The sequence below is a fragment of the Palaemon carinicauda genome, chromosome 2 (assembly GCF_036898095.1).
Source record: "Palaemon carinicauda isolate YSFRI2023 chromosome 2, ASM3689809v2, whole genome shotgun sequence".
Taxonomy (NCBI): domain Eukaryota; kingdom Metazoa; phylum Arthropoda; class Malacostraca; order Decapoda; family Palaemonidae; genus Palaemon; species Palaemon carinicauda.
This window is the reverse complement of record NC_090726.1, coordinates 42,084,132-42,156,220: the sequence shown is the minus strand read 5'-3', so window position 1 is coordinate 42,156,220 and position 72,089 is coordinate 42,084,132. Positions and strand designations below refer to the sequence as shown.

Below are 72,089 nucleotides of genomic sequence, written 5' to 3'. Positions count from 1 at the left end.
TTTGATAATGGATCTACCTTAAATATATAAAAAAAGAATTATATACTTTTTGTAACTGAAATCATCAATTTAATTTTTTTTTCATGTTATTAAAACGCAAATTCACAATCGCAATGTTTACATTTTGTGACACGAGTCACAAGACGCGGTCCAGAGCAGTGTTGCCAGTTGGGCGTCTAAAATTCCCCAAAACTCTTGATAAAAAATCCCCAAACCAACCCAAAATTCCCCATGTCCACAATAATATTTTTTTCTGATCCTGTAGGCTATATACTAAATCAGTATAAAAATTACTCACTTTACTGCATGTAAATGCAAGCAAACTAATTACAACAATATAAAGGTTTAATCATCTCTGTCTTCATGGAAATTTGTACTGAATATCCCCCATCAGACACCCAAAATCCCCAAATCTAAGGATAAATTCCTATAGCTGGCAACACTGGTCCAGAGTAACATTCTGAAGTACTAAAGCGTCCGTTGTTTAACCTCTGTTGTTTAGTGCAAATTTGCTGTTCTTTGAAGCTTTTCTCATTGGTTTTATTCACTGAAGATTGTATGGCTTGATATCTTTCCTCGTCTTAAACTAACGGTTTAACCAATAAAGACAATCACCGGTTTAACAAGTAAGTGTTAAGAAAGGTACTTCTTAATTTGTACTCTTACTATATGCCAGTTTTGTTTTTTCTGTTTATTAAAGTATTTGCTAATTCTGTTCTGTATTTGTTTATAAATACACATCGGCCGTTTTATTGTAGCGTATATATACAAACAAATGTTAGTATTGGGCTACTTATTAAATGTTACAAGGTGACTATCCATTACCATGTTACAGTCAGCCATTTTGAAGTCCTAAAGAGGCAGTGAATTGGTAAGGGAGTACATATAAGTCAGTTTTTACTTGTGTATTACATTTTTGGGGGAACCTTCATTCCACGGTTTATTACCTGTGCCATAGAAGCTGGAAGGAGGTTATGTTTTACCCGCCCCTCCTGTTTAGCCTGTGTGTGTGTTTGTTTGTGAACAGCTTCCTGGCCACAATTTTAATCGTAGAGTAATGAAACTTGCAAGGATTAACTGTTATGTTAAAAGCTGGAAATTATTAAAGGTCATGGTCACGGTCAAGCAAAATTTCTGTTCCCGTAATCGTCCAACAGTTTGGACATCATCGTCCCAGAGACTTTGGTAAAATACCTGTTTAACCAAGCTCTGATATCCAATTAAAAAATTTATATATTCCAGCTTAAATAGTGTGTTTTCAATGAATCTGACCTTTATTTTTGCCGCAAATAATCAGATTTAAAGATAACTACAATAATTGGGTTCCTGTGCACAATTTGGGTTTTTGGGTGGTAGGCAAATACGTTGTTGCCTAATCGAGTTTATTATTTATTGGTTTTTGCCTTGGCATAAGCTCTGTTCCCTCACAATTAAACATAATCTCACTACTCCTATGTTTTGACAAGCGGACTATGTTCTTGTCTAGAGGTTTTGCAGCAAAACATCTTACGAACGACTAGAAAATGGGAGAAAATTCACATTTTCTATGCATGCGGGAATATCTGGCCACTGATATACATAGGCGCCAAAAACTTTATCAAGCCTTCCTAAACCAGCAGGAGTGTGTCCCAGCGCAAGAAGATAACCTGAACCATATGATCTCGTCCTAAATAATTTTCTCAATGCCACCGGTTCGTTTTTTTCACTGGTGCTTTTAAAACCTTTGAAAAACAGTATTGAAAACAACTAATGACGTCACATCTTTTTACTTTTACAATATCTTATCTCACATTTGGTTACGTATAAGTAAATGTTTTTAATTTGAATTCTTAATTTGATTATTTTCTAAGAATATCTACTTATAAAGGAAGAAAATTATGCCATAGAAAATTCATAGGTTATAAAATGTACATTATACAATTTGAATGGAGTGTGAAAAATCAGTAGGCGGTTTTTACGTGCTGCCCTAGTGCTATAGTCCGTGTCCTGTTATAGGCAAGGTAATCTTAAACAAACAAGTGAACAGTTGGTGGAGATATTTGTAAAACCTTTGCAAGTCTAGAAGTAGAATTTCCATTTATAGTATGAGTCGCTCTTTGTAAGCATTTATAAGCATTGTTGTCAATGAAACTAGATTTCCGCTTAGATTGGATTAATGCTTGTTCAAGTTTAACTTGTAAAACATTTCGCTTTTGTTCCATCTATGTTTAAGGATAATAAAAGATTTCCATTTCCAGGCTGTAATGTACTTGCTTGTAATCGAGTACCTCATGGATGGTGTGTCTCAGGTCCTCTAGAGGAGTCTTCGCCTTTCATCATCACGCTAGCCAGTGTGGATTGGTGGCGATGGGATATTTTCATGTGATCGCTCACAACAAACCAATCCGGTATGATTGGTCCTTACTAGGACAGCTTTGCTGATCATGGCTATATGTAAACCCTTTCTCCACATCAAGGTATAGTTTATATAAAATTTGACAGACATTTGCAGTAGTAGCTAATCTCCTATGTATAGTTTTCTACTAATAGCTCTAATGAGGCATTTAAAATCTTTTACTTATGTTTCAAATGCTATTATATGTCTGGTAGAATTTAGTGTTTGATACGAATTGTCTTAATAGTGTTAGGATATTTCTCATCTTTTTCTCTTACTTCCTACAGTCCTTTGTTGGTGTAGATGCCTTTTCAGCAGGGAGAAAATATGTAATAATCTCTGATGTACTTTTTTTATTGAAAAATACCAAATAAATGTTGTTCCTGGTACTCATAACTTTTCAAATATAAATTTTGCATACATTTGTTTTTGTATTTTTGATTGTATAAACACTTCAACAAGCAGGTAAATTGCTTCCTAGGGGGCTATGACCTTTGGTCTGTAAGTCCCCGTGTAGAGGAAAGTTCAGTACGATCTACTGAAGAGGGTGATCTGACATATTCTATCATTTTAACCGAGTCATTAAGTATACCTTATCTGCAATCGGACTGTTTGCAATACTAGTACAGTGGTAACATGTTCGCCTAGCATTCGCTTGGCAGCAGATCGATCCCAGCCCTTGACCGTGAGTTTAAACTGTTTGCTGGGGAGACCACTATTGGGGTTGGGCACTTAAGTGTGGGGTTGGTCTTGCCCGGCTGATGCTCTGGTGATCATCTATTCTGATGATACTGGAACTGAAACCAGACACCTTTACCTTTACATTTGAACGCTGTACAAAGTTTCTAACGCATGAGAAATGTCTTCATTATATCATCCCAGAATCTTGAAGAGTCTCCTTTTGAATATGTAACTGGTAGTTACATATATATAGGTTAATCCCGGCGATTCGTGGCGCGCACGGCAGAAATTCAAAATTCGCGGCAATCACCGACAGGTGAGCAGGTGGTCATACCTGTGCGCCCTCTAACCAGGTACTGTACTTGGAACTATTCCCATAAGTTCTCAAAAATTCCCTGCCGTCGTTCCAGCAACACGTCGGAAATTCGCTACGTTGTGGGTTTGCTTTGTCTATAAATTTGGTGAAGTACCCATTGTTTGATTTTTTGTTGATGGCTTTCGCTGATTTTTGGATTTTCCCTTTTGACTTTTCACTCGGTTAAGATAAACTTTGTTGGTTTTTTTCGACCTGGACAATTAGTTAACTATTTTCTCTAGTTTTCAAAATGGCCGACTCTGTGATTAGAAAGTGTGTTAAGGGGTGCAAGGCTTGGCTTCCAAAGGCTATGGTTGATCCCCACTCAATATGTAAGAGTTGCAGAGGGCATGAGTGTTCTTTTAATGGCAGATGCAATGAATGTGAGACTTTATCTGATAGAGAGTGGAAAGAGTATGATCGCTATATTAGGCGATTGGAGAAGGACAGACTTAGGAGAGCTAGATCGTCAAGGGTTCTTTCTAATAGGTCTTCGGATAGTCATGTCCCTTCTAATTTGCATGAAACTAATATTCCTGTTCCTAATCCTAAGGCTGTAGTACCAGACCCCGCTACGGTGTCAGAGGTAAGTGAGCCTTGTTTGAAGGATGTTATGGGTGCAATATCGGCCTTGGGTGTGAAAGTGCAATCCCTTACTTCGGATAAGGAAGTGATGTGGGGGGCAGTGCGTGGTTTACAACGCAATTTCGGGGATAGTGATAGTGCAGTGGAGGGTGCGTCCGTTCGTGTCTGTCATACTCCTAGCCCTTGACCACTTCCATGCTCCCCAACCCCTGGGAGAAGGAAAGTCGACAGGCTAAGGCAGGTGAGAGACGTTAAACAGCGAACGGACGTCCCCTCGAGCGATCCTGTTGACTCATCCCAGGACGCTCCTCCTCGCCTCAGGAAAGGCAAGATGAGGAAGTGTTCTTCTTCGTCAGAAGATGCAAGACCTAGACGCGGTTGGCTTCACCTCTTTTTTCGAGACCTCTCAAGAGACATATGTCCCCTGTTAAGTTCCAGCAACCATCGTGCAGTAATTGGAGCTCGCCGGAAATCTTCCTGTCAGAGGAAGACGACGTGTACGCGCCTTAGCAGTCGTGTAGGACACATAGTTCGTCGGAGGAAGAAGATGTGCACTTTACATCTGTTCATGCTTCTCCCCCTCCCCCGGATTGGGAGATGTCGCAAGGGACTTCTCCTCCTCTTGGCCAGAAGACCCCGGCAAAGGTTTCCGAAACTTTAGACGCTCCCTTACAGCGATCAGAGCGCAGTTCAGGAAGCGACAGAAATCGCGACACTCCCTCGCAGCAGACTGGACGCATGCAGGACGTGCCGCAAGCGACAGGTCTATCAGAGCTTCAGCGGTCAATTATGTCCCTGTTTGATGCCTATAAGTCACAAACAGAGGAAGCCCGCAAGAAGGAAGCTAAGGACATCAACAGACCTAGGAAAGGAATAAGATCGGAGGGAGGCGCAAACAGCCAGCAAGAAACTTCAGCGCTCATCGACGCTCCCTCGCAGCGATCTGGACACGTTTCGGGAGGCGGCAAGGTTCTTGACGCTCCTTTGCGGCATGCTGGACGCATACGATCAAGACGTTTCCCCGCAGCATGCTGGACGCATAGTTGACGCTCCCTCGCGGCATGCTGGACGCATGCGAGCAGGACGTTCCCCCGCAGCATGCTGGACGCATTGTTGACGCTTCCTTGCAGAATGCTAGACGCACGCAAGCATGACTCTCCCTTGCAACATGCTGGACGCTTGCAGGACGTATGCAAGCATGACGCTTTCTCGCAGCATTCTGGACTCATGCATGACGTTCCATCGCAGCATGCTGGAAGCATACAGGACGAGAACAGACAAGACGAGGCGTGTATTTCTCCCACTCATTCTACTTCGGAGATCGCTATCCCTTTAGAGGAGATCTCAGAGGGGGAAACGCTTCATGCAGCAGACCTTAAGAGATTACTGGCAGTTCTAGCGGACTTATATTCGAAGGACTTTACTCAGGCTTTACCTCAAAGCCCGCCCTCGCAGTTTTTGAAGGGTAGACCCCAGAAACCTTCCTCTTTTAAGAAAACGGTGCTAGCCAGATTGGTCAAGAGAGCTTTCTCGACTCTGAACGAGTGGATTCTCAAGAGAAAGGATCAAGGAAAGACTACTTTTTCCTTTCCCCCTACAAGACTGGCCTCCAGATCCAGTGTGTGGTATGAGACTGGGAAGGTTCTCTGTTTGGGAGTTCCTGCCTCCTCCTAGGGGGACTTCTCCAGACTCGTTGACGCCTCACGTAGATCAGCCATGACCAAGGCTAAGGTGATGTGGTCCACGTCAGTGATGGATCACTTGCTGAAGGGCATCTTCAGAACGATCGAGTTCTTCAGCCTGATGGACTGAACTCTCGGAGCCCTCGCAGAAGTCACAGATGAAAAGAGCGATGCACAGATGCACCTTATTGCCTGTCTCGATAAGGCCGTGAGGGATGGGACCGTCGAACTCTCCGCCCTTTTCATGGCAGGAGTTATTAAGAAGAGGTCTATGCTGTATTCTTTTCTGTTGTCAGGATTGACTTTCGCTCAGAAATCAGAGCTATTGTATGCTCCTTTAAGTAATCATCTCTTCCCTTCTGATGTAGTGAAGGACTTGTCGGCAGCTCTTGCGCAACAAGCGACGCAAGACCTTATTACCAGGATTGCCAAGAAAGTCCTCCCGGCTAGCTTTTTAACCAGAAAGCAGAAGGAAGCTCCTCCCATGCGCCAGCCCTTTTGTGGAATGGCCCTTTCGAGAGGAAATCAGAGAATTCTGCTGGAGGACAACCTCGTAAATTTACAAAGCAGCAACCAAAAACAAGAAAGTGAGCCCTACAACCTCCAGACACAAGTGGGAGCCAGGTTATCCCACTATTGGCAAGAGTGGAGCCAAAGGGGAGCGGACGACTGGACAGTCGATGTCTTGAAGGAGGGTTACAAGATCCTCTTCCTAAGAAGGCCTCCTCTTTCGTCAGAGCCCTTAGAGTTGACAGCAACATACTCGGGGAGCAAGGCAGCAGCTCTTCAAGAGCAGGTCAACCAGATGCTGTCAAAAGCAGCGATAGAAGTAGTAGAGGGCCTCTCTTCGGAGGGATTTTACAACAGACTTTTTCTAGTTCCAAAGAACTCGGGGGGGGGGGGGGGTTGGAGACCTGTTCTGGACGTAAGTCCTCTGAACAAGTTTGTAAGCAAAGTGAAGTTTGCCATGGAGACATCTGCGTCAGTCCTAGCAGGCACCAGACAAGGAGACTGGATGGTGTCGATAGATCTGCAGGACGCGTATTTTCACGTCCCAATTCACCCGAACTACAGAAAATTTCTGAGATTCGTTTACCAAGCAACTACTTATCAGTTCAAAGCACTTTGTTTTGGACTGAACACGACTCCCTATGTTTTCATTCGAGTGGTTTCCAACGTGGCTCGCTGGCTACATCTAAAAGGGGTACGGATATCAATGTACCTGGACGACTGGCTAATCAGAGCCAGGTCGCAAGAAAAGTGTCTGGAGGATCTACAAGTTAAAATGTCCATGACGCAACAGCTAGGTCTGGTTGTAAATTTGGCCAAATCACAACTGACACCTTCACAAAACATCATCTACCTCGGGATGAGGATTCAATCAGTGGTTTTGGGCTTTTCCAGCCCCGAAACGCATTCTAGAATGCCTAAGAAAGGTGAAGCACTTCCTAGACAGAAGGACCTGCTCGGTGAGAGAATGGATGAGTCTGCTGGGTACCCTCTCCTCGATCGAACAATTTGTATCCCTGGGAAGACTTCATTTACGGCCTCTACAATTCCCTCTCTCAAGATATTGGACAAGAGATCAAGGCCTAGAGACGTGGATTCCGATTCCTCTGGCAATCAGGAATCAGTTGAGTTGGTGGGACGAACCCAACAAACTCCTAGAAGGCCTCGAACTTCAACAGAAGAACCCCGACCTACTGTTGTATTCAGACGCATCAGACATGGGGTGGGGTGCAACACCGGGGAAGGGCGAGATCTCGGGTCTGTGGAAAGAGTTTCAGAAGGAATGGCATATAAACATCAAGGAACTAGTGGCCATTCATCTAGCACCAATGCACTTCCAAAGGAAGTCCAGGGGAAATTAGTTCAGGTCAACGTAGACAACACCACAGCGTTGGCCTACATCAGGAAACAGGGAGGCACTCGTTCAGATTCCCTTTACGAGGCAGCGAAAGATCTCCTACTGTGGGCAAAAGTGAGGGATATAACCCTGATAACATACTTCATAGAAGGGGAGAAGAACGTCAGGGCGGATCTTCTCAGCAGAGGAAGACAAGTTCTCACAACAGAGTGGACCCTACATCACGAGGTGTGCAGCAGCCTTTGGATGCTTTGGGGAGAACCCTCAATAGACCTCTTCGCGACCCAGAAAACAAAGTGGTTACCAGTTTATTGCTCTCCAGTCCCAGACCAGTGACCCTGATAGCTCCATTTTGGCCCATGAGACCTTGGATTGCAGAAGTGATGGAGTGGCTGGTAGATACTCCCAGAGCGTTACCATGTCGGAACGATCTACTCAGACAGCCACCCATAGAGAGGTACCATCAAAATCTCCTCGCTCTCAATCTAACTGCCTTTCGACTATCGAAAAGCTGGCAAGAGCGAAGGGCTTTTTGAGGGAAGCTGCAAGAGCTATCGCGAAAGTTAGGAGGACGTCCACAATTAAGGTACTGTACTGTATACCAATCTAAGTGGGACGTGTTTAGAGAATGGTGCAGGATTAGCAACTTTTCCTCTTCCAGTACTTCTCTAACCCAAATATCAGATTTTCTGTTGCATTTATGAACGGAAGAAAAGTTGGCAGTATCGACCATCAAGGTATACCTCAGCATGCTAGCTTCCGTCTTCCGTCACAAACATCTTGACGTGTCAGGAAACAAGGATCTCTTGGACCTCATTAGATCTTTTGAGACTGCTAAGTTAAAGGACAACCCAACCCCCTCTTGGAACCTGGATGTAGTCCTAGCGTTTTTGACCTTGAGCAGGGTTGAACCTCTCGACAAGGCTTCTTGGAAGGATCTTACTAAAAATACTCTATTCCTGGTTGCGTTGGCTACAGCCAAGAGAATAGGAGAGTTGCAAGCCATCAGCAAGAAGGTGGGCTTCAATGGAGATAATGCAATTTGCTCCCTTCAGCTAGGTTTTCTCGCCAAGAACGAGAATCCTTTACGACCTTGGCCCTGATCCTTTACCATTCCAGGGTTATCTCACTTAGTAGGACGGGAAAAGGAGAGAGGCCTTTGTCCAGTGAGAGCTCTAAAATTTTATCTTCAGGCGACCTAAAACCTGAGAGGACAAGCAGATAACCTCTGGTGCTCGGTTAAAAACCCTTCTATACCTTTATCAAATAATGCTCTGGCATTTTTTATTAAGGATTTAATAAGGGAAGCTCACCAGAGCTGAGAGGAGAAAAGCTTTCCAATCCTTAAGGTCAAACCACATGAGGTAAGAGCTGTGGCGACTTCTATGGCGTATAGACACAATAAGTCGATGAAGTCAATTTTGGAGGCGACATTCTGGCGAAGTAAGTCAATCTTCGCAGATTGTTACCTTAGAGAAGTACAGACCCAATATGAAGATTGTTGTTCCCTGGGTCCGTATGTTGCCTCCGGCGACGTAGTTGGAGAAGGTACTACTGCCTCTACCCTATAGCCTTTTATTATATACCCTTGCCTTTTTCTTGAACTTGGTATCACACTTTGTCTGTGAAGGTTGTTGCAGCCTTCCACATTCTTGGATGCAAGTCGAAGTTAGTTTTTATGGTGTGTGTTTTTAGTGTATTTTTGAGTCAGGTGGTCAGAATCATTGTCCATGGCTATGCCAGGATAGCAAGGGTGGTGGTCTAGCCATGTTGAGGTCGAGGACTGTGTGGCAGCCCCACAGAGACTTTTACAGCCCCCTGGGTGGATTGCTGAGTCTCTCGAGGAATATAGGCAAATGAGGCAGGATAACTATGATGCCAGCTTCCTTATCAGGGAAGAACCACATTATTGGTACAGCTAATTTGTAGCGATTAATAATTATACGAATTCCCGACGGGGTTGCGGTTTTCTAACCCACCACCAGTGGTGTCAATCAGCTATATATATGTAACTGCCAGGGAAGTTACATATTTAAAAATGGTATTTTTATCTTAAAATGAATTTTTAAATATACTTACCTGGTAGTTAGTTGGTCACTGGCATATTATAGGGCCTATCAAACCTGATACTTATAGCCAACCATAAAGAGGTTTTTGGTATTGGAGCTGACTTCGGCCAAATTCACTTTAGATATGTATATAGCATCTCTGATTAATATCTTCCATCTAGAAGAACAAAAGGTATATTAATAGGATAGCATGGTATATGTAATAATTGATTTATGGATGTATATGTATAGTGATAGACTCGGAAATATTGACTGAGATTGATAGACTGAAGAGTAGTATACTATAATTGTACACTGGAAAGCCTCTTGAATCACTATATGTATAGTTATTATTATTATTACTATCCAAGCTACAACCCTAGTTGGAAAAGCAAGATGCTATAAGCCCAGGGGCCCCAATAGGGAAAAATAGCCCAGTGAGGAAAGGAAATAAGGAAATAAATAAATGAAGAGAACAAATTAACAATAAATCATTCTAAAAAAGGCAACAACGTCAAAACAAATATGTCATATATAAACTATAAAAAGATTCATGTCCGCCTGGTCAACAAAAAAGCATTTGCTCCAACTTTGAACTTTTGAAGTTTCTGGAACTATTCAATTTAAGCTTAATCGTAGTGGATATGCCCCATATCTATAGCACACTCCTCTGGATTATTTCTTAATATGTATATGTGTATGTATATGTATATGGGTGCCGGTTTAGTATGTGGCCTACCTTTCGAATATGGCCTACGAAATTCTATCTGTTTTAGTATGTGGCCTAACCTGACCAGCCAGGTAGGCCACATACTAAATCGGCAAATGTATATGTATGATTCTTCCAGTTCATTGATAATACTTCATACACGATTTAAATTCTCTGATATCTGATATTAAAAATAAGCTTTTAAAGTGGCTATTTAAATTCACTGATATCTGATATTAAAAATAAGCTTTTAGCCCTCCCCTTTGATGAAGGGATTATCTAAATGGAAGACAGCCTGTGAATAGTGGTTTTCACACTCCCTTGTTAAATACACGACACCCACAAGGTGATCGCGCGAGGGTAGTAACCTCTGCATTCCATGCTTTTATCTTTCTCTAGTATATTTAGAAGATTTATATTAGAAAGGTGTAAAGAAGGACCCTTTTCACCGGGCGTCACAGGTCTCTCCCCAGAAATAGATTTTTCCTTCGTCAAAATCCCTTTTTAAAGTGGGTGCATATTTAAATTTAACCAGACATTGACGAAAACCAACCATGTCAAAATGTCAGTTTTTGAAATTATCACTGGATAGATAGATATTATGAAGACAAGTTCTTTAAGCTCATACAGTAGGCAAAAAATAAATTTCCCCTTTTTAATTTTCAATTATTTTTCCAGATTGGAGCCCATCTCGGTATCATGTTCATATAGAAGAGAACCCTTCCTAAGAAGAGTGGAAACTTACATACAACACATGATAAATATGTTTCCATTTATCGCTGGTAGGAGAGTTTAACCAATTTACCTTTTTTCTTCTGAGAAAAGATGAGTATGATGGACATACATAGCAGGGAGTATAAATGTTACTGTAATCTTATCATATTTGTTCCTACGCAAATACAAACATTACAGCCAAGTTTGCTACAGCTGTTAAAACTTACCGAAATAGCGATAGTTAGCTGGAATGTGTTAGGCAAGCCTCAGCCACCCTACTGGTCACTGAGCTCCCACTTTGTTTTCTGCCTCCGGGTAGTACAGATGTAATTCCTGCCTCTTCATCTGGCATTTTTAATCTGTTGCTTTTTCTTTGAAATAAATGTGTTGGCAAATCATTGTATTCGAGCAACATTTAGAAATGATTTGACGATGTTTTCCAATAACCGTAACTGTGTGACAGTTTTCTGTGCAAACATGCTGATTTCTACATTCTTGTTCTAATTGGACAGCATTCCTGTTTGCTCTTTATTCCCTCACTTGTGACAACAAAAACTTAAACCTCAGGAGTTTGGTGATCCTTAGACATTGATGTGGTCCGCCAGATTAAAAAAATTTCGCTATCGCCAAGTGTAGAAGGGAAAATCACCACCCTTCTTCTTACCTTTAGTTTCTTCTCGCTTTCAGAAAGGTCTAAGGACATATCTCGTGTTTGTGCTGTCTCTTCTTAAGAGTTCTTGTGCTCTCTTCCCCCATTAGATTGTCGTCATCAGCCTGTATGACCCGATAGAAGGGGAACTTCAAATTCTTCTTTCTCCTCTGCCTCAACTTTTTGAGAGAGTCTGCCCTGCTACTTCAAGATGAAAACCGGTAGAAGACATCATCGAGGATGTCCAGGAAGACCAACCGATAGGGGTCTATTGTGCGCGACTCCTACCTTTTCTCTCCCTGTGGTGGAGAGAGTGCAGTACAAGGAACCTCCCTCCTCAAGTAAGTGCAGAAAGTTGTCCCATAGCGGAAAGGAACAATGGCATACTCAACTCTGGGGATGTGTCTGGCTACTCGGTACTCTTACACTTTTTACCAGTACTTGCTTTCATACCCTGAGAAGTGCGTAGAGTTATCCATAGTGGGGAGAAACATAGGCACACAACTTTCGTACAAGGCTGAGCGCACACACTGCCCATCAGGATGAAGGGTGCCGACCTAATTTTCTCTTCCTGGACAGTCACTCTATCCCTTTTGGGATAGAGGGGAGCAATGCATGCCAAGAATTGCCCCTTAACTGGAAGGAATATCGGTATGTGCTGCTTCTATACTTGTGTTCAGTACTGTACCAGGAGGAATGCGTACCAGAATTTATCCCCTAATGGGAAGAAAGGTCAGCATGCACTACTCTTGGTCTCGTGACCAATGTAGTCCCCTTGGTCAAGCACTGCTACTTCACCTGAAGAAGAAGATATCTCTAATCTACTAAGACTGATCAACGCAAGGTCTTGCCGCTTAAAGACTCAGACCATACTGCCTTCCAAGTTCACCTGAGATCCAAGTTCACCTGAGATCCAAGTTCACCTGAGATCCAATTTCACCTGAGATCCAAGTTCACCTGAGCTCCAAGTTCACCTGATATCTAAATGCACCTGGGATCCCCACACTAGGTGTCCACGCTCTGTTTTCACATGATCAGTCTCCACACGCTCGGTCTACATGATCAACGAATATGACTGTAATGACATCAACAGATAGTCTGTCTCCTGGTGATGAATCCTCCAGATTTCTGGTATCCATTCTCACCAGAATTCCACGTGGTTCTGGGATCTATGTGTTTTTCTCCATGATCAATGAACAGAGGGATGGCGCTCGCAAGAAGCATAACAACATTGACAGACTCTCTCATCATAAACCTCTTCCTCGCCTGTCTCCTGCTAACTTACCCTCATGCAACTGAGATCTACTTGCTTGTTGGTCTCATTGGAAAGAATAAAAGAGTATGTCCTACAACTCTGACTTTCTGGCTTCGTGAAACAACCTGACTTGCTTTTATTGCAAGTAATGAGACAAAAGGACCATCCCATACTCGAAAGTATGAAGTCGAACATATCGGCTCTTTCCAGCTCTCTGGGAGCATTTTGTGTAGATGAGCCGGGTGACAACAGACAACCTTCACTGCCCATTACCCACAAGTACCTGGATACCTGTGTCCTTAGCCTGGCAGTAGTTGCTCAACTTATCATATATCAAACCTAGCTCCTTCATGGGACTAGAACATTTTTTCTAAGATGGCGGTAGCGAAATAAGTCCAGACTCTGAGAGGTAAGATTAACTGGCCCCTTTGCTTCCTCTTTTTTGCTCAACCTTGGGGTGTAGCATTCAGTCCGATATTTGCTGGACTGCAGACCAGATGCAGGTAAGCTGTATTAAGCAATTTTCCTTAATAAAGCAATTTTGTTTAGGTGTATCTCCCTCATACCCCCAATATGAGGGGGAGGATGGACAAATTCATGCGAACCCATTTTTCATAATGACTAGACATTCAGACATGTCTCCAAACAGATATAGGTTCTTCCGTAACTGTCTACCAGTCCTTGATAGTGACATAGTCTAATATTTGCCTCATCTTCTTGGCCAGGTTGTTAGAAGATTGACAGGGCTCATCACTATCGTTTCTATACAGGAAAGAAGGGCTTTGACTTTTCCGGGTAAAGTAACCAGCCAGTTCGGTCATAGGTACTTCCTCCATTCCGAGAATAAATCTCATATTAAAGGATGATGCTTTTTATTTGTATAGGAACAAATCATACATTTTTTAACTAATTTATATTTTTCTAACTATACATACCCTAGTCATTTAAGTTACAATTCTGGCTGCAACAACTCAGCTAGTCCTAGATTTAAGGTCAAAGTGGGAGCTTGGTGGTATGTCGTGTTGGTTTGGCTTACCAGCTACCTTCCAGCTAACTATCACCACCTCCTTAAAATTAACAGCCATACCCAGTTTTGCCTTACCATTACTCCAATTGAATAACTCGGGTTTTTCATTGTAAGGAAAAATGCAAATTAGTATTAAAAATTTGCTTTTTCAATATTTAACTTAGCCGGTGATTATAATAGCTGCAGCTCTGCTGCTCGACAGAAAACTCTACGGAAAAAATCCGCCAGCGATCGCTACACAGGTAGGGGGTGTACTTCAACAGCGCCATCTGTCGTCCAGATACCCAGTACTCATAGTAAACAAAGAACTCAATTTTCTCTCTGTCGTGCTACCGGCAAGATCTACTAATTCGCTGTTGCTAACTGGATTTGTTTTCACAACTATTTGGTGAAGTACACTATTCTAGTTTTGAGCTTTCGCTGTGCAGGCTTTCTCTTCAATAAATCCTTGCATTCTTTTTTTGATTACGGATTATTTGTTGATGACTTTGGATAGTTTTTGAATTCTCCTTTGACCAATTCAAAATGGCTGACCCTTCTCAAGTCCCAAAATTTAGGAAGTGTAATGCTAGGGACTGTTCAAGGCGTCTTCCGAAGGCCTCTATCGACCCTCACACTGTTTGTTCCAATTGTCGGGATAAAACCTGTCAATTGGAAGATCGATGTGAGGAATGCGTTGGGCTTTCGGAATTCGATTTTATCGAATTCCTAAAATATACACGTAGGCTAGAGAGAGATAGAGTAAGGAGAAGTTCCTCTCGTTCTGTTGAAATTTCCTCTCCTCATGCCCCACAACCTATTCCTTCCCCTGTAGTGGTTGCTCCTAATCCCCCTTCTGGCACTCAGGAACCTTCGATGGCTGATATGATGCGTGCCATCCAAGCTCTGGGTGAGAGAGTTGAGTCCCTGGCTAGTGACCGTAACCAGCTCATGGCGGACGTCAAGGAGCTGAAGTGTAAAAGTGCAGTGGGAAGTGTTAAAGTGAGTGATAGTGTTGTGGATAGTGTTGCGCTTGAGGGTTCGTCTGTTCGTGCCTGTCGTCCTCCTAGTCCGGGACCTCTTGCAAGCTCCCAAGTCCAGGGGAGAAGCAATGTCGTACGACCAATGGGTTCGAGAGGCTTTAATCAGCGAACAGACGTTCCCTCCGTGGTACCGGGCGCATCTTCCCAAGATCGCCCCTGCCGCACAAAGACGAGAGAGCCCATTTATTCCTCGTCTTCGGAAGGTGTTTCTCGAAAGAAACAATGGACCAAGGTCTCACGACCATTAAAACGCAAGTCGGTCCCTTCCGCGCAAGTCCAACGGCCCAGCTGTAGCCACTGGGTCAGTTCGGACTCGCTGCAGTCTTCCAATGACTGCTCACCTCCTAAGAGAGGCAAAGCGGTACCGCCTCAGACAGTTACACCGTCTGTCGCCGCACCTGCTCCTGCAGACCCTAAGTGGTCTTTGCTGCAGAGCATGCAGTCCCAGTTAACGTCTGATGCAGGACTTGCGTGCGGAGAAGGTTGCTGCTGCACCAGCTAGTACAGCCTCTTGCCTACAACCAACCACACACTCGGTTGTGCGTCCTGTGGACGCTGAGGCGACCTTCTTGCGCACTCCAGTTGAGAGAGTTCCGCCACCCATGCGTTCCAGTGTGCCCTGCCAGCCGCATGTTGACGTTCAGCGACGCACGGAGCCTTCCGTTGACGTTCGCGAGGTACAACAACCGTCAGAGTTGTTTTGTTTTGACGCGGTGCGTCAACCTCCGCAACCCAGTGTGGTTGCCACTGCTCACCCACATCAGGCTAGACAGTCTGGAGTAGACGCTGTGCGTCCCCGCGCTGCTATGGTTGTTGCCAGCTCACAGACTGGGCAACAGTTCCATGACGTTGCGTCCGGTTCAGTCACGCATGCACCCGTGCGACCGGACTCAGCTAACCAGCCGTTACCTACTCCATTGCCGCTTCCTCCTCAATACTCGGATGATGGATTATCGGATGATGATGGTGCTGCACACGTTGATGAACCACATTCGGATCTTGACGAGCCTAAGTCCACGCAACCCTCTTTGGACTTTAGGAAGGTTTTAGCTCTGTTCAAAGAGATGTTTCCGGACCAGTTTGTGTCTGTGGCTCCGCGCTCTCCTCCGTCAGAGTTTGTTTTAGGTATGCCGTCATCCTCGCCTGCCTTTACTAGACTCGTCCTCGCACGCTCGTCCAAGAGAGCTTTACGAGTGATAGGAGAATGGATGCAATCCAAAAAGAGTCTAGGGAAGACAGCCTTTACGTTTCCCCCTGCTAGACTCTCTTCTAGATCGAGCGTCTGGTATGCCACGGGAGAAGTTCTCGGCTTGGGAGTTCCTGCCTCTGCCCAGTACGACTTCTCAAGTCTTGTAGACTCTCCCCGCCGGCTAGCCATGAGACGCTCAAAAATATGTTGGTCATCTTCGGACCTAGACCACCTTTTGAAAGGGATATTTAGAGCCTTCGAGGTCTTCAACTTTTTAGACTGGTGTCTGGGAGCTCTTAGCAGGAAGATCTCTCCGACAGAGAAGGAGACTTCCTTGCTCATCATGTCCTGCATGGACAAGGCCGTACGTGACGGGTCTAATGAGCTTGCAGCATCGTTCGTGTCCGGAGTCCTCAAGAAGCGTGAGAACCTTTGCTCTTTCCTGTCAGCTGGAGTTACACCTTGCCAAAGATCCGAACTTCTGTTTGCTCCTCTTTCTAAGTGCCTCTTTCCAGAGGACCTGATTAAGGAGATTGCTGCTTCTTTGATACAGAAGGATACTCATGATCTGGTTGCGTCCTCTGCTCGCAAAGCCACCCCTTTGCCTACCTTGTCAGCTAGACCAAGGATGGACACTCCAGCGTCCCGATTTATTCCGCCCTTTCGTGGCAGACCCTCCAGCAGAGGAGGTGCTCGTGCCGAAGGGAGACGTGGAAAGAAGAAAGGAACCAAGTCCTTTAAAGGCAGAGTCTGACTGCCAGCTTCTTCAGACAGCAGTGGGAGCCAGACTCAAGAACTTCTGGCAGACCTGGGAGAAGAGAGGCGCAGATGCACAATCTGTGAAGTTGCTCAGAGAGGGGTACAAGATCCCGTTTGTACGAAAACCCCCTCTAGCAACGTCTCCCATCGATCTCTCTCCCAGGTACAAAGAGGAAGACAAGAGACGAGCATTGAAACAGGAAGTGTCTCTCTTACTAGAAAAGGGAGCGGTAGTCAAAGTCCTGGACCATCAAACCCCGGGCTTCTACAACCGTCTCTTCTTAGTGGCAAAGAAGACAGGAGGGTGGAGGCCGGTGCTAGACGTCAGTGCGCTGAATGTCTTTGTCACAAAGCAGACGTTCTCCATGGAGACCACAAAGTCGGTTCTAGCAGCGGTCAGAAGGGAAGACTGGATGGTCTCGTTAGACCTAAGGGACGCATACTTCCACGTCCCCATCCACCCAGACTCCCAACCTTTTCTGAGATTTGTTTACGAAAAGGTTGTCTACCAATTTCAAGCCCTGTGCTTTGGCCTAAGCACAGCTCCTCTTGTGTTTATGAGGCTGATGAGGAATGTAGCCAAATTCCTTCATTTAGCGGACATCCGAGCCTCCCTCTATTTGGACGACTGGCTTCTAAGAGCTTCTTCCAGTCGTCGCTGTCTGAAGGATCTAAAGTGGACTCTAGATCTGACCAAGGAATTGGGTCTCCTTGTCAATTTGGAAAAGTCTCAAGTGGTCCCATCCCAAACTATTGTGTATTTAGGGATGGAGATTCACAGTCTAGCTTTTCGGGCTTTTCCGTCGGCCCCCAGAACAAGCCAAGCCCAGTTATGCATCCAGAACATGCTGAAGAAGGAACGGTGTTCAGTCAGGCAGTGGATGAGTCTGATAGGGACACTATCATCCCTGGAACAGTTCGTATCGTTAGGAAGACTACATCTCCGTCCTCTTCAATATCACCTTGCTGTTTACTGGAAAAAGGACAAGACGCTAGAAGCGGTCTCGATCCCCATTTCCGAGAAGATGAAGTCTTGCCTGACTTGGTGGAAGGACAGTATCAGCCTCAGAGAGGGTCTGCACCTGGCTGTTCAGACTCCCAACCACGTTCTCTTCTCGGACGCATCGGACACAGGCTGGGGCGCGACATTAGACGGTCGGGAATGCTCGGGAACTTGGAACTCGAGTCAAAGGACAATGCATATCAACTGCAAGGAGCTACTGGCAGTTCATCTGGCCTTGAAAAGCTTCAAGTCTCTCCTTCAAGGCAAAGTGGTGGAGGTGAACTCGGACAACACCACGGCTTTGGCGTACATCTCCAAGCAAGGAGGGACCCACTCTATGACGTTGTACGAGATCGCAAGGGACCTCCTCACCTGGTCAAAAGGTCAAAACATTTCGCTAGTTACGAGGTTCATCCAAGGCAACTTGAATGTCATGGCAGATTGCCTCAGTCGGAAGGGACAAATCATTCCAACAGAATGGACCCTACACAAGGATGTGTGCAAGAGACTTTGGACCACATGGGGCCAGCCAACCATAGATCTCTTCGCAACCTCGATGACCAAGAGGCTCCCAATATATTGCTCACCAATCCCGGACCCAGCAGCAGTTCATATAGATGCCTTTCTCCTAGATTGGTCACATCTAGACCTATATGCATTCCCCCCGTTCAAGATTATCAACAAGGTACTGCAGAAGTTCGCCTCTCACGAAGGGACAAGGTTGACGTTAGTTGCTCCCCTCTGGCCCGCGAGAGAATGGTTCACCGAGGTACTTCGATGGCTAGTGGACGTTCCCAGAACTCTTCCTCTAAGGGTGGACCTTCTACGTCAGCCACACGTAAAGAAGGTACACCAAGGCCTCCACGCTCTTCGTCTGACTGCCTTCAGACTATCGAAAGACTCTCGAGAGCTAGAGGCTTTTCGAAGGAGGCAGCCAGGGCGATTGCTAGAGCAAGGAGGACATCCACCCTTAGAGTCTACCAATCGAAGTGGGAAGTCTTCCGAAACTGGTGCAAGTCAGTATCTGTATCCTCGACCAGTACCTCTGTAACTCAAATAGCTGACTTCCTTTTATACCTGAGGAAAGAACGATCTCTTTCAGCTCCCACTATCAAGGGTTACAGAAGCATGTTGGCATCAGTCTTCCGTCACAGAGGCTTAGATCTTTCCAACAATAAAGATCTACAGGACCTCCTTAAGTCTTTTGAGACCATGAAGGAGCTTCGTTTGGCTACACCTGGTTGGAATTTAGACGTGGTACTAAGATTCCTCATGTCAGAAAGGTTCGAGCCGCTACAATCAGCCTCCTTTAAAGATCTCACCTTGAAGACTCTTTTCCTGGTTTGCTTAGCCACAGCTAAAAGAGTCAGTGAGATTCACGCCTTCAGCAGGAACATCGGATTTTCATCTGAAACGGCTACATGTTCTCTACAACTTGGTTTTCTAGCCAAAAACGAGCTACCTTCTCGTCCTTGGCCGAAATCGTTCGATATTCCAAGCCTATCGAATATGGTTGGAAATGAACTAGAAAGAGTCTTATGCCCTGTGAGAGCTCTTAAGTTCTATTTAAGACGAACTAAACCTTTACGAGGACAGTCAGAAGCTTTATGGTGTTCAGTTAAGAAACCATCTTTGCCTATGTCAAAGAATGCTTTATCCTATTTTATCAGACTGCTAATACGAGAAGCTCATTCACATCTGAGTGAGGAAGACCAAGCTTTGCTGAAGGTAAGGACACATGAAGTTAGAGCTGTCGCAACTTCAGTGGCCTTTAAACAAAATAGATCTCTGCGAAGTATAATGGACGCAACCTATTGGAGAAGCAAGTCAGTGTTCGCGTCTTTTTATCTTAAGGATGTCCAGTCTCTTTACGAGGACTGCTACACTCTGGGACCATTCGTAGCAGCGAGTGCAGTAGTGGGTGAGGGCTCAACCACTACAATCCCCTAATTCCATAACCTTTTTAATCTTTCTCTTGAAATGTTTTTTATTGTTGTTTTTGGGTTGTCCGGAAGGCTAAGAAGCCTTTCGCATCCTGGTTGATTTGGCGGGTGGTCAAATTCTTTTCTTGAGAAGCGCCTAGATTAGAGGTTTTGATGAGGTCCTGTGGTATGGGTTGCAACCCTTCATACTTCAGATCCTAGGGGTCGCTCAGCATCCTAAGAGGATCGCGAGGCTCCGTAAGGAAGACGTACTTAAAAAGGCAGAGTAATTGTTCAAGTCGACTTCCTTACCAGGTACCTATTTATTTTGTTTTTGTTATTTTGATAACTTCTAAAATGAAAAAAAAAAAAAAAAAAATCCTTAGCTCATAATGATGTAAACATTTATTGCTGGTCTCTACCCACCCCCCTGGGTGTGAATCAGCTATTATAATCACCGGCTAAGTTAAATATTGAAAAATGTTATTTTGATAATAAAATAAATTTTTGAATATACTTACCCGGTGATTATAAATTAAAGGACCCTCCCTTCCTCCCCAATAGAGACGCAGTGGACCGAGGAGAAAATTGAGTTCTTTGTTTACAATGAGTACTGGGTATCTGGACGACAGATGGCGCTGTTGAAGTACACCCCTACCTGTGTAGCGATCGCTGGCGGATTTTTTCCGTAGAGTTTTCTGTCGAGCAGCAGAGCTGCAGCTATTATAATCACCGGGTAAGTATATTCAAAAATTTATTTTATTATCAAAATAACATATTTTTTCTATTAGAAAATTTCTACTTATAAGCATATGATCAGATTAGATTTAGACTTATTTTTGTATATTATTTCTAAGTACTGTAAAAGATTTTCATAAATTTGTTTTACAGGACTTTTTTATGAGTATCTTTTAGAAAGATTCTTGAATAACTATTTGGATTTTATGTGTATCTTTTAGAAATATTCTTGAATAACTGTTGGGAATTATGGTAGTTTATAATACCAGTGAAATGGGGGGGACCTTTTAGATAAAAAGTGCCTTATGAATCTGAAGGCTATATAGCCATAAAAAAAAAAAAAACAGTATAAAAGTCATGCAACTATTTTTAAGACCTTTTTCCAAAACAATGGTAAACATTTTAAGCTTACTAAAATTTTTCACATTATTAGACTTGGTTCACCAATTATTTAAACATAGGAATTCCCTTTTGACTTTGCCTTTTGTGTGTTAGTAGTTTTGACTTGGATAGGTTTGATAACTTAAAATCTAATTTTGATTATGTTTATTTTTGAAAACTTTTTGTCTGCATATAATAGTCAATAATAAGTTAAAACTTTGAAAAAAGTTGACTTTTGTGTTTATACAATTTTGAAATTTGCTATTATTTAGAGTCAGGCTTTAAGTTTGAAATCTCTATTGCTGAACTTAGATTTTCTATGGGCATTATATACCTATTTCTAGAGACTTTTTATTTGTTAACCTCTCTAAAAGATATTTTGGAAGATTGGATATTTAGGCCAGCTTTATTTACGAGAAGGTTTCCTTGCCAAAAAAATATAAACTTTACTTTTTATTAGGAGTGTGTATGATATATGTAATACTGTGTTGACTTTTATTACTGAGTTATCTTACAGGTGTGAGTAAATCATCTAAAAAGGATATATCATGAGGAGTGCTTTGACATTCTAAGTATGGCCTGTCCATGAATTTTGTAAATTGCTGTAAAGATTTCAAGTGCTTCCACTGCTAGACTTCACATTCAATAGTTTTTCCTTCAAGATGAGTCAGCTAGGTTTATGCTTTGTCAGCAGTTATGCTTGCTAAATGTTGTTCATCTGTGCAACTTCTTTGTAGGTATTGCCTTATGAGCTCCAAGCGATGATGGGAGATTGAAGCTACCAGGGTACTCTTGTTTTATTGTAGACAGTTTTTTCTTTGTGCACAAAGCAGTTCTTTGTAGGGTGAGGTTCTGTAGCAAGGTAGTGAAACTAGCGCACATCATGCAACAAAACGGAATTATTCTTGCAAAATTCCTTCTTCCTGTAACTACACCACTTTTTACCCTCTTATCTTGCCTCCATTCCTACTTCCTGTCTTCCATCTTGCTATCCAACCCTTTCACTTTTGCTTCACAGTGCAACTGAGTGGTGTTCCCCGTTGTACCTCAGTGATGAATAGCTTCTACAGCTATTCCAGTCTACACTTGTACCATTTTATTTGAATTATTTTACAAACGTGTTTGTCTACATTAGAGCCATTAGTTTTAAAAGAAAGATTCACCTGTGTCTGTAAATGTACAGTATAGGAGTCTGCTTCTTTCACCCACTCTTAAATCATCCTTCATTAGTGTTTAAGAGATGTAGTTTTCTGGAGTTGCTAGAATCTGTGCCTCAAAGGAATGGTTATTTGATACTTACACATTTGAGAGTTTGTCATTGCAAACTCCCCGTTTTCTTCTTTGTGTTTTTGTCTACGTAAGATAACCCATAGATTATATTAAATGTTGATCATGATATATTTTCCAAAATTATTTCAATGCTACCAGAGAAAAAAATGAGGCTTCTCAACCTTTCATTCTCCACTTAAATATTGATCTAGATATATGATTGCTGAGGCTGTGATCAGTCGGTCAGATATAGCAGTCATACAGGAATGTAGATCCTCTGATTAGAACGTTCATTGGGGGCTGTGCTGTCTGTGCACCTCATGCGATGCAATGCAGTCTTTAGTTATACGTCTGCAGAGTTTCTTTGGCCCCTAGCTGCACTTTCTTTTATATCCTACTCTACGTCCATTGTTACTTACTTTCTTTCATCTTGCTCTCCAACCTCTTCTAATTTTTAGGGTTTAAACCTAGGTGGACCTGGATACTGGATCACCTCACAGACCCCAGTGCCAAGCCATATAGACTTAATCCATAAATCAAACCCAATCCTGCATGAGAATGAGATGTATTCAAAGAGTGGGTTGTTTACAAGTTTGAAAGTTCTCAAGTCCAACATGATCAACATGCTAGTACCTTTATCTCCGTTGTTTTCAGTCTACTTATCTTTCTGACCTGGGAGTTAGTATACATATATAGGAAGAATTCTTACAGCTATTTCCACTCAGGACATTTTTTAAAGCAGATAAAATGTATTCTGTTTACTGCCCACAGGTTCTTATCTTTGAAATCATCTGAGCTGAAAGCTCTCGTTTCTAGGACTTGTTATATTTGCTAATTTCCCTCCTTCCATCCTGTTTATTGTAGCAATTTTGGATTCAGAATTGCGAGCAGTGACGAGAGTAGTTGGTACCTCCTACACAATTCACTTTTCATTTGTATAGGATAATAATAAGAAATTTATTCTGTATTTTGGGGCATTTTGGACTTCAAATATGGGTATATGACTTACAGGTTTGTATGAAAAATTCTAATTTTATATTTCAGAACTTCAGTTGTTCTGAATGTAATATAGTTTTTAACATGCTGCTTTTTAATTACTATAAAAAGGCATTCATAAAATCTCTTAAACTATTTTAATTTGTAATATGCTATGTGTGATTCCCCTCTGAGTGGGGATACCGTAACGTGGTGAAAGGGTTTGTGTATCTCCGTGATCAGCAAAGATATACTAGTCAGGGACATCCTTAATGAGGTTGGTTTGCTGTGAGCGATCAGACTAAGTCTCCCCTCATCACCAATCCGCACTGACCAGTATGGGGATGAAAACTGGCCAAACCCAGACCTGAATAAAGACATGTCTGAGGCCTTTGTCCTCCAGTGGACTAGAAATGCTGCAATTGTTTTTGTTGCTGTATATATGTAAAGTTACATGGAAATTAACTTTTGACTTTTTTCAGGTTAAACACAGCTACTTGAAAGGAGTAGTTTCATAACCCCATGGTTGATGCTGATGCTTAATGGGGACTCTATCATCAAGAAGAATGTCTGCTCTACGTATGAAGATGAACACGATATATCTTAAACTATGAGCTTTTTTATCGTGATTTAGAGTATGGGGAATGTTATCGGTTTTGAAAATGTTTGTAAAAGTTTATCACTATCTTAAAGTGGAAGTAATTTTGTTTTCCATGATTTTGAATATGAGGAATGTTACTACAGTCAGCCTTTGTTATTCACGGGGTGTATTTTTCCAGATTCTATCGTTCTCAATAGAATAATTTTGAAAACATGTATAAATGTCACTCATAATGAGGTTCTGAGTATCTTTTTCGTAGTTGATTTGTTCATGAAGTAAAATTTTTGTTAGTGCTACAATTATATTGCTAACACAGGCCTTCAAAATCCAAGTTCTTCTTCATGTTTTGGTCTCCAATGGTGTCATGTTAAAATTTAACTCTCTTAAACATGTAATTTGGTTTTCCATTTAAATATTTCTCCAAAAATTCAAAACATTAATAATTTAGATTTCAATTGTCTTATGGAACCATCAACTTTACCATCTACTCAAGAGCCTCATCTCTGTATCTCATTCTCATCAAAATATTTGCACTAATGAAAACTTTTATTAATGGAAATAATTATTTTATGATGTGCGCAGTAGTTGTTGACTATTTTCAAAATGTTAAAGAAGACTTTTCATAATTTTCAGTCGTAAGCTTTTCTAGGTCTGATATATTTTTCACCAGTCTGACTTACAAGTTTGCTAGTCTTTGAATTACTTAAATGGTGACATATTTTAAGTTTGACTATTTTTTCAATAGTTTTAACGCTCAGATATTAGTATTTTTACTTTTTATGAAATATTAAAAGGCCTGAATGCACACTTGATAGCTATGCATCTTCAATTCTGAGGTCAAGTTACCTATAAGAAATTTAGAAAAATGCCTAAAAATTCAATGAAAATTAAATGTTATTGACAAGCATCCACACTATAGGATACTAGTAATTAATGTTAAAGAATTAAATGGGGGATTTAATTGGATCAATTAACCATGCATGTAATGCATTAACTATCAATTTAATGCAATACTAATACAATAAACCAATACACCAATTCCCTAATATCGCAAGAGGGTCTGCTCCTCTCTTTTATTCTTCTGTACTTTTCTTTCTCCCTATTTCCTTAATCTTTCCCTCCCGAGTACCTGCCTTTCAGCTATAAACTGGATTGTATCCAGGGATACTCTTCCTTTCCCCATATTCCCCACTTCCCTATTCTTATTATTGTTGTTGATGTTGAATTTCAATATTTAACTGAAATTGCTTATTGCTATACTCCATGCCCCTTGATTCTCTTCTCATTTAATTTTCTTGTGATAAAACAATTGAACTATTTGGCATAGTGCTTATTTAGTTATGAATCTTCAAATGCTACTAGTCAGAATTCAGTATTTGGTTCTTTTTCTTCTAAAATACTATAAGTTCACTCCTTGCAATTTCTCTTGGTGAAAGTATACTTCTCTTCAATTCTGCAAAGAGTTTTTCTCGGTAATATGTACGGTAGTTATCCTGATCAAAGTCTTTTTTGGCTATAAGGGAATATTACTTCTCGGTGCATATTTTTCGTTATAATAATCTAAAGTCTATGTTTGACTATTGCTTCATAGTGCTAGGCTTTTTGTCTATGCATGTTTTCTCAATAAGATAATGGATTGATTTTGTTTCACTTTGAAAGGATACAATTATGAATGGCTCTGTTAGTGTAGTCAGCAGGATTTACCTTTATGTAAATTCTAAAACGCATCCGATTCTTTATAGTAATGAGCTATGTTTCTTACCAAGTTGTTGTTGTCTCTAATTACTGTTTTTTACAGTAATAACCTAATCTAAATTTCCACATTGCTTTGTATTTAGTTTGCCTCTTACTGTAAAATAATTTAGGATCTTAATGTGGATATCCTTAGCTTTGGTGGCTTCTGTTTTCTTTGTTCATGTTATTTGGTTAGTTGGAATATATATTCTTTTTAAAATAACGTAGAGGTGAAAAATTTGTCTAAACATTACTTCAGATAAAGGGTTATGATGTGTTTTCTATTTAGTTGTAACTAAATTTGGATGAAATTTTTATTAAAAAGTTTTTCCCTTTACAGAATAAACTTTTAAAGATTGGACTATTTATAGAAGATCATTTGAAAATCATGTTAGTAAATAGTCAAAATATTTGGTCTATTAGTTAATACTTTCATAATTGGTCTCACTCATTACTGAACATACCATTGAGGAAGTCAAGCTTTTGGTAAGGTTTATGTAATTTGTACTGTTTATATCATAATCTGATTCATTCTTTTGGCATTGGTATCTGTTCTTAATCTTTGAGTTTTTCTTATTGCCTTATCGTTCCACTTGCTAAGGGTAGAAGAGAGACTTTAACTATGGTAAGCAGCTCTTCTAGGAGAAGGACACGCCAAAATCAAACCATTGTTTTCTAGTCTTGGCTAGTGACAGCCTCTGTACCATGGTCTAACACTGTCTTGGGGTAGAGTTCTCTTGCTTGAGGGTACACTTGGGCGCACTATTCTAGGTTTTTTCGTATTTCCTTTCCTCACTGGGTTATTTTCTGTGTTGGAGTCCTTTTGCTTATAGTATCCTGCTTTACCAACTATGGTTCTAGCTTAGCTAGTAATAATAAAAATATGGCCTTGTCTAGCTGAGAAGCTTTTTTCCAGCAGCCCAATGTAGAGGCATTTTTTTTTTTATAATTATACATATCCATCTAGTCTAATGATAGTAAGTTTGGCAGTTATTATGGAGATGGAGCTGTGGAATCCCACAAACCAATTACCTAAGAACATTTCAATTACTTTTTAATGTAATTTCTGAGGATTCTTTAAGAACATTCAGCAAGGAATTGTTTTCTTTACCCTGTTTCTTACTATCTATATTTTCAGAAACTAATCTTAAAGTGATTTGAATTTCTTCCTAGATTCCAGGACTTTCTTTGTTTTGACTTTAACTTTATTATTAGAATGTTCTTTAAATTTTTAATCTTGAATAACACCAATTTATTGAGAAAACTTTTAATTTTTTTGTCTAACTTTGATATCAATCCAGTTTTGACTCGAGGATATTTGGGAATTAGGCATTTTAATTAGCAGTAAAATAAATTATAGTGCAGTAGTCGGATGAAAATTTTTTGGTTTGATGTTATAATCAATATGTTGAAAGACCAGAGAAAGAAATTAAAGTACATTGATAAAAGCGTTGGAAAAAATATATGCATTACTGTAATGTTTGCTTATTACAAAAGAAGTATTAGGAAATTTTTAATTGCCAAAACTTTGTAATTGATGAGAATGAGATTTATAGTAGTTTTATGATCGTCATAATTCATTTTTGCCAACATATCTAGTCCTCTCCATCCTCTTATGTCCTGTATTATATCTCTCCTAGTTCCTGTCTTGTATATACTCTTATCTATTCCCTTCTTTTGTGATTTCCTGGGCCTATAGGTCTTCATCATACCTCCTCAATACCCACCCCTTTTTTTTTATAAACTGTTCCTCATCCCTTCTCATCACCGTTCCAAACCATCTCAATATTTTAGTTCTCAGCCTCTGGATACTACATCTATACGTTATTTCATAAATGATCTTCCATAAGTTCAGTCCTTTAACCATCTCCCTTTACTTGTCAGTGCCCTTGTTGTTGCTAAAGTACGTCTATGCTCTATGTTGTAATTGGACACCTTTATATACTGTAAGTCTTGATACTCTCTCTCTCTCTCTCTCTCTCTCTCTCTCTCTCTCTCTCTCTCTCTCTCTCTCTCTCTCTCTCTCTCTCTCTCTCTCCACTTGATGATGTACACTATTCAGCAATGCTTTTATCAACTTATTCATGTACTCTCTCTCTCTCTCTCTCTCTCTCTCTCTCTCTCTCTCTCCACTTGATGATGTACACTATTCAGCAATGCTTTTATCAACTTATTCATGTACTATCTCTCTCTCTCTCTCTCTCTCTCTCTCTCTCTCTCTCTCTCTCTCTCTCTCTCTCTCTCTCTCCACTTGATGATGTACACTATTCAACAATGCTTTTATCAACTTATTCATTTACTATCTCTCTCTCTCTCTCTCTCTCTCTCTCTCTCTCTCTCTCTCTCTCTCTCTCTCTCTCTCTCTCTCTCTCTCTCTCTCTCTCTCTTTTTTTTTCCTTCCTTCCTTCCTTCCTTCCTTCCTTCCTTACTGCCTCCTCAACTCCTGTATTGCAGGCCAGTGTGTCTCCAAGAAAAAATAGTTTTCAATATTAAACTTAGCCGGTGATTATATAAGCTGCAGCTCTGCTGCCCGACAGAAAAACTCTACGTTCAAAATACGCCAGCGATCGCTATGCAGGTAGGGGGTGTACATCAACAGCGCCATCTGTCGAGCAGGTACTCAGTACTCAATGTAAACACAGAACCAATTTTCTCTCTGTCGTGCCACCGGCAAGACCTACTAAATTCGCTATTGCTTACTGGATTGGTTTTCACATATTTTTAAATATAAAACTTACCCGCTGGTTATATAAAAGAGCTGAAGTCCCTGACGCCAGTGTCTCCAAGAAAAAAATAGTTTTCAATATTAAACTTAGCCGGTGATTATATAAGCTGCAGCTCTGCTGCCCGACAGAAAAACTCTACGTTCAAAATACGCCAGCGATCGCTATGCAGGTAGGGGGTGTACATCAACAGCGCCATCTGTCGAGCAGGTACTCAGTACTCAATGTAAACACAGAACCAATTTTCTCTCTGTCGTGCCACCGGCAAGACCTACTAAATTCGCTATTGCTTACTGGATTGGTTTTCACATATTTTTAAATATAAAACTTACCCGCTGGTTATATAAAAGAGCTGAAGTCCCTGACGCCAGGGCAGAAAATTCAAATCTCGCGCTATCGAAGATACGCCAGGTGTACCAACCGCACCCTAGCGGTAGAACAGGTGGAACTACACACCAACTCCAGTTCTTCTCTCTGCCGTCATAGCTGACTGACATACAGAAGTTCGCTCTCGTGTTTTTACTCTCTTGGGAAGTTGTTTGGTGATGTACAACGTTCTTTTTTGAGTTTAAGCTATCGTTGATTAATTTTCCTTGGTTCTTATCTTGAAATCTTTTTGTTTGAGATTTTCTTTATTGTTTTTTCCCTTACTTTTTGCTTGTCGGTCTCTCACGTTAACTTTAAAATGGCCGACTCCTCCCCTGCTCAGCGTAGGTGTGTTAGTGAGGGTTGTCGTACACGACTTCCTAATGGATCTATTGATCCTCATTCTATTTGTGTAAAATGTAGGGGTAAATTTTGTTCATTAGATGATAGGTGTAATGAGTGTCTTTCCTTAACTAATGATGATTTTGGTACTTACGATCGTTATGTTAGGAGATTAGAGAGAGATAGACTTAGGCGTAGTTCTTCCCGATCTGTGGATAGAACCTTACCTAATTTACCTGTTCCTAATCCTGTTCCTTCCCCTGTGGTGGTAGATCAGGAACCTACTATGAAGGACATGTTTACTGCTATTTTGTCTCTTGGTGAGAAAGTTGAGTCCTTAGCAGCCGATAGAAATACTATCTTTTCAGAGTTAAAGGTATTGAAAAACCGTGATCCTATCGGAACTGTGGAAAGTGTTTCAGTGTCTGATGTGGTACCGAAGAATCGTGACTCTCTCGGTGTTGTGACAAGTGTTGATAATGTGGTTAGTGTTGCGGAAGGTGCGTCGACTCGAGTGTCTGATGTGGGTACCGAAGAATCGTGACTCTCTCGGTGTTGTGACAAGTGTTGATAATGTGTTTAGTGTTGCGGAGGGTGCGTCGGCACGATCTTGTCGTTCACCTAGCCTTAGACCTCTTTCGAGCTCTCGAACCCATGGGAGAAGTAATGTCGAACGGCTTAAGGGAACGAGAAGCATCATCAATCGTGCAGACGTCCCCTCGAACGTTCCTGTTGCCGTAGCTCAGGTCGTTCACCCTCATCGTAGGAAAGGGGAGGTTCATACGTTATCCCCGTCTTCCGATGAAGGGTCGGGGAGTGAGATCTGGCGGCGAGCGTCGAGACCGCTTAAACGCTCCCATGTTGATTCACAGCGTCGGGAATCGCCTGTGCGGCCAGGATGTAGTTCGTGGGGTTCACCGGAACGTTTCCGTTCTCCCAGCGCTTGCACTCCGGCCAAACGTTCGGATCACCGTGTTCGTGCGGATATGATTCCTTCCGATTCGGACCTTGTAACTATTCATGCACCTCCTCTTCCATCGGATTGGCTTTCTTCCCCTGAAATGCGTGGTGACATTAGTGCGAATCTTCCTTCTAGGAGTTCTGTTGATCCGAAATGGACTGCGCTTTTGTCTATGAAGGAACAACTCTCGTCGTTGATGGATTCTTATCAACCAGGTGTTGGCGTTGTGTCTGGGCGTTCGATGTCAGACCAGTTATCGCACAAACGTTCGATGGTATATGGCCTTGACGAGTTATCACTTAGGCGGTCTCCCATTCACAGTGTTCAACGCCAGGTTGATTTTGATGAGTCGCGTCAGAGAGTTTTGGTTGACCAGTTTGCGTTTTCTGGTCGCGGGGAAGAGCGTCGGCGTCGACAAGTGGACGAGACGCGGCAACAATTTGAAGTAGTGGATCGCCCGCGGCAACAACTTTTGGACGCGGCGCGTCAAAACATTGGTTTACAGCGGCGACATCCTGACTCCTTTGATCGCTCGCAGCAACAGTCCTCGGACTTTACGCGACCTCGCGGCGATCTTCAACAGTTACCTTCTGATTTCAAGCGTTCTTCTGTTCAACAACAGTTGAATTCTAAGCGGTCTAAGCAGTTGTTGGTTGAGGATGATCGTCTACATGTCCGTGTTTCGCATCAATCTACTTCTACTTCTCCCCACCAAATTGACTCAGATGTTGGCCTTGACAGGCAGTCCCATCCAGACGTTGTTCCTTCGGTTCAGGCTGCAGCTGTTGCTGCACTGCCAGAAGACGAACCAGAGGAAAAGTCGGATGAGGATAATCCTATTGAGGAAGTCTCTGAGAATGAGGAGGAGAAGCATTATCAGCATGCTGTGGACCTTCGCAAGTTTATGCTTATTTTGACTGGAATTTTCCCGGATTCTTTTACCCCTGTGGCCCCTCGTTCTCCGCCTTCTGAATTCATCTTAGGTAAAGCTACTAAGGTTCCAGTTTACACCAAGATGGTTCTTTCTCGATCTTCTAAGCGGGCCTTGAAGTTAATGGGTTCTTGGTTGGACTCCAAGAAAGCTTTTGGCAAGACGGCCTTTGCCTTTCCTCCCGCTAGGTTAGCCTCTAAATCTAGTGTGTGGTATGAGACTGGTGAAGTGTTGGGCTTGAGTTTTCCTTCTTCTGCACAAGGGGATTTTTCAAGTTTGGTAGATGCTTCTCGTCGTCTTGCCTTAAGGAAGACGAAGATTTGGTGGTCCATTCCAGAGTTCGACCATTTGCTTAAAGGTCTTTTCAGGGCCTTCGAAGTTTTTAATTTTTTGGACTGGGCTTTGGGGGCTTTGAGTAAGAGGGTCTCTGATATGACGGAAACGGACACTAGTGGTTTGGTTCATTTGATGTCCTGCTTGGACAAAGGTGTGAGAGATGGCTCCAACGAACTTGCTGCCTTGTTTACGGCTGGAATTCTCAAGAAAAGGGCCACGATGTGCTCCTTCCTCTCCGCAGGAGTGTCTCCCTATCAGAAGACAGGCCTTCTTTTCGCACCTTTGTCTAATTCTTTATTTCCTCAGGAATTAGTGGGCGAGGTGGCTACTGCTCTCACTCAGAAGGCCACACATGACTTAGTTACTCATTCGACTAGGAAAGTTTTGCCTCCGTCATTCTCCTCTCGAAAACCTAAGGAATCTTCTTCTGGGTTTCGTCCTCAGTCCTTTCGTGGGAAGCCCTCTGGGAGAGGCTCTTTTAAACCAGAAGGAAGGAAACCTAGAGGCAGAGGGGGCTGACTGCCCTCTCCTTCAGACAGCAGTGGGGGCCAGGTTGACTCACTTTTGGGAGGCTTGGGAGAGGAATGGAGCGGACCCCTGGTCCGTCCAGGTGTTAAAGGAAGGCTACAAGATCCCCTTCCTGACCAATCCTCCTTTAGTCACAGATCCAGTGGATCTTTCGCCCAAATACAGAGAGGGTCCCAAGAAACAAGCCATGCTTCTACAGATGTCTCTTTTATTAGAGAAACGAGCAATAGAGGAAGTGCAAGATGTTACGTCTCCGGGGTTTTACAACCGCCTTTTTCTAGTACCCAAGAGTTCCGGGGGGTGGAGACCGGTTCTGGACGTAAGTGTGCTCAATGGTTACGTCCAAAACTCGACGTTCACCATGGAGACTCAGAAAACAGTTCTGGCAGCTGTGAGGAAGGACGATTGGATGGTCTCTTTAGATCTTCAGGATGCCTATTTCCACCTTCCGATTCATCCCAGCTGCAGACGTTATCTGAGGTTCATGGACGGAAACAAGGTCTTCCAGTTCAGGGCTCTTTGTTTCGGACTTTGCACGGCTCCTCTATTGTTCACCAAGATCATGCTGAACGTGGCAAGCATGCTGCATTCGAGGGGAATCAGGGCCTCTCTGTATCTGGACGATTGGCTGATAAGAGCCTCCTCAGCCGATTGTTGTTTGAAGGACCTCAAGATGACTTTGGATCTCTCCAGAGAACTGGGTCTCCTGGTGAGCTCGAAAAAATCACAACTCATTCCATCCCAGGAGATTCTTTATTTGGGGATGGAGATTCACAGTCGGAGTTTTCGGGCTTTTCCGTCGTCGGTGAGAATCCAAGCAGCCCTCCTAAAAGTACAAACATTCCTGAAGAGAGATCTTTGCTCCGTCAGAGATTGGATGAGCCTTCTGGGGACTCTCTCGTCGTTAGAGAAGTTCGTGACCCTGGGGAAGTTGTTCTTGCGTCCTCTTCAGTTTCATCTCAACCGCCATTGGAAGAAAGGGGACAGCCTCGACAGGGATTGCATTCCCATCTCGACTTCCATCAAGTCTCATCTTCAATGGTGGAACAACGAGCCCAGACTGAAAGAAGGCTTGTCTTTACTTCAGAGGAACCCAAACCTCGTGTTGTGTTGCGACGCCTCCAACTCGGGGTGGGGAGCCACTCTAGAGAAGCAGGAACTTTCGGGGACTTGGACGGTAGAGCAAACCTCTCTCCACATCAATCAAAAAGAGCTTTTAGCTATTCATCTGGCTCTCATCGGCTTCGAAAAGCAGATCAGGGGCAAGGTAGTCCAAGTCAATTCGGACAGCACGACAGCTCTGGCCTATATTGCGAAACAAGGCGGGACCCACTCTTGGCCTCTGTTCGAGATTGCAAGACTGCTCCTCATCTGGGCGGAGGAAAGGAAGGTGACTCTTTTGACGCGGTTCATCCAGGGAGTCAACAATGTGAGCGCAGACAGACTCAGCAGGAAAGGTCAGGTTCTCTCCACAGAATGGATTCTGCACCCGGACATCTGCAAGAGTCTGTGGCGGTTATGGGGTCGACCTCTCGTGGATCTCTTTGCCACCGCGAAGACCAAACGACTAGAGTGTTACTGCTCTCCGGTTCCAGATCCCGAAGCTTTTCACATAGACGCTTTTCTGATGAACTGGTCACACATGGAGGTTTATGCTTTTCCTCCGTTCAAGATCCTTTACAAAGTGATTCAGAAGTTCGTTTCACACGAGGAGACCAGAATGACACTGATAGCTCCGTTCTGGCCGTCAAGGAGCTGGTTTCCAGAGGTACTGGAATGGATGGTGGATGTCCCGAGAAGCCTTCCCATGAGACCCGATCTTCTCAGACAACCTCACTTGGCCCGAAATCATCAAAACCTCCGAGCTCTACGTCTGACTGCCTTCAGACTATCGAAAAACTCGCTAGAGCTAGAGGATTTTCGAAGAAGGCAGCCAAGGCAATTGCAAGGGCAAGAAGGTCTTCAACCATCAAGGTGTATCAGTCCAAGTGGGAGTTGTTCAGGGAATTGTGTAGAACTAACGCGATTTCCTCTTCCAGTACATCGCTTTCCCAAATAGCAGATTTTTTCTTGGACCTTAAAACTAAGCATAACTTCTCGTCATCAACTATTAAAGGTTACAGGAGTATGTTGGCGACGGTTTTTCGACACAGGAACCTAGACCTTTCTGATAATAAGGATCTACGAGATTTACTTAGGTCTTTTGATACGACCAAGATGATTCAAACGGCTCCCATCGCCTGGAATTTGGATGTTGTCCTTAAATTTCTCATGAGTGACAGATTTGAGCCTTTACACTCGGCTTCATTTAAGGACTTAACCTTGAAAACCCTTTTTCTAGTTACCCTCGCCACTGCGAAAAGAGTTAGTGAAGTTCACGCTTTAAGCAAGAACATTGGTTTTCGGAATGGGAAAGCCATTTGTTCTTTGCAACTGGGGTTTCTGGCCAAGAACGAAAACCCTTCTCGACCATGGCCCAAATCCTTCGAGATTTCTAACCTTTCGGATTTGGCTGGCGATGAATTGGAAAGGGTTCTCTGTCCAGTTAGAGCTCTACGGTGTTATGTGGACAGAACTAAGAATCTGAGAGGTAACTCAGACGCTCTGTGGTGTGCAGTTCGGAAACCCTCGATGCCCATGTCCAAGAATGCCTTGTCTTTTTTCGTTAGATTGTTGATTCGAGAAGCTCATGCTCAGTGTGATGAGTCGGATCAGAGGCTCCTCAAAGTCAAGACACATGAAGTCAGAGCGGTAGCGACTTCAGTGGCCTTTAAACAGAACCGTTCTCTGCAAAGTCTGATGGATACAACATTTTGGAGAAGTAAGTCTGTTTTTGCATCCCATTATTTGAAGAATGTTCAGACTCGCTATGAGGACCTTTTTACGTTGGGTCCTTTTATAGCTGCTAATGCGATAGTAGGTGAATGATCTACCACTACGTTCCCTTTTTTCCTAATACCCCTTTTCTATCTCTTGGAACTCGTTTTTTTTTTATGGTAGTTTGTGGAGATTGGGCGTCAGTCTTCCGCAATCTTTGATTTGGCTAGGTGGTCAATTTGTTCCTTGAGTGCACCCGGAACAAGGGTATTGGTTGAGGTCCTGTCATGTTATAGGTGTTTGTACCGTTTGACAGCTCCTAGAGATTTTCAGCCCGAGTGGATTACTGGATCTCTTAAGGATAGCGGACGAAATGAGGCAGAGTATCATTGCTGTCAGCTTCCTTATCAGGTGAGAACTGCTTAAGTTTATTGTATGTAACCCTTAAGTGAATTTTCTGTATGTAGCTGTCTCTGACCCGCCACCAAGGGGTGTCAATCAGCTCTTTTATATAACCAGCGGGTAAGTTTTATATTTAAAAATGATATTTTCATAATAAAATAAATTTTTGAATATACTTACCCGCTGGTTATATAAATTTAACACCCTCCCTCCTCCCCTCTAGAGACTACCTATGGTATGGCTATGAGGCATGGAAGAACTGGAGTTGGTGTGTAGTTCCACCTGTTCTACCGCTAGGGTGCGGTTGGTACACCTGGCGTATCTTCGATAGCGCGAGATTTGAATTTTCTGCCCTGGCGTCAGGGACTTCAGCTCTTTTATATAACCAGCGGGTAAGTATATTCAAAAATTTATTTTATTATGAAAATATCATTTTGGTGAAGTACACATTTCTAGTTTTGAGCTTTCGCTATGCAGGTGTTTTATCTTCATCTCAAAACTTGAACTCGTTTTGGATAGATTTAATTATGGTGACAAGGAGAGTATGGACTCTCTTTCACTTTTAAATGGCCGACCCTTCCCTTAGACGGAAGTGTGTTTAGGTTTTTAGTAATTTTGCTTAACACGTTATAGATCTATATATTTTATATCTCTCCGCCTTTATTAGGCCTCTTCGATTAACTTTCCATTTATTATAAACATATAAAAATAAATTTTTATGTTTTGTTTATATGCGACCTTTCCTGATAGTAGGCGGTCCTTACTTGGAACCGAAGTTAATCAACGTTGAGCCCGTTATATCGTATTTAGCCTTTAAAGAATTTAAAACTTTTTAAAATTTAATGTTTTATGAAAGAATTTCTTTGATAGTCTTCGTACTGTTTTCAAAGATGAAGTAACGTTTAGTTTTTTAGACTACGCAGTTGTTGACGTTCAGGACGTTCAACATGCGCTCTATCGTTACGATAGAGAGAGAGTGTATCACGGTTTCACTTTGCAGTAAGAGTAAATCGATTCTGACGTTTTGTTCATTCTTTCTTAGCTTAAATGTTTTAAATTCTAAATTAAAGGAACTTTTTATTTGGAAAACCTTTCAGTTTTTTCCTTTAGTCAAATAACATGTTTTTTTGACGATATATAATTGGGCTCTTCTCTTAGGTGTGAAATCAAGAGAGAAAGAGAGAGAGAGATAGAGACGGAGGGAGAGAGAGGAGAGAAAACGTTCCGTTCAAGCGGGTAACGTTTTTCTCGAGTTGCTCTCGTCCCTAGTCGCTGTACGGGGAGGAAGGATAAAACTTTTTTAGTTTTTTATTCTCGTCCCCAGGCTATGTGCGGTGAGAGATTGAAAACGTAGTTATATGAACTAGTGTTTAGTCTCTTTCCCAGCCACTGATTTTTTTTTTTTATCTTAAAATATGTTTTCTGTTTTTTGCTGGTATTAATGAGCTTGCATTATACGACTGATTTCGCAATTACTACCTTTTAATGAAGGGTAGAATTGCGTGTTTCAGGTAGAAATCAGTAAAAGTTTCGATTTCAGTGAAATAAGTGCAAAACAGAAAATCGATAAAGTGATATGCGCAAAGTGTTACAGTGTTGCGTCCGAGGGTTCGTCTGTTCGTGCCTGTCGTTCACCTAGTCCGGGACCTCTTGCAAGCTCCCAAGCCCAGGGGAGAAGTAATGTCGAACGACTTATGGGTTCGAGAGGCCTTGATCAACGAACAGACGTTTTCCCTCTTTGGTTTCGGGCGTATCTACCCAAGATCGCCCCACCCACTCTAAGACGAGAGAGCCCATTTATTCCTCGTCTGCGGAAGAGGTTTCTCGTAAGAAACCATGGACCAAGGTCTCGCGGCTTATTAAGCGCAAGTCGGTCCTTTCCGCGCAAGTCCAACGGCCCAGTTGTAGCCACTGGGTCAGTTCGGACTCGCTGCAGTCTTCCGACGACTGCTCACCTCCTAAGAGAGGCAAAGCGGTACCGCATCAGGCAGTCACACCGTCTGTTGCCGCACCTGCTCCTGTAGACCCTAGTGGTCTTTGCTGCAGACCATGCAGTCTCAGTTAACGTCATTGATGCAGGACTTTCGTGCGGAGAAGGTTGCCACTGCACCAACCTCTAGCCTACAACCAACCACGGTTGTGCGTCCTGTGGACGCTGAGGCGACCTTCTCCCGCACTCCAAGAGAGTCCCGCCACCCATGCGTTCCAGTGTACCCTGCCAGCCGCATGTTGACGTTCAGCGACGCACGGAATCTTCCGTTGACGTTCGCGAGGTACAACAACAGTCTAAGTTGTTTTGTTTTGACGCGGTGCGTCAACTTCCGCATTCTAGAGTTGTTGTGACTGCTCAGTCTAGACAGTCAAAGCAGTCTCGAGTGGACACTGTACGTCCTCACACACCTGTTGTGGTTGACAGTTCAGTTGTTGACAGTTCACAGACTGTCAAGCAGTTACATGACGTTGCCTTCTGGTCTGCTACTTATGCACCAGTGAGAGACTCACTGAGGTAACCTAGCTTTTATCGGACAAGTTTCCTGTGGATGAGGAAGTTGCTGTTCTCCCTCCTACTGATATTCCCTTGAGGACTCTGTCAGATGGAGAGGAGCCTTAAGCTGCTTAGCCTCCTATGGACTTTAATTAAATCATGATGATTTTTTTAAGGATCTTCGTCCGGATCTTGTAACTGCTGCTCCTCGTTCGCCTAAACGTCAGAACTTACACTAGGCCTAGCTACTTCGAAGCCGTTGTTTTTAAGCTAGTGCTCTCTCGCTCTCCTAGAGAGCGTTACGTTGGCTAGGCGACTGGTTTTTGCACCAAGAGGAGTTTTTAGGGATACAGCCTTTGATTTCCCTTCTTTTAAACTGGCTTATAGAGCGAGAGTCTGATATGACACGAGAGAAGTTCTCGGCTTGGGAGTTCATGCCTCTGCCCAGATAGACTTCTCAATTCTGGTAGACTCGCCCTGGCGCCTAGCCAGGAGACGCTCCAAGTTGTTTACAGGTCAACTTCTCAGCTTTTGTCAAGCCTTTGAAGTTTTGCTGTACTATTATGTCACACATAACAAGGCTTTCAGGGATGGTAAACGGTTCCGCCTCAGTCGCTAACCCCGTCTGTTGCCACACCTGCTCCCGTAGACCCTAATGGGCTTTGCTGCAAGACATGCAGTCCAAGCTTGCGTCCTTGATACAGGACTTAAATGCGGAGAAGAACCTTCTGGCCAACAACCTTCCAACCGGTCAGTTGTGCGCCCTGTTGACGCTGAGGTAACCTACTCGCGTCTGCCAGTTGAGGTGGTTCCTCCTTCTGGCCAACAACCTTCCAACCGGTCGGTTGTGCGCCCTGTTGACGCTGAGGTAACCTACTCGCGTCTGCCAGTTGAGGTGGTTCCTCCTTCTGGCCAACAACCTTCCAACCGGTCGGTTGTGCGCCCTGTTGACGCTGAGGTAACCTACTCGCGTCTGCCAGTTGAGGTGGTTCCTCCACCGATGCGACCCAGTGTGGGTTGCCAGTCGCACGTTAACGTTAAGCGACGCTCGGAGGTGGTTGTTGACGTTCAGGACGTTCAACAACCAGCAGAGGTGACTTGTTGTGACGCAGTGCGTCAACCTCAGCAACCCGGTAGGGTGTTGACTGCACAACCCAGACGGTCTAGACAGTTTCGGGTTGACGCTGTACTTCCTCGCGCACCCATGGTTGTTGACAGTTCACAGACTGTGCAGCAGTTCCATGATATTGCGTCCGGCTCCGTCACGCATCCACCAGTGCGACCGGATTCAGCGAGCCAGACGTTGCCCACTCCGTTGCCGTTTCCTCATCAGTTTCGGATGAGGAACCCTCTGATGAGGACGTTGCTGAACAAGACGATCAGCCCCCAGCCCTGCTATCCATCCAGAAGATGCTGAAGAAGGAACGCTGCTCAGTCAGGCTGTGGATGAGTCTGGTAGGGACACTGTCATCCGTGGATCAATTTGTGTCACTAGGAAGACTACACCTCCGTCCTCTTCTATACCATCTAGCTTTTCACTGGAAAAAGGACAAGACGCTAGAAGCGGTCTCGATCCCGGTTTCCGGAAAGATAAAGTCTTGTCTGACTTGGTGAAAGGACTATATCAACCTTAGAGAGGGTCTTCCCCTAACTGTTCAGACTCCCAACCACGTTCTCTTCTCGGACGCATCGGACGTAGGCTGGGGTGCGACATTAGACGGTCGGGAATGCTCGGGATTATGGAACTCGAGTCAAAGGACAATGCATTTCAACTGCAAGGAGCTTCTGGCAGTACGTCTGACCTGGAAAAGCTTCAGGTCTCTCCTTCAAGGCAAAGTGGTGGAGGTGAACTCGGACAACACCACGGCTTTGGCGTACATCTCCAAGCAAGGAGGGACCTACTCTCTGACGTTGTACGAGATCGCAAGGGACCTCCTCACCTGGTCAAAAGGTCTAGACATATCACTAGTAACGAGGTTCATCCAAGGCAACTTGAATGTCATGGCAGATTGTCTCAGTCGGAAGGGACAAATAATTCCAACAGAATGGACCCTCCACAAGGATGTATGCAAGAGACTTTGGGCCACCTGGGACCAGCCAACCATAGATCTCTTCGCAACCTCGATGACCAAGAGGCTCCCAATATTTTGCTCACCAATCCCGGACCCAGCAGCAGTTCATATAGATGCCTTTCTACTAGATTGGTCACATCTAGATTTATATGCATTCCCTCCGTTCAAGATTGTCAACAAGGTACTGCAGAAGTTCGCCTCTCACGAAGGGACAAGGTTGACGCTAGTTGCTTCCCTCTGGCCCGCGAGAGAATGGTTCACCGAGGTACTTCGATGGCTAGTAGACGTTCCCAGAACACTTCCCCTAAGGGTGGACCTTCTACGTCAGCCACGCGTAAAGAAGGTACACCAAGGCCTCCACGCTCTTCGTCTGACTGCCTTCAGACTATCGAAAGACTCTCGAGAGCTAGAGACTTTTCGAAGGAGGCAGCCAGAGCGATTGCTAGAGCAAGGAGAACATCCACCCTTAGAGTCTACCAATCGAAGTGGGAAATCTTCCGAAACTGGTGCAAGTCAGTATCCGTATCCTCGACCAGTACCCCTGTAACTCAAATAGCTGACTTCCTCTTATATCTGAGGAAAGAACGATCTCTTTCAGCTCCCACTATCAAGGGTTACAGAAGCATGTTGGCATCAGTCTTCCGTCACAGAGGCTTAGATCTTTCCAACATAAAGATCTACAGGACCTCCTTAAGTCTTTTGAGACCACGAAGGAGCGTCGTTTGGTTACACCTGGTTGGAATTTAGACGTGGTACTAAGATTCCTTATGTCAGACAGGTTCGAAACGCTACAATCAGCCTCCCTGAAAGATCTCACCTTAAAGACTCTTTTCCTGGTATGCTTAGCCACAGCTAAAAGAGTCAGTGAGATTCATGCCTTCAGCAAGAACATCGGATTCTCATCCGAAACGGCTACATGTTCTACAACTTGGTTTTCTAGCCAAAAACGAGCTGCCTTCTCGGCCTTGGCCAATATCGTTCGATATTCCAAGCCTTTCAAATATGGTTGGAAATGAACTAGAAAGAGTCTTATGTCCTGTAAGAGCTCTTAAGTTCTGTTTAAAATGAACTAAACCTTTACGAGGCCCGTCTGAAGCTTTATGGTGTTCAGTTAAGAAACCATCTTTGCCTATGTCAAAGAATGCTTTATCCTATTTTATCAGACTGTTAATACGAGAAGCTCATTCCCATCTGAATGAGGAAGACCAAGCTTTGCTGAAGGTAAGGACACACGAAGTAGAGCTGTCGCAACTTCCGTGGCCTTTAAACAAAATAGATCTCTGCAAAGTATAATCGACGCAACCTATTGGAAAAGCAAGTCAGTGTTCGCGTCTTTTTATCTTAAGAATGTCCAGTCTCTTTACGAGAACTGCTACACTCTGGGACCATTCGTAGCAACGAGTGCAGTAGTGGGTGAGGGCTCAACCACTACAATTCCCTAATTCCATAACCTTTTTAATCTTTCTCTTGAAATGTTTTATTATTGTTTTGTGTTGTCCGGAAGGCTAAGAAGCCTTTCGCATCCTACTTGATTTGGCGGGTGGTCAAAGTCATTTCTTGAGAAGCGCCTAGATTAGAGGTTTTGATGAGGTCCTGTTGTATGGGTTGCAACCCTTGATACTTCAGATCCTAGGGGTCGCTCAGCATCCTAAGAGGATCGCGAGGCTCCGTAAGGAAGACGTACTTAAAAAGGCAGAGTAATTGTTCAAGTCGACTTCCTTACCAGGTACTTATTTATTTTATGTTTGTTATTTTGAATAACTGCTAAAATGAAATACAAAATACTTAGCTCATAATAATGTAAACAAGTAATGCTGGTCTCTACCCACCCCCCTGGGTGTGAATCAGCTTATATAATCACCGGCTAAGTTTAATATTGAAAAATGTTATTTTTATTAATAAAATAAATTTTTGAATATACTTACCCAGTGATTATATATTAAAGGACCCTCCCTTCCTCCCCAATAGAGACCCAGTGGACCGAGGAGAATATTGGTTCTGTGTTTACATTGAGTTCTGAGTACCTGCTCGACAGATGGCGCTGTTGATGTACACCCCCTACCTGCATAGCGATCGCTGGCGTATTTTGAACGTAGAGTTTTTCTGTCGGGCAGCAGAGCTGCAGCTTATATAATCACCGGGTAAGTATATTCAAAAATTAATTTTATTAATAAAAATAAAATTTTTACTATTTCTAAGACTGGCCAGTTATCAGAAGGTTCTTAGCTTCACTCATTTCACCATTAGTTCTTGTAGTACATCTGGTCATCTAAAATCTTTTTATGTATATTTTGTAACCCAGGGCACTTTAATTTTTAAAAATCATCTGGTATATGTTGTATAAAGTACTGAATTCAACCCACACCTTTTCCACAATGACCAAAGAGCAGCATTTCTGATTATACACTTACCTCTGCTTCATTTTCAATCTTCATTAGCTTAGCTTAGCTGCTACTAATTTTGAATCTCCTTCTTCCATTCTGTTTGATATTTTTAAACATTTTCACCACATTTTTGAGGTGCCCTCTTCTGCACTCCTCTTCCGCACTTCTCTTCCGCTTCCTCCATTATCATGGTAAACAGATTAGGTCTCAGTTGATTCTTTTTTTTACAACATTTCTCAAAATCCCTCCAAGCTTCAGTTTTTGACTCTGCCTAAATTCATAAAACTGATTAATTCAATCCCTTTGGATGCCACTGCCTTCATTGTAGATCCGGTGCTACAACAGTGTCTCATCACAAGCCTAATGAGTCTTTCGGATATGCCATAGCTTACCTAACTTGTCTAAAACTGGCACAATTTTTATATTCAAGCTTTCTCTAAGAAATTTGATTAAACCATAGCTTTCATAACACGTTGAAAACTGAGTTTTTAAATTCAACTTTTTGCAGGGAAAAAATTTGATTAAACCATACCTTTCATAACGTGACTAAAACTGACACAGCTTTAAATTCAAGCCTCAGCCAAAAAGTTTGAGTAAACTAATATTTTTCATAATTTGACGAAAACTAAAACATTTTTTAAATTCAAGCATCACATGAAAAATTAGATTACTCCTTGGTGTAAAATACTTGTTATAATTTTTTATTTCTACCCATCATTCTAGATTTTGAATCTATTCCCTGATTTTCATTTTGTATTCTAAACTATAGAGGCAGATACTTACTACCCATTTAAATATTTTCTCAGCAGTCTTTCAAAGTCCCTTTCCAGATCCTGAGAAAAATGTAGCATAATGTCGTCTTTTGCGTAATATTTTTTTTATTGCGCCTATGTTACACGCTACCACTGTTGTTAGTCCCTCTACTATGTAGACCTGAAGTGGATTTAATCAATTATGAACCTTAGATATTTTTGCAGCATAGAATTCCACAATGCAATGAAATTTCTTGGCTTTTTGCAGCATACAGTTACATTGGCTTTCTGATCACATCTGTTATTCTATCCGTTTTCTTACACTACTGTATAAAGTTCATAGCTGACAAACTTTACTTCTTCTATGAATAAAGCTTTTCCTGCCATGCAGGGTCGCTCACATGGGACACAGGAACTTTATCCTTTTTCTTCTGAACTTTAGACTTTTCATTCGATGCCATCAGGCCTTGGAAGACAAGATCCGTTTTTAATAGGTGTACAGAAGGTCCTCAATTTACAGAATTTCAGAGATACTGACACAAATTCAACTGAAAATAATGAAGATAAAATAAAGAAATACTCTTAATAAAACACTATTTTATCATTTAACACAGTAAGTAAAACGACATTTGTGATAGCCTGATATCGATTTTATATGAAACAGCTATTTTTTTACTTTTGTAGCTGGAAATAATAGGCATGGGATTCAGGTTAGCCCTAAATTTAATAAAATTCGTCTTACAAACAGTTTCTGGGAACCAATTAAGTTCGTAAGTTGAGGAACAAACAGTTTCTGGGAACCAATTAAGTTCGTAAGTTGAGGAACAAACAGTTTCTGGGAACCAATTAAGTTCGTAAGTTGAGGAACAAACAGTTTCTGGGAACCAATTAAGTTCGTAAGTTGAGGAACAAACAGTTTCTGGGAATCAATTAAGTTCGTAAGTTGAGGAACAAACAGTTTCTGGGAACCAATTAAGTTCGTAAGTTGAGGAACAAACAGTTTCTGGGAATCAATTAAGTTCGTAAGTTGAGGAACAAACAGTTTCTGGGAATCAATTAAGTTCGTAAGTTGAGGAACAAACAGTTTCTGGGAACCAATTAAGTTCGTAAGTTGAGGAACAAACAGTTTCTGGGACCCAATTAAGTTTGTAAGTTGAGGAACTTCTGTAGTTCACTCGCTATTTCACCTTGGTTATGGGCTTACTCATCTTTTATCTTTCTGGGGACTCTTTCAACTTCTCTGTTCTGTGTAGGCCCCCTCCTTTATACCAATACCCCTTAACTATAGCTCATTTTTCTTCATTAGGAATTTCTTCAAAATACTATCTCCTTCATTCCAGTATCTCTTTAATGTCCCCATTTTCATTTTTTATTGTTCTTTATCACATCTGTTCCATCTTTCCTCAACCAGTTTGCTATCCAAGATATTTTCTTTATTCTTTTGATTTCTTAAGATTCTAATTCCATTCCTTCCAATCTTTTTCTGCCCTTCATACCTGCCTTTTAGACTCCTTCCTCTTTTCATCTTATACAGCTCTGTACCCTTTATCATCTGTTCAGTTTATACATCTCTATATCCTTCATCCTCTTTTCTTCTGTTATAGTTTTTTTTATCCATTCATCTCTTAATGCTACTCTCAAATTGACTTTTTTCTTTCAAGATTATCATTTAGAGGTAATCACAATAAATTTGAATTTCAAGGTATGTACAGTAGTTCCCGTGTGGTCCTATACACTTTCTTTCATAGCTTATAAAAAACTAATATAAATTTAAAGTTAGCTTTCACACGATAGATTTGACCTTGCACTTAAATTCTTATATTTAAAAATTACCATCTTTACTACTAGATTTGTAATTTGAATCCATGAATTTTATTTTATATATCAAATTCTAGAGTAAAATATGTCAGTATTTCCTAGATATGAGATTCTTTTGTGAAAGGATAATAGCATTTAATTAAGTACTGTATTATTCTTTTATATTTAAGCAAATTAAAAATTTCTTAAAATTTTTTTTCTAGATTAATATTTTAGATGATATTGGTAAGACTAGTTTAAAATTCAGTCTCTCTCTCTCTCTCTCTCTCTCTCTCTCTCTCTCTCTCTCTCTCAGTTTTCCTACATTATCAAGTTTGTATTTGATAGACTCGACTGATGCTTTTAGTAGTAGTTCACTCATTATTTCACTCTTTATCCATCTTTTATCTTCTTGGGGTCTCTTTCAACTAACGTTCTCTCTCTCTCTCTCTCTCTCTCTCTCTCTCTCTCTCTCTCAGTTTTCCTACATTATCAAGTTTGTATTTGATAGACTCGACTGATGCTTTTAGTAGTAGTTCACTCATTATTTCACTCTTTATCCATCTTTTATCTTCTTGGGGTCTCTTTCAACTAACGTTCTCTCTCTCTCTCTCTCTCTCTCTCTCTCTCTCTCTCTCTCATTATTCTATCAGTTTTCTTACATTATCAAGTTTGTATTTGATAGACTCGACTGATGCTTTTAGTAGTAGTTCACTCATTATTTCACTCTTTATCCATCTTTTATCTTCTTGGGGTCTCTTTCAACTAACGTCTCTCTCTCTCTCTCTCTCTCTCTCTCTCTCTCTCTCTCTCTTTTTTATTTTAGGGCTACTTAACATACCTTGAATATCAAATTTCAACTTTTTAGATATTGAAAACTATACATTAAAATTCAAAAGTTCTTTTCCTTCCTATTATTCACCTCTCTCTCTTTCAGAAATCCCATTCATTATCCTTGACCCTGCCCTCTCCCAATTTTGGAAATGTTAAAAACAAACACATTCAGTCAACGTTCGCATGGCTGAGTCTCCTTCTGCCCCCCTCCCTCTCCTAGCATCAGCTTTTGCCGTTTAATTCCAAACCATATAAGAGTCAATGGGTATGTGAAGTTGAGCTTGCTTTTTACTCTGAATAGCCACGGGTCATTTAGACTGGCAAGTGAATTTCTATTATATAGAACTTGTTCATTATTTTGTTGGTGTAATGAGAGCAGTAAAAGTGTACTTAGATAAATTGTAAATGTTAATATGTTGAAATGCTGTCTTGATAAATTTTGTTGTGCAGCCTATCCACTTATTTGAATCGAGTAGGTTTTCTTCACAATCGGTCATGATTTGTAACTGCCATACCATGTTTTTAAGTTGCTCAAAAGCCTCAAATTTAATTTTTTGATTGTTGCTAATTTATAGTTTATTCTTTTATCTAAATTTAAAACTTTTTCAAATTCATATGCATCTTGAATTGAAGGAAATTTTAATGTCAAATGGACAGATTTTGGTGACATTGTTACTTTTAGCATGAATATGTATGCACTGTAATTTTGATGACAGATTATCAGTTGTCATGTATTGTGTAATTTAAGTAGTGTGCATTTTCAAATATGTGCAAAGATTGTGATTTAAAATGCAATCAAGAATGTGTGAATTTTTTAAAGTTGATTTGAGATTAACTGGTTAGTGAGATTTTAATGGTAAAAATAAATTTAATTTGAAGGGTAATGAAAATTAAAGGTAAATATTAATTTGAAATACAACTAAAAAATTTTAATCTATTAAGCTGATGTGAGATAGGCAAAAACTTATTTTGATTATTGGTGAAGCTTTCATTTGAAAGGTAAATTAAAATTAAAACTTTAATCTTATGTAAAATTAAATTGCTAGGTACTTGATAATTTTTTTTCATATTGCATTGCCATAAATGGAAGGAGACATTCTGAAGTCTGGCATTTCGGTTCTTGTTGTTACACCGAGATACCGGGGCTCTCTGAAAAGGGGTCCAGCCGAGTTCCCATAATGTTCATTTGTCTCTGGTTTTTACCATTAGTGTTCTTGAAATAAAGAAGGGATAAAGAACTATCATATTCATCGTTAGACGAACTGTGTGATAAATTTTGGAATACTCGGCCATAGCTGTAGGTTGGGAGCTTTATGTATGTTCGGGTGTATGTGTGTGTGTTTTAAGGGTACAGAGTTATATCTTAAGGTAGGAATATTTAATTTGTTGATTAAGGCAAGGAAGCTGTTCAACTTGTGGGCCTTAAGGTTTTGAAGTTGAGTTAGTTCAATGAGGTAATTTTACATATTCTTGAAATAGGAAAGTGTAGATAATTAGTTGATATGGATTAATGAAGGAATTTTACATATTCTTGAAATTAGGAAGCTTAGATAATATGGGGTTAATAAATATTCTAGTCTAAAATTCTTTTTGATATAGTTTGTAAGGGGTCTCGATATATAGTCTGCTAAATTTTTCATATATAGTTCTTGATTAGGTAGAAAATGACCGGATTTGAGGTTTAACTTTAATGCATTTCATTCATCGAATGCAGTGTCAAGGGATAATGATGTACAGGAATATACCTATTGTAATGGTTTGCAAATGAACAGCAGCTGCTGTAAAGAAAATATTTAATAGTTTACCGTTATTCGTGAAAAAAGAGCATCCTATTTAGGAGTAAATTTTTGATACACGTAAAGTTAGCAAATCAAAGTTATTTTATCATTCCTCATGTCATTTTCATGATTTAATAGCTTACACTAGTATAACATTTAAAGTTTTATATAGCATTAACTGCAGGTGCCATGTAGATAATAAGTATTGCACATTAACTAACGTACATAAATTCTAAACGTCTACTATATAAATTACTCTCTTGCATCTGTGATACCCGATACACACGTGCATCTGTGATACCCGATACGCACGTGAATCTGTGATACCCGATACACACGTGCATCTGTGATACCTGATACACACTTGCATCTGTGATACCCGATACACACTTGCATCTGTGATACCCGATACACTTGCATCTGTGATACCCGATACACTTCTAAAATTCATAAAAAATTCACTTAAAATTTGACACTATCTCTGATGGGTTGCCAGATTAAGTTCTAACGTTCTGAGAAATGACATCTGAAAGATGTCCTGTTTATACCTTGTAGAAATTTAAGGTAGAATATATTAAGTCATTCCTTTTCTGAGTGGCGATACTTTGACTTGGTGAAAGGGTTTATGTATTGCCATGATCAGCAAAGCTGTACTAGTCGGGGTCACCCATAATAAGTTTCTAACGTATCAGGAAGAGCGGGTAGAACAAGGATAACTATAACTTTTGTAATGTATAAATTTGACAAAAATATTTAAATACAGTTATAGATAGATATATGTAATTAGCTGGAATGGTATTACAGTACAATGTTTGTCATGTGGAATAACCGCGATTTTTATTTTATATTTTGCTTTGTTTACAAGTGAAGATTTAGTCTAGAAAAGCACAGGCAACAAAAACAGAATCCTCTTATCAGACACTGTACTTTTGAGTGTCGTTAGTTATCTGTCGTAATCTAGATCGTAGATTTTAATTGTATACGTACTTATCAGAGGAAGACGGTGATAATTATAAAGCTTTAGATTTTAGGAAGATCATACGAGCTAATAATTTAAAACAAATTTTTTTTTTTAACGAATGATCTCTCTCTCTCTCTCTCTCTCTCTCTCTCTCTCTCTCTCTCTCTCTCTCTCAACTGAAAGATCTGTTTGATACATTTTATGTATGAAACTTTTTTTCCATATAAAAAGTTTAAGATAAAAACATTTTAGAATTAATGTAACCAGGAAGTGGTCTCTGTAATTTTTGAGTTATACGTCTTTCCAGCCAATATTATTTCAATAAAAGAAAAATAATCACAGCCTATAAGCAATACCATTTTTTACAAAAGGGTTATTCCTCGTACATCAGTCGAGTGATTGTGAATGTCTGATATGAATTGCATTGGTCTTATACAAGGGTCGTATTTTGAGTTCCTGGTATGTCGAAAGGAATCTTTAAGGTTTTGTAGTTAATAATCCAGGTTCCATAACACTTATTGTGATGACACAACCTGTAGAAAGTAAATTATTACAGAATTTCCATCCTACGCAAACAGCACAACTTATATACCCTTTTTCTTATTTCCTTATTCTGTCTAATATATCAGAGAGCTTCTTTGGATTGGTGATAAAAGCTTCCTTAATGCTATGCTACTGCTTCTGAATTTCTTAAGTTTTGCAGCTAGAATTGTGTCTTCACACTCATAGTATCTGAAATATAACTTTAAAATATTTTATGGTTAACTTAGGGAGTTAAATACAGTTTCCTCTTTTCTATTGATTGCTCATCCTGAATTTTTTAAAATAGAAGATAATCGTAAAGTAATAATTTTACCACAGATAAGCTCAATTATTGCATTTTTAAGTAAATTACCTTTATTTGCTTTATGGATTACTGTTGAAATAATTAGATAATTACTTAATGTTTCAACATTATTTCAAGTTTGAGTTTTTATGAAATACTTCACAATCAAGGATATTTTTAGATTTGTACAGAATTAAAATTTATTGATATTCAGTGGAAACAATATTCATTTAAGAGGATAGTACTTTTTCCTTATCTGTGAGAGCTTCGATATGTAATCTGAGATGTGCATCATAGCAATGAGCCGCTTGCTTCAATGCCATAGGAAAAAAGAGGTGAAAAGTATTCCCAGAGAAATATTTCAAAACACGTGGGTATTTTCTCTTTAATATCTTTTGTCCTATATCTTTTTCTAAATATGTAACAAAAGAAAATATTATCCAAAGCTGCACTTTTAAGAGCTTTTTCAAAGCCATTTTAAATAATAGAAATTCTTAGTTTTAGCTCGTAATTGTATTGAATTTTGAAAATTTATTTCAGTTGTATTAGATGTTAACAATTTAACTCAAAATTAGGTTGAACTTAAAAATTTTACCCTTTAATTGTATTAAATTTTAAGATTTCAACTCCTTGTTCTATTTCATTTTAAATGGCAACCTAATAATACTAAAATTTGATGGAATGTTCACTAGACAAATACAATAATTCATAGGCATGTTAATGATAATTCTCTTATAGTAAATTTAAGATTTTAATTCTTGCTTAAACTTAGGGGAATTGATACTATTTCAGGGGGAACATTTTGCTAATACTGTATATCAATGTATAAAAATATCAAGTGAAATTTATTTCTGGTTTCTTTATCGAATTTATGAAGTTGATTGGATAATATTTTCAAGCATCTCTCTCTCTCTCTCTCTCTCTCTCTCTCTCTCTCTCTCTCAATTAGATTTCTTTAAACTCATTTGTTTTATGTATCCCTCAGTTTTACTGAATAGATATTTGACTTGACACACACTCTCTCTCTCTCTCTCTCTCTCTCTCTCTCTCTCTCTCTCTAACACACACTTTGAAGAGACCTTTCAGAGCTGTGTAGTATGGGGGTGGGGGCCGCGGTTTAGACGCTATTGTTACAATGTCTTGTTGTATGGATGTATGTGACTGGAGAAAAAAAGTAGTATAGTAAAGTTTCTTCTCACTAGGGCATTTTATTTAGCAAATGAAAGCCATGTGCTTTCCAGGTACTGTTGATTTAATTACAATTAAGAAGTCAGGAACACAAACAGACAGTATAGATCCGATGAGGTATTTTTAATTTCCAAGTCAATGTTGTACTTAAAAAGAAAGTAGTTTTTATGAGGAAAGGGATTGTTAAGGGTTATTTAAATTTACTTTGGGTTCACTTCGTTACTTAGATATCCATATGGCTCGTATTTGAAAATTTATCACACAGATGAAGCTAAGGTGAATGGGTAGTCCACGTGTAAGGGGAATGCGTACTTCGGTCCGATCTGGCTACCTGCTGGGAGGAGAAGTATAGGGTAGTCAGGGCAGTACTCTTGCACGTCTCTTCTCTTTTACCTGACTCAATCATGTATATGAGATGGATGAGACCTATATAGAGGTATCTTGGCCATTGTGGGATTTTCGTCTGCTTTTGAGTGAGCGTTTGGTGTTTTGTGTAATGAATAGCACTGAATTTGCATATGTACTTATGGTGACTCCTTCCATATTCCCCCATTTGGAGGGTTTTAAATAGTAACATTCCCGTACTTGAAAATTTAGTAACTTCTTCCCCTCAAGTTATGTATCCAGCCCTTGTTTTTGCTTAATTTTCACATCTCGTTCAGTTGTTGATAATGTAAGATATAATGCAAATGCTATAACACCAGCTTTTCAAAGATCATGCTATTCTTGGTGCCTTTAATTCACAGTCATCGTGTCATTTTTGTAATATTTGAAGTAAAAAAAACTGTAAAGAGGAGGAAAAAGGAAAGCATTCAAGGGCCTAGTAACTTTGATTGTTCAGAAAATAAACTGTTAGTAGTCTGTTGTTACTAGGTGGGATAGGGGATGGCCTTGGTGGGCTTTCCTTTTCCTCCTCTTTTATAATTTATTTTCAAAAGCACTACTTAATTACACAGTCATGTCATACTGTATGTAATCTAGAAAATTTGAGAAAACGAGGTGTTTTAGTACTCATGAGTCCCATGAATTAAATCTGGAGAGTCTATTTCAGTTTCCCCTGATTTAACCTTGTTCTCATGCAAGTCTAAATTTCTACGTTTTCTATGATTCTCTTGGTTAAAAGAAAACGGAGTTTCATTTGCTGTCATCGATTTTGCTGTGCATTCATATTTATGTTGATAAATGTAACTGTGTACCTGTCTCATGTACGACATTTAATCTTCTTCAATAAAAGATGTTATATGAATTTTTGTATTATTTGATCATTGTAATTTTATGACTTTAAACCACATAGTCAATGCTCGAGTTCAAAGTTTAAGGGTAACTAACAAAAATGACATGGAGGCTCTTAAGATTTCTATTTGAGGCTTTAAGCAACTTAACCTCCAAGGAAGCAGTTACTTTCAATGACTTGATATGTCAAGAAATACTTGGGTATTTCTTAAGAAACCCTACTGATTCAGAAAAGTGGATAGTTGTCCAACATGATTTATCAAGGTGTTTTTCAGCCATGTTTACATCCATATTCTTGGAACACTTGATGGTTCTGCTCCTCTTTCCACCAATGGAAGAATGAACGAGCTCTATATGATAGAAAATGGACAGTCTAAATGAATACGTGGCTATGCCGTAGAGTTATAAGCAAGGTAAATTTTATATAATCATTGGCTCTTTTTGGTGATAAAGAGGCTTCAGCTGGTGTTAGGAGGGGAGGGGGGCGTCAAGGGAGAACACTCGGCCATTTGAACGTTAGAGGAATGTTAAGTACTAATATAATTTGATGTATTTTTTAATTTTTTTGTATGTATTTTTGAATTTATTTATTTCTTATATTTGAATTTATTTATTTCTTATATTTACTGTGTCATGTATTTATATTTTGTGTATTAATAAAAAAATTATGCATATTTTTAAAAGGTTTTATTTCTCAAATTTTGTATACCAAACCTGACATACAATTGATGATTTTGTCAAGTTGCCCTCTATAAGGGAAAATAATTTATAACTCTTCTATAACAGAACACTTCAACTATATAATTCTTTACAGAAAATATATTTAACATTTGTCAAAGCAGCCCATGCTCAAGAACGAATGTCTTCCTTTCTTCAGTGTAAGGGCAAGAGCAGATTTTTTTCAATATAACTCATTTAATACCTTCAAGGAAAGTCCTGAGTGTTTTTTTTTTACAATTTAACTTTTCTTCAATAAAACATACGATGGGAATACTACTACCAGGAAAACTTTCCCATTTAATTAAAGCTTCATGAAATCCTTTGGAACTTTTAAAACACATTTGAAACTTTTTAATCTTGTGTTAAAGGAATCGGTTTACAGGTAGGGTGTCAGAATATAATTAAAACTCAGGAAATGATGGTCTAGTTTATGGTGGTAATAGTATCCTTTTTAACATGTGCTCTTATTTATCAACTATGGGCATTTTGAATATACAAGAAATCCTAGAGAAAAAATTGCACCAAATTCCTACTAGGTTTGAAATCCAACTCAAATTTCAACTGTACTTGAAAAAATATTGAAAAATTGAAACAAATCTTGCTTCAAAGTTACTATTTAAAACTCAAGAAAACATCACATACTGTATGGTCTGAGCAGTTTCAAGTTCAGTTAAATGGAAACCTTTTAACATGAAGTTAACATGTTAATATTCTGTCAGTAGAGGTAATTTAATATTTCCCATAAATATCAAAGCCAATATTGTCGATTTATGAAAATATAGATAAGACCCAATATTTAAGGGTCTACTGAAAAGTTTGGTCATTACCTACTCCAGCAAAAACATACTTAGACATTTACAGGCAGGCAAATTTCTCCAAAAGGATGCCACAAAGCCATAAGATCCAAGGAAAATATCCAGTAAATTGGGGAAATAAGAAAAAACCAAGGCAACAAATTAACTGACAAAATACTTTGGTTATGGATTAGTGTTATTCTAATTAGCTCTTCAATATCTTAGTTTCATGAATTAAGGCTTTCCAGCTCACCAACTGTTGTAAAATTGAGAATCACCGATGTTAGTACAAGCTTTTTTAAAGACATTTTAGTACCAAAAATAGATTCAATAGGGCCACAACTTCCACTCGTGAAATATGAGGAAATTTATTCTTTGCAAAGCACAATGTCAGATTCAACAGGAAATACTAGACTTAATGGACTGAAATAGGCCACATGAACTTTTCACCAACTAAATTCTATAATCCAGTTAAGTAGACTGTTCAAGTGCATTTACACAAAGTACTATACACCGACATTTAATTATCTTAATATCCTTCAATAGTCAAAGAATAACTACACCTGAACATTCTTATACTATTTTTTCTGCTTTAACATTTCTAGTTTATCCAATATTTCTAGAGAATTTTTTAACCACCAACAGGGCATCACTATGAAGCTTAAGGCATGATACAAACTTTCATTTTCCCTTGCTACTAGAGGTCTTTTGCACTTTCCACACAAGACACCTTTATAGATAACACATTCTTACTGTTAGAATGCTTTATAATCTAATAAGATTACACTATTACATCCATTAATATTTAAAGTTTCACCTGCAATAATTAAAATTCTAAGCATAGAATCTCCTAGTTTTCTAACCAACCTTTCAAGAGGAATTGAACCCTTGCAGGGATTATCACAAGCGGTATTCTGTAAAGATCACAAAATCTTTTCAAAATATTCCCCTACATGGCTAGTTTCTTTCCTAATTCAGAGTTCATAACTAGGCCTTGACCTTTCAAATTTGATAAAATAGTTTCAATCTTTAAATTCACAACCTTATTTTCTTCAGTCCCTTCCTCCAAAAACAAGTGTTTTATAAAATACCCAAAGTATCCCATATTCTTTGCACCTGTAAAAGCTATTCCTTTAAAAACTTACATTTTGCATATCTTCAAAATTTCTTAAAAAGTTTAGTTCTAGTAACAAAGCTGGCCTTTCCTCAAGAAAATTCTTCAAGCCTTGCAACAAATAGCTAAAATATAATGGATTACTAGTCTGTAAATAAGATTTTGAAATTACGGAAAAAAAAATTTGCCATGTTCCATTTCCTTCCACTGAGGTCTACCAAACTAGTCTAAAAATTTAGATCTGCCCGATACAGTACAATGCTCAAGTTATGATCACATTTGCACAAAATCTAGGAATGGGGATGGGTAGCAGAGTATAACTACTTCAGTTCATGGCAGCACATTCAATGTTTTCCCACACTGCAGTTTTGGCATTCTCGGACTATTAGCATATTGAACATGATTATCAAGTACAAAAGCTTCACAGGAACAAGATTTTAAACAAGGCATTGAGTGCTATAAGGGTGATGGCTTCATTAAAAAAGTTCATAACAAAGCTGTTAATCGCTATACCACATTTCAATTTTGAAAAGTTATAATACATTGGAAAAAGAATGAACATATTGCTAGTAAATCTTTATTTCTAACTTCAGATAAAAATATATTACCTGGTATAATGACAAACTTCAATAAGGTTTCCATCAGCTGACAACCCTAAATTTGCTATTATCTTTTCAAAGGAATCTCCTAATAGACTTTCTCCTGCTTATTGCAGTCTTATCCATAAATGTTTAGAATGGAATGTGAAAAATTTATGCTAACAATTGTTCCAAATTAAGTTATTCTTTAAGAAAAACAACTAATCTCAAATTGTAAGAAATTAAACTATGAAAGATTACAAATATTAGTGGTTAAGTTATAAATCTAGCAAATTTTTGCTAAATTTAAACTATTTTAATTACAAAGTAATAAAATTACATGTATGGCAACTGAAGTAATATTCAAGACATAGGTGTTAATTATTTTTTGATATATAATAGAGATTTAAATTACCATACAAGACCACAGACATTAACTTGAAAAGTTAAGGACCAATTAATTACAGTGGTATAGCAACTAACAGTAGCAAGCTGTAGAGAAGAGTTAATTTAAAGATTTCTTGCACCTGAATGTCAGCCTTGTTTAAGCTTTTACATAATTTACAATAAATGACAAATTGAAGATTCAAACCTTTGCTAATGAAATAAATTTATATTTATATTTTTTTTTTAAGATATCACTACGTGAATTTCGTAAGTTACAAAGATGTAAAAAAAAATGTCAATGGTGGTCATATACACACACACTGGAAAAGCTATTTTTCAGCCAACAATTGCTTATTTAAGTAAATTTCTTCAAAATCCTATACCATTTCATTAAGTAAAATAAAGTACCATAGGCTTAAGGTCTCAACACCATTCAAAATTATTTACTCCACAGGATTCTACATTTTAAATAATTCAAATTATTAGTGACTATAGTAAGGAATCCGAACTTTGAAACCCAATCCAAACTTTGAAACCCTAGAGCCATCAAAGTCCATGAGCCTGAATTGAAAAGGTAATTGTGCGCTTCCTTGTGCAAAAACTTTTTCCTTTGAGATTTTAAATTTTGGGCAATTCTTCATAAAGCACAAGTATCTGTCTTCATCTTCAGACCCTTCATAGCAAGAGCTTGAGAAGAGATAATCAAAGTAGTTTAGTTATGCTTCATAGAATTCTTCCTGGCACCAATCAATGGGGGTTCACTCCTGTAAAAGGAAATAAATCAGCATACTGGGAAAGATTTAAGACTAACTTGTCTTTGCCCAATACATACATATACCAAAGGCACTTCCCCCAATTTTGGGGGGTAGCCGACAACAACAAGAAACAAAACAAAAAAGGGGACCTCTACTCTCTACGTTCCTCCAGCCTAACCAGGGACTCAGCCGAGTTCAGCTGGTACTGCTAGGGTGCCACAGCCAAACCTCCCACATTTCCACCACAGATTAAGCTTCATACTGCTGAGTCCCCTACTGCTGCTACCTCCGCGGTCATCTAAGGCACCGGAGGAAGCAGCAGGGCCTACCGGAACTGCGTCACAATCGCTCGCCATTCATTCCTATTTCTAGCATGCTCTCTTGCCTCTCTCACATCTATCCTCCTATCACCCTCACATCTATCCTCCTATCACCCAGAGCTTTCTTCACACCATCCATCCACCCAAACCTTGGCCTTCCTCTTGTACTTCTCCCATCAACTCTTGGGAGGAAAATATTTCAATAACCAGAGCAACTATTAGCTAAATAGGTTTTTTTACAGTATACTTCTAAACCCTAATCCATCCACTACCCTGTTATGTGGAAATCCAGGGTGGTTTAAATTTAAGCTAATTAATAATGACCTCTATTTTCATTTTTTATGTACTTTAAATAACTAGAAATTTCTTAACCTTTGCTGCTAGCAAACATACTAAGAAAAATAGAAACCATCAAAACCTTTAAACAGTTCAAACATGAAAATTTAAATTATCAAACTTTACTCCATGTGCCAATGGAAATTTTGATGCAGTGAAGGTAATGTCTAGCTTATATTTGAGAAAAAAAAAAGTTTTGCAGGTTAAGCTCGAGATTTCTTCAGCTTATAGAAATTAACTTAGAAGCTAAATTTGGACAGTACTTAACTAATCAGCCACTCTAGCTGGCTACATATTGCCCTGACAAGAAACCTCCAACCAAACATTTTAAGTAACCAAACATTTTAATTTACTTAATATTTGTTTTCATCTGTTGGGGCTGCAGTCCTTGACTGCCTACCCAATTAAGTTCTTACGAAATAAGCTTTACTAATTAGCCTTGTTGATCAGCTGATTTTAACCAGAGCCCAGTTGATAAACTCAGTCTTCATATCTAAATCTACTTGGTGCCAACACAAATAGTTAAGTTTTAACCCCTTCTGAGTTTAATTCCAATATGGCGTGTGGTTAAAATGTCAGGTGAAAATCATTGTACAAACTTAAAAGTAACATTACTCGAGGCTGAATTGCAACCTTTACCTTCTACCTTAAAACTTATTACGAAACATCAATTCAATATATCCAAATGAAATACATCAACTTGATTTAATATGCCTTGTTCCATTAGCTAATGCAGCCTACATGTTCATAGACTGAAGTGGCTTACTATCATCCAAGACGACTAGATTGAGTTTGTTCCAGCAGCAATTCTTCTGATGCATACCAAGAAACTTAAAATTGACCCAGACTAAACGAGATACGTTCAAATGAAGTCCATTAGACTAATAACTAAGCAAACTTGACCCATTAACTATTGTCCAGTTCACTTTCCACAGGCAGAAACTTACTATTCAGGTGACAATCATAACTAATTTGCAAACTTTGTATTTAAACTACTTTCAGACCAATATAAACTGCATTCTTTATGGCATTGACATATGAAGAGATCTTATCTAACACTAGAATTTCAGGTAAAATTACAATGCAAAATTTTAGGCAATCCTTGTGACCACAAAATTTTAAACCATTATTACAGCTTCTAGCCTAGTGGCACCTATTTTTTCCAGTTCAAAAAAATTACATAAAAAGTGCCAAAATTAAATTTCTGGTTCATTTAGAGCAGTGGTTCCCAAACTATCTTACCTGACGCCCCCTTTTTGCTTCCAGTAGACTCGTACGCCCCCACTTTTTTTTTTATATGAAATGATTCTTATATTTATTTCTTAGCATTGCACAGGAAAACAGATTTCTGTTTGTATTACAATTTAATAATGAAAGCCACTCAAACAAATAATAGTACATTCCAGTAACTAAAAATGAAACATTTGGTTCAAAGTGAGCGAAAAAAAAGTTTGAAAATTAGCAAATTGGCAAAATTGAGTTGCAATTTTAAGAATAGATAATTTGAAAACCTGCCATATAATATGTGGAAATACTTATGAGACTAAGGCACAATTTCTGGTCAAATTTTTTGTGATGGATGCTGCTGTTCTTTTAATGATTTTATTATTCTATTAAACAAATAATTTCGAGCAGATGACTTCACGCCCTCCTTGTATCGTCCTCACGGCCCCCTAGTGGGGCGCGCCCCCCAGTTTGGGAACCACTGATTTAGAGCCTTCAATTAACTAAGGTTAACATCTAAGGGAGTGCTTAATACTTTTAGTACCAACTGTGTTCTGATTTCAAATTTTAGCCTTTATATCATTTTCTTTTACATAAATCATAAAACAATGTTAGCAAAGTTATTTTTGGTCAATATTCATACTTTTTAAAACCATATTTAAAGAGTACCCATATTTACCTTTAAATGTTTCCAGAGACTTCCATTATGTAGGTGTCAGGATTATTTTCACGTAAGCTTATCCTTTATCCATTAGCTGCAAGTTTCAGTTCCACCTGCAGAAGAAAAACAATTTTAAGTTTTCTTTTATAGATATAATTAAAAGGCTACATTATACAGTAATTCTACTAAAGCTTAAAAGATCAGCACAAGTTAAAAATCAGAAAACCCTTTAATTTAACAATCAAATCCAAAATTAGACACTACGCTGACAAAATTATAATTGGCTATAAAAAGTCAAGGAATGCTGCTGGTCTAGATGACATTGCAGTCAAGATTCTACATTTATTCTTGCACTTTCAATGAATATGCATTACCATTTATTCCCAAGGATATGGAGATTATCAATAGGTGAGCCTTACTTCAAGCCTGGTAAAGCAAGCTCACCTATGAGTCGCCTATCAATTGCCTTGCTCTGCATTACTTGCAAACCGACACTTTATTATGGCCACCTAACTCTCACCAAGGAGCAGCTTATAGACCAAAGAGGCTTTCAACCTGGATGACATGTTGCAGTCATGTCTAACCTAATAAAATCTATGGAAGATTGATTAGAGACTAAGGATATAACACCTAACAGCTGCCAATAACAGGCAACAGCTATTCTCATCAAGGTAGCTTAAGTGACCAAAATCCCTGACAACGTACATATTAGATCTTTTACACAGATCATTGTGGAAATGGATGGCAAGAAAAGTGGAGGAATCAAATAATCTCCAACAAAGTCATGCATTAGGCTCAAAAATATTTACACTTTCCACAAATCCAAGACAAGGATGTTTACATATGTTGCTGATCTCTGCATTACAAGTCGTGGTTCTTTAAAGCCATTGAAGGAATACTTTAAGAAGACATTATGGTATCAGAGGTTACAAAATATGGCACTCATGAAACTATGAAATCACAGGTATGCTTACCCCCCGCATACAAAAAATGGGGAAACTAAGAACTGAAAAACCACCCATATCCAGTCCATCAGCCTCACTTAACAGAACACTATCATCAATAATGTCTCAGCTCAAGTAAAGTGACTCTGGTATAACTTCAGACAAATAGTATCAAGTTGGGAGCTGAAGCAAAAAATTTTCAAGCTAACAGCCTTATTATTATGATTATGATGATTACTAGCCAAGCTACAACCCTAGTTGGAAAAGCATGATGATATAAGCCCAAGGGCTCCAATAGGGAAAAATAGCCCAGTGAGGGAAGGAAATAAGGAAATAAATAAATGAGATTTAACAATTCTAAAAACAGTAACAACGCTAAAACATGTGTCCTATGTAAATTATTAACATCAAAAACAGATAAGTCATAAAAACAATAGAAACTCCTGTCAGCCTGGTCAACAAAAACATTTGCTCCAACTATGAACTTTTGAAGCTCCACCGATTCAACTACCCGATTAGGAAGATCATTCCACAACTTGGTCACAGCTGGAATAAAACTCCTAGAATACTGTGTAGTATTGAGCCTCATGATGGAGAAGGCCTGTATTATAATTAACTGCCTGCCTAGTATTACGAACAGGATAGAATTATCCACGGAGTTCTGAATGTAAAGGATGGTCAGTTATGAAAAATCTTATGCAACATGCATAATGAACTAATTGAAACAAATCAAGATGAGAATCAGCAGCTGAACACCAGACAGAACAATACTCAAAACATGGTAGAATGAAAAATAAAACACTTCAGAATAGACTGATCACCGAAAATCTTTCAAGACTTTCCCAATAAGCAAATTTTTAGAGCAATTGAAGACAGACCTAAAGTGTTTCTCAAAAGTAAATTTGCTGTCGAGAATCACCTAAAATTTAAAGAAACACTATCAATGCCGAGATCCAGATGTTGAGGAGCCACTGTCCTTGACCTACTCACAATCATACTTCGAGTTTTGTAAGGATTCAACTTCATACCCCATAATTTGCACCATACACTAATTTTAGCTAGATCTCTATCAAGGGATTCACCAACCCCAGATCTACATTCAGGGGATGGAATTTATGCAAAATAGAATCATCTGCATATGCAACGAGCTTGTTTGCTAGGCCAAACCACATGTCGTGTGTATATACAGTAGTATGAAAAGTAACGGGCCAAGAACACTACCTTGTGGAATACCCGATATCACATTCCTATACTCACTATGGTGCCCATCAACAACTGATTGATTACTTAAAAACTCAACGCTAAGAAGCGACCCACCCACTCCCAAATATTTGAGTTTGAAAACTAGGGCCTCATGATAAACACTCAAAGGAAGCACTAAAATAAACCAATCATACGACCTTCCTGCCTACCAAGGGATTTCTGTACAGCGTTGGAGATATTAAGAAGGGCATCACATGATCCAAAGCCTTTACGAAAACCAAATTGCAAATTAGGGAATAGATTATTACCTTCAGCAAACGTATTAAGTTTTGCCAGAAGACTTTAAAAAACTTCTGGAAATGGGAGTTATGGAAATTTGGTGGTAATCAGTGGGACTTTAGCTACCACAGACATTTAAATAAAGGAGTAACATTACCAATTCCCCAACAAGTGCTAAAAGCTCATCTTGCTAACTTGAACAAAACTTTGGAGCTAAGAAATCTGCAGTCTTTACAAAAATAAAAAGGAAAAATACCATTTGGGTTTACACTTCCATAAGCATTAAAGTCCATCAACAGAGCTTTAATCTTACAAGATCGAAAAGCTTAACTAGTTAGTTTAGCCTCAGGAAAACAAAAATGAGGAAGCTCAAGTTTTTCATTACTAAGGCATGCCACTGCAAAATACTGTACTGTATGGGAAAGATCAACCTACACCAGAAAAATAAAGAGCTAAAAGCCTGCCGATGAGTGCAACACCCCTACCAGCTGGTACAGCCTAGTCAACATTTTACCACCTGACATGAGTCAAGCTGTAATTACTAGATATGAAAATAACTTGGCACAATCTCAAGCACCCACTACAATCATTAGGAATAAGTCTGAAATCACAGCTTCAAGACCTTAAAAGAACTTTAGACCTCAGACATATTTAATTAAAATAAACTGTAGAGATCAGACCTATTTAATTAAATTACAAACTGCATGAATAGTGTGAGTGTCATTCCAATTACATTAACCTCCCTTACCTTAAAGACCTGCCCTGTGGATTCTCCTATACCAGGAAGAAATGGGTCACCTGGATAGAGGAAGAACAAATTTTGTATGAACCTCCAGAGATGGGGTTACAATTTGGGCTAAATGCCTTTCCTGGGACAATCAAAATCTCTTAGCTACAGATTAGGGCTCACCTGTTCAGTCATTGATCTATATAAATGCTAAAGCACTAATGGATAGAACAATGGTGCAAAACATGACAATACATCTGACGAAAGTTTCTAAAAACAGCCTATTCCATTGTATATGTTATTTCTAGCATTAATCTAATTAGCCAAACCACCCATTTATTCTCCATTTCACTTTCCACAGGCTGAAATTTGCACTTAAAACTATTGAGTACAGTACCATCCATGCCATCAGTTTGAAAACTGGATTTACACGAACTTTTGATAGGTACTTTTTGGCATTGGCATATGCAGATATCTAACTAGAAATATTCTGGTAAATTGCAAGATTTCCTATTGATCAAATGGTAAATCTTAGAATAACCAACATTCTCGTGCTCCCATGCAGTTAAACCAAATTAATTTGTACTTGAGCCACTGTTCATTGTTACCTCTATTTCAGTGACTCACAAAACACTGCTTGAATTAAATATTCAGTTCACGAAGGTCTTTCAAAAACAAACTAGTTATCTAGTTTCAAGTTTGGTATTTTACCTTTTCACCGTTGAACATTTAACTGACTTATTAAGTTGAACTAAATTCTTGTCAATGATAATCAACACCTCAAATTCTATTACACTAATTTAACCCTTTTACCCCCAAAAGGACATACTGGTACGTTTCACAAAACTCATACCTTTACCCCCATGGACGTACCGGTACGTCTTTGCAAAAAAAGGCTTATTTAAATTTTTTTTTTTTTGGCATACTTTTAAGTATTGAGAAAATTCAGGCATTTTCCAAGAGAATGAGACCAACCTGACCTCTCTATGACAAAAATTAAGGCTGTTAGAGCAATTTTAAACAAATATACTGCAAAATAAACTAAGAAAAATAACTCCTGGGGGTTGAGGGTTGGAAATTACCAAATACTCAATTACCTTCTTTCTAGCAATTATGCAGATTGAGGATAATTTTTTCACGTCAACTTGTCCATAATTAGTTTCTCACGGCAGCTTTTCCATAACCGTTAGCCCCTGCAAAAGATAAATTATAATAGTTTTTCTGAAGGTAGAAATCACTGACAGGCCAAATTAAAATACTAAAAATGATAGGCAAAGCTATTTCAGTTATACTAAAGCTATACAACATCAGCATGAATTTTAAGACCATTTTCAGAAGACTACCAAATAAACATCCGCTGTAATAAACTGGTAAATTTCTCAAGTGCTTGCATTCAGGGGTACATTCAATTTTTGCTCCTTCCAAGAATTTATTATTATTATTATTACAAGTCAAGCTACAACCCTAGTTGGAAAAGCAAGATGCTATAAGCACATGGGCTCCAACAGGAAAAAATAGCCCAGTGAGGAAAGGAAATAAGGAAATAAATGATGAAAATAAATTAACAATAAATCATTCTAAAAACAATAACAGCGTCAAAACAGATACGTCCTATAAACTATTAATAACGCCAAAAACATATGTCATATATAAGCTATAAAAAGACTCATGTCAGCCTGGTCAACATGAAAACATTTGTTCCAACTTTGAACTTATGAAGTTCTACCGATTCAACTAAGAACGTTTAAGCATTAAGCTTTAACGTCTGCACCTTACTGGCAATCAGCCTTGTATAAAAACAATAACTAACTTTTGTCTCAAGGATTTAATTAAATTTCAACTTTGGCTAACTAATTGTACCACAATGCACCGTTCCAAATTACTGTACTATCAAACAGTCAAAACTTCAGATCAGACTGACTCAAGAACACAATGGAGTATTAAAAAGTTTTCAGTAACTTATTTTACTCCAAGTTTCCCTGACTTCAGTTTTACCTAGTCCTAATGATGAATGAAAATGCAAAGGGCAATGGGATATTAAAATTGCTGCAGTCAAAATAGGATAATATCTTAGATAAAATTGCCCTTAAACATCAGGGGGTTAAAAACTCAACTTTGTTATTGTAAATTTTAGAACTACAGATTTTTTTTTTTGGGGGGGGAATGGAGAATTTTTATTAAACTATTTTGGTTAACTTTAATCTTACTTTACCAGTTAGGTATAAAAAGTGTTTCATTGAGACTGAGGTTTATTAAAATAAAATTACCGTAGTTTCTTTGCACAGAGAAACTTGGCACAATTTAGGATATTCTAATGAATGGTTTCTCAAATTGCGTTACACTAAAGATTGAACAATGAAGCAAACTAGTTACTTTAGATAAATTTTCCTATAAAGTGAAATTGATGGAAACAAGACTTCCTAATTGCACAAAATTATCAAAAACAGATTTGTCGGAAATTAAAGTTTCAGCCTTGTACATGGCATAAGAAAATTTGAAAAACATAAAACCATATCTTGAGAAAAATCTGACCAGCTATTGCTTCAAACATACTTGATGTACAAAATATTCTTTTAGCAAGTTCTAAGACCATGCATGAATGTATTTTCCGTTAAAGTGTTTTCTACAGACCTTTTTACTGTTAACAACATATGAAAGCATTAGTAGCAAAGTGAGACCACAACTTTCTACAAAACAGAACCAAGCTTTACTTTAAATTACAAAAAAAAAAAAAAAAAAAAAAAAAAAAGGATTACCAATTATCTTACCCTTTAACCCCCAGGCTATTTGGAAATTTCCAAGCCCTAACCCCCAGGTGTTATTTTTTTTTCAAGCACACTTTGCAGTATATTTTTTCAAATTGCTCTAACAGCCTTAATTTTTGTCAGAGAGGGGTCAGATTGGTCTCATTCTCTTGGAAAATGCCTGAAGTTTCTCATAAAAATATCAAAAATATGCCAAAAAAAATATTTAAATAGTTTTTAGCAAGAACGTACCGGTACATCCAGGGGGTAAAGGGATGAGTTTTGTGAAACGTACCCAGTACGTCCTTTGGGGGTAAAACGGTTAAGAACCTTTAGAGTAAATTGAGAATTCTCAATATCACTTACGTCAAGTTATGCAGGCAAAATACCAAACCAAAATTAAATAGGAATAGTTTAGTAATCCTGTGATTTTGGCTAAATAAAAATCTTACAAGTTTAAAAAATCTCTTGCATATTCACCATATTCCTCTTTTCAGAATCCTCTGCCACAAACCAGCCAAACATTTTGGCAGTAAAGCCATCTATTGACAAAAGCAGAAAATCTCCAGGAACAGACCCTGGAATGAAATGAGTAAATTAGTGCCTTTTATTTTCATCTGATTTACTAAAAATTGCATAATCTGATTTTAAAGTTACAGCATCTGATTGCAAGAATACAAGAAAATTGAATTACTAGACAAACTGTCTACACTGAAATATGGAGTTTCATAGATTTTATATTTGTACTATTTAAAAGTATTTCAAAAAGCCAATAAGATTTCCCAAATTCTTAAAACACTAATAAACACTCAAAGGGATTTTGACGAAGGAAAAATCTCTCTGGGGAGAGACCTGTGGCGCCCGGTGAAAAGAGTCCTTCTTATATACCTTTTTATCAGAAAAGGTATATGGACTTTTCACCGGCCGCCACAGGTCGACCAAGAAACAATTTTTTTTTAAGCTAACTCGTCTGATGTAAATTCCTACATACAGTTACTTAAAAAATGTTATGCAATACCTCAAGATGCTAAAGTTTTCAACTCTGCCAGTGGGCAAAGAAGACTCTACAAATAAAAATGCACACCAACTTTTTACCCGGTAGGCCAAGTGTCTCGACAAATCTTCCCACATGGCAACCAGCTCGTCGGGAGACACCCTCTCCCCAGTAGGGCTATCCCACAGCAACTTAAACCCCCCCCCCATGACAACCACCACACAGCAAGACCCTCCTTCTCCAAAGGGGGGTAACCAGCAAGGTAGTCTTTTCCCCAGCCTAGACCACAGTTATTTAAGAATTCAATGTAAAACTAAAATTGTCAGCAACATTTAACATTTCCCTAACAGATATCTATGGTTATATTAGGATAAGTCCCTGATTATACACTATTAGGATAGTCGTTCCGGGGTCTGGAACCCCGTGATACCTGACATTCTCTTGTAATATCACTCTCAGAAATATACAGTAGGAAGATGCCGAAGGGAACTTCCATCAGGATGAAATCGCTATCTCCCAAAAAATAGATTTTTCCTACGTCAAAATATTTTTCATATCTGAAGTGTTTCCCTAAAGCTTAACTACTTAAATCTTTAACCTATTAATTTGCATAGCATAATGTCAGCATAACTAGATTTAAATTAATGTACCCCATAGAGTAAATAGGGTATCTATAAAGCAGTTTTTTTACCATTTTAAATGAACATGGGTTAAAACTATACTTGTTATATTTTAGCATTTGAACTTACTTTAACACGTGGTATGGTTAGAATATCGGGAAGATTAAATGTTCTATACAGATTCTATGTGCATAACCCAGGGCTGCCAGTTTGGCCTTTTTTCAGGCCAAAAAACGCAAAGTTTTCTTTAAATTGGTTGGTCTTTAGAAATATGAAAAGAGGCGGGTATTAAATACTATATATTTGGCCATTTTTCTAATAATGGCTTGGCCTTTTATAGCTGTTGATTAGAATTTGGCCTTTTCTCATCTAGAAAACCTGACAAACCTGCTCTGCAGAGCAATCAGCAGTGAAATTTGACACTTCTCAAATCCAGGGCAACCAGAACTCTCTCCAAGGCAGGAGATTCGACACAGCAACACTAACAAACAGGGCCCTCTTCTCTGAAAACTTTTTCACACTTCTCAATGATAGAGGAGCCTCATGTTTAACAGTTATGATAGCTTCAAAATAAATGCATCAATTTACAACCACCATTATTACCTACAGTATTCTTTCAAACCTTTGGCCAGCAAGTATCAGCGTCGCAGTTGCTAAAAAGTTTTGTTCCATTTGAGCACAGCTGGGTCAGTGTGGGAGCTAGGAATGACAGGTAGCCAGTCAGTACCCTCAATTTTCAGCCAAAAATTAACAAACCCTTCTAATTAAGACAAGCTTATGAACAGTCACTTTAATTTAACCTTTCAGAATATTTCTTTCGGCCAAAATATATCAAATGAAATAATCAAAGCCCTGAAAACTAAGTATACTAAAAATTAGCAATAGATACACCCAAAATTGTGACAATACAGTAATTCGTGGTCTTCAAGTTAACATTAACAAAAGTTCAATTCTTAAGCTGTCTAGTTGAGAATACGTTTGGAAGACCCGTAAACATTAATCTAAACTACAAAAATGACCACTTATTTCACCTATTAATGTTTATATACAGGAAAATTTGTAAGTACAATCATTAGTTCAGAACCAATAAGTTATCAGCAGCTCCATCTACTGTACTTTAAATACGTTCACTACGGATACATCCCCGATTATACAAGATATCTTAGGATAGTCATACCGGGGGTTAACCGATATCTGACAGTAATTCTCTTGTAATATCGCTCAGAATATACAGTAAGAAGCTGCCCGAAGGACCTTCCATCCATCAGGACGACATAGCTGGAGCCCAAAAAAATAAGTTAATAGAAGTCTGGTAAAAAAAATACGTTAATAGAACAGTCCGATAAAAAAAAATACATTAATAGAACAGTCCGATAAAAATAAAATACGTTAATAGAACAGTCCGATAAAAATAAAATACGTTAATAGAACAGTCCGATAAAAATAAAATACGTTAATAGAACAGTCCGATAAAAAAAAATACGTTAATAGAACAGTCCGATAAAAAAAAATACGTTAATAGAACAGTCCGATAAAAAAAAATACGTTAATAGAACAGTCCGATAAAAAAAATACGTTAATAGAACAGTCCGATAAAAAAAAATACGTTAATAGAACAGTCCGATAAAAATAAAATACGTTAATAGAACAGTCCGATAAAAAAAAATACGTTAATAGAACAGTCCGATAAAAAAAAATACGTTAATAGAACAGTCCAATAAAAAATAAGTTAATAGAACAAATACGTTGATAGAACAGTCCGATAAAAAAAAAGATACGTTAATAGAACAGTCCAATAAAAAAATACGTTAATAGAACAGTCCAATAAAAAAATACGTTAATAGAACAGTCCAATAAAAAAATACGTTAATAGAACAGTCCAATAAAAAAAAATACGTTAATAGAACAGTCCAAGAAAAAAAATACGTTAATAGAACAGTCCGATAAAAAAAAAACTGTTAATAGAAAAGTCTGATGTTGGGAGAAAAAAAAACCTACTCAGGAACTTCGACTCCATTATTTCAAGAGAACCAATTAAATGTTTTAAAAAATAAAGATAAGATTGCGCCTTGCGTACGTCCCATACTCTTGAACTTAACAGCAAAACTTACACCAATAGCTGTTCCAATTTCAACACCGATTGTAGTTCTACAAGATACCAGAAAGCCTACACTTTTCAAAGTGCTTCGATAATGTGGAATTGACGACGCGATTAATACAATATGTAATACTCTGAAAATACTCAAGAATGTACGCAAATACTTTGTGGGTCCCATTGAAATGGGGAAAAAACTGCCCTCAAAACCAGACTAGGTCAGAAAAATACTTTTCCCAAATAATTAAAAAAAAAAAAAAAGCCTACTTCAATAGATTCTGTATCAATAGTGCTGCGAAGAACTGGACAAAATCAATGGATATCTCTGACGAGCTCGCCAACACTTACAATTACAACCTACCCACACATTTGATATAAAGTATACTGGACAAGGGGCTTTTTGACGGTGCGTCTAGCCCCTAGGTGGTTGTATACTAGACAACAATGTTATGAATCTAAAGTCTTTAAAGTATCAAAACTGGGAAACTTAACTGAAAACTGGTCAACGACATGTTCAAGCTAAAATACTAAAAGACTAATTAAATATTAAAAGACTAATTAAAACTCAGTTTTGAGATTTGTGGTTAACAGAAAATTGTCGTGGGACTACAAAAACCTTTAACTTGTTCATGCTGATCTTTTCTTTCGACAATTCTTTGGCTAGTTTATATAGTCCTACAATCGCCTTATTTGAGGCGTATTTTGGAATTACACAAATCAAGAGGCCTGGAATAATGGCACACAATTTGAACCAAGTATTCTATATGCAAACTGGCGAGAGAAATAGCATAAATTTGAGATGTGGTTAATATAAAAATTTTAGTCTTTGGACTACAAACACCTCAAAGCTTGTTCATGCTGATATTCTTCTTTGGACAATGCGTGGCTCATTTATAAATACATACATCTTACAATTACCTTAGTTTTAGTCGTATTTTGGAATTGAACAATTTAAGAGCCTTAAATAATGACAAAATTCAAGCCAAATATTCTACAAGCAAACTAAGGAGAAACGGCCATAAAATTTGACATTAAATTCATCGGTGTAGAAGATGGTAGACAATTGGACAAAAAGCTTTATCATTGGTTAACGCTGTAGATTTTAAACTCCTTCAGACCATTACCTCTAGCACCTAGGAAATGTTATAAGATATTTGCGTAAACAAAATTCATTGGAGACTATTTAGGTTAGATACGAGCATATCAAGGGAGTTACCAAAGAACAGGAATAATTTTCTTCACTAATTGGGCCCTATTTCATAAAGATTACCAAAGACATTTCACTATAAATCAAGGGAGTCACCAAAACTTGAATAATTTTCTTCAACAATTGGGTCCTGTTTCATAAAAATTGCCTAAGACACTTCCCTATAAATCAACGGCCAAAGAACAGGAATAATTTTCTTCACTAATTGGGTCCTATTTCATAAAAATTGCCTAGGACATATGCAGTATATCAACTTTATATATCTATTTCAAGAGGTTCAAAACCTGGTTACCTCGCCATATCGTAACACTTTTAGTGTCTGGTATTGCCCTAACAGAAGAAAATGTTCCGCGCTATGTTAGAATCTGCGCCGATTCCGAATCGGGTTGCGCGATATATTCTTACTTTGTGCGGCGAAGTTGGAATGCAGTGTTGGGTTCCCGCTGTGATTTTCAGGGCACTACCCAACCTAATACCCCCTCCTAACTTAACCTAGGGGCCCTGTACCCCTACCAAGGACTACAGGGGGGGGCTCCACCCCCCTGAGACCACCCCCCCCTCAAGGCCACTGATTTTCAGGGCACTACCGAACCTAATACACCCACCTAACGGCACTGTACCCATACCTAGCCCTACCAGGGGGGGGGCCCTCCACCCCCTTAAAGCCACAGATTTTCAGGGCACTACCGAACCTAATAAACTCGCCTAACAGCACTGTACCCCTACCTAGCACTACCAGGGGGGGGGGCCCCCTCCGCCCCCCTCTCCTAAGGCCACAGTGATTTTCGGGGCACTACCGAACCTAATACAACCACCTAACCTAACCTGGGGCCACTGTACCCCTACCTAGCCCTACTGGGGGGGGGCTCCCCCCTGCGCCCCCCTCTCTAAGGCCAGTGATTTTCGGGGCACTACCGAACCTAATACAACCACCTAACCTAACCTGGGACCCTGTACCCCTACCTAGGCCTAGCCCCTGCGACACCTCCCTTAATGCCACTACCTAACACATCCATCACACCAAATGTTAATTGCAATTGACCACTACAATAATTAACACGCCTTGGATACCAATTCCTGTAATACAATAAAACAATACCACAAATTTAACACATAATGACCTGACTTTACATAATGGCCTGATCACTGCATATACGACGAGGAGATCACCCCCATAGAACCTAATACTGTTAACACACCTATTGCCATAGAAGGTAAACAAGTCAGTCTGCGTATTTACGTGAATGTTTCACTCCACAGCAACCAAAATACAATTCCAACTTGGTCGCGCGATCTGGGAATCTTCACATTGCGCAGCGCAAAGTGAGAATATTCCAACATGGTGCAGATTCTGAGATGGGTCGCAACAAAAATATAGCGAACGAGTCATTGGGTGAAACAGAAGCAGCCAATCAAAATCTCATTTATGGGTTACGAAACTCACAACCCACAGGAAATTACCAAATTTGTGCTTCGAAAAAAAAACTCCCAACCCTCAGGAAATTACCAAATTTGTGCTTCGAAAAAAAACTCCCAACCCTCAGGAAATTACCAAATTTGTGCTTCGAAAAAAAACCTCCCAACCCTCAGGAAATTACCAAATTTGTGCTTCGAAAAACAAACTTCCCAACCCTCAGGAAATTACCAAATTTGTGCTTCGAAAAACAAACCTCCCAACCCTCAGGAAATTACCAAATTTGTGCTTCGAAAAAAAAAATACTCCCAACCCTCAGGAAATTACCAAATTTATGCTTCGGAAAAAAACTCCCAACCCTCAGGAAATTACCAAATTTGTGCTTTGAAAAAAAAAACTCCCAACCCTCAGGAAATTACCAAATTTGTGCTTCGAAAAAAAAAACTCCCAACCCTCAGGAAATTACCAAATTTGTGCTTCGGAAAAAAAAAACTCCCAACCCTCAGGAAATTACCAAATTTGTGCTTCGAAAAAAAAAAAAACTCCCAACCCTCAGGAAATTACCAAATTTGTGCTTCGAAAAAAAAAAAAACTCCCAACCCTCAGGAAATTACCAAATTTGTGCTTCGAAAAAAAAAAAAACTCCCAACCCTCAGGAAATTACCAAATTTGTGCTTCGGAAAAAAAAAACTCCCAACCCTCAGGAAATTACCAAATTTGTGCTTCGAAAAAAAAAAAAAACTCCCAACCCTCAGGAAATTACCAAATTTGTGCTTCGAAAAAAAAAAAACTCCCAACCCTCAGGAAATTACCAAATTTGTGCTTCGAAAAAAAAAAAAAACTCCCAACCCTCAGGAAATTACCAAATTTGTGCTTCGGAAAAAAAAAACTCCCAACCCTCAGGAAATTACCAAATTTGTGCTTCAAAAAAAAAAAACTCCCAACCCTCAGGAAATTACCAAATTTGTGCTTCGGAAAAAAAAAACTCCCAACCCTCAGGAAATTACCAAATTTGTGCTTCGAAAAAAAAAAACTCCCAACCCTCAGGAAATTACCAAATTTGTGCTTCGGAAAAAAAAAACTCCCAACCCTCAGGAAATTACCAAATTTGTGCTTCGAAAAAAAAAAAACTCCCAACCCTCAGGAAATTACCAAATTTGTGCTTCGAAAAAAAAAAAAACTCCCAACCCTTAGGAAATTACCAAATTTGTGCTTCGAAAAAAAAAAACTCCCAACCCTCAGGAAATTACCAAATTTGTGCTTCGGAAAAAAAAAACTCCCAACCCTCAGGAAATTACCAAATTTGTGCTTCGAAAAAAAAAAAACTCCCAACCCTCAGGAAATTACCAAATTTGTGCTTCGGAAAAAAAAACTCCCAACCCTCAGGAAATTACCAAATTTGTGCTTCGAAAAAAAAAAAACTCCCAACCCTCAGGAAATTACCAAATTTGTGCTTCGAAAAAAAAAAAAAACTCCCAACCCTCAGGAAATTACCAAATTTGTGCTTCGAAAAAAAAAAACCAACCCTCAGGAAATTACCAAATTTGTGCTTCGAAAAAAAAAAAACTCCCAACCCTCAGGAAATTACCAAATTTGTGCTTCGAAAAAAAAAAAACCCCAACCCTCAGGAAATTACCAAATTTGTGCTTCGGAAAAAAAAAACTCCCAACCCTCAGGAAATTACCAAATTTGTGCTTCGAAAAAAAAAAAACCCCAAC

The 72,089-nt window shown here is 39.3% G+C and overlaps 1 protein-coding gene and 1 long non-coding RNA gene across 2 annotated transcripts; one reads left to right on the top strand and one right to left on the bottom strand.

The window, feature by feature from the left end:
• Positions 1-6,893: 6,893 nt before the first annotated feature.
• LOC137616229 (uncharacterized) lies at positions 6,894-7,880 on the top strand. The gene has a single exon (XM_068345854.1). It carries the CDS (start codon positions 6,894-6,896, stop codon positions 7,878-7,880), a length of 987 nt encoding a protein of 328 aa, XP_068201955.1.
• Positions 7,881-52,389: 44,509 nt separating this feature from the next.
• Positions 52,390-62,594, bottom strand: LOC137624173 (uncharacterized). Its single transcript, XR_011040697.1, has 3 exons — positions 62,395-62,594; positions 58,163-58,257; positions 52,390-55,612 (listed from the first exon to the last, which is right to left on the bottom strand). It is a non-coding gene; the product is annotated as an uncharacterized lncRNA (long non-coding RNA).
• Between the last annotated feature and the right edge of the window lie 9,495 nt (positions 62,595-72,089).

Excerpts from the sequence above, each read along its gene's own strand:
- LOC137616229 (XM_068345854.1), top strand. The coding sequence starts at position 6,894 with ATGTACCTGGACGACTGGCTAATCAGAGCCAGGTCGCAAGAAAAGTGT.